This window comes from Budorcas taxicolor, chromosome 9 (assembly GCF_023091745.1).
Source record: "Budorcas taxicolor isolate Tak-1 chromosome 9, Takin1.1, whole genome shotgun sequence".
Classification (NCBI taxonomy): Eukaryota; Metazoa; Chordata; class Mammalia; order Artiodactyla; family Bovidae; genus Budorcas; species Budorcas taxicolor.
The window spans coordinates 60245717-60317805 of NC_068918.1; positions in this window are offsets into that span (position 1 = coordinate 60245717).

The following is a 72089-nucleotide window of genomic DNA, read 5'->3' on the forward strand; positions in this document are numbered from 1 at the left end:
AAAATGTAAAACTGTTGTGCATTAAAGTATACCATCAAGAAAGTGAAAAGGCAACCCACAGAATGGGAGGAAATATTTACAAATCATATATATCTATCTATCTGACAAAGGACTTGTGTCCAAAATATGTAAAGAAATCTTAAATCTCCATAATGAGAAGACAAATAACCCATTCTTTTTGGAGTGAAGGGTTTGAACAGACATTTTTACTAACACATGCAAATGGCCAACATACACACAGAAAGATGCTCAATACCATTAGTCATCTGGAAAAGGTAAATCAAAACCATAATGACATACCACTTCACATTTAGCAGGATGACGAAAATTTAAAATCTTAATAACAAACATTGGCAAGGATATAGAGGAACTGGAACCTTCAAACATTGCTGGTGAGAATATAAAATGGTAGTCACTTTGGAAAAACAGATTGGCAATTCTTCAAAATGCTAAACCTAGAGTTACCGTATGACCCAGTAGCTTCACTTCTATGTACAGTACACGTCCAAGAGAAATGAAAACACGTCCACACAAAAACTTGTTACATGAATGTTCACAGCAGCAATTTTCACAATAGTGAAAAAGTGAATGAAATCAGCCTAAATGGCCACCAACTGATGAATGGATAAACAAGTGCTGAGTCACTTCAGTCACATCCAACTCTTTGCAACCCCATGGACTGTCATCTGCCAGGCACCTCTGTCCGCGGGATTCTCCAGGCAAGAATACTGGAGCGGATTGCTGGGCCCTGCTCCAGGGGATCTTCCTGACTGAGGGATTGAATCCTCATCTCATATGTCTCCTGCACTGGCAGGCAGGTTCTTTACAACTAGCACTACCTGGGAGGGAATTGGATAAACAAAATGTGGTATAATCTTCATGATGGAATAGTTTTTGGCAATTTAAAATAGAAGTACTTGTACATACATCATGGATGAACCTTGAAAACACTATGCTAAATGAAAAAAAAAAAAAAGCCAGTTTAAAGGATCACATATTGTGTGAGTACATTATGTGAAATGTCCAGCACAAGCAAATGGATACAGACAGGAAATAGATCAGTAGTTGTTAGAAACTAGGGGGAAGAAGGAATTGAGAGTGACCACCAATGGGTATGAAGTTACTTTTTTTTTTTTAATTAAATTTTTATTTTTACTTTATTTTACTTTACAATACTGTGTTGGTTTTGCCATACATTGACATGAATCCACCACGGGTGTACATGTGTTCCCAAATATGAACCCCCTCCCACCTCCCACCCCATATCATCTCTCTCGGTTATCCCCGTGCACCAGCCCCAAGCATGCAGTATCCTGCATCGAACATAGACTTGCGATTCGTTTCTTACATGACAGCATACATGTTTCAATGCCATTCTCCCAAATCATCCCACCGTCTCCCTCTCCCTCTGAGTCCAAAAGTCCGCTCGACACATCTGTGTCTCTTTTGCTGTCTTGCATACAGGGTCATCATTGCCATCTTTCTAAATTCCATATATATGTGTTAGTATACTGTATTGGTGTTTTTCTTTCTGGCTTACTTCACTCTGTATAATCGGCTCCAGTTTCATCCACCTCATTAGAACTGATTCAAATGTATTCTTTTTAATGGCTGAGTAATACTCCATTGTGTATATGTACCACTGCTTTCTTATCCATTCATCTGCTGATGGACATCTAGGTTGTTTCCATGTCCTGGCCATTATAAACAGTGCTGTAATGAACATTGGGGTACATGTGTCTCTTTCTATTCTGGTTTCCTTGGTGTGTATGCCCAGCAGTGGGATTGCTGGGTCATAAGGCAGTTCTATTTGCAATTTTTTAAGGAATCTCCACACTGTTCTCCATAGTGGCTGTACTAGTTTGCATTCCCACCAACAGTGTAAAAGGGTTCCCTTTTCTCCACACCCTCTCTAGCATTTATTGCTTGCTGACTTTTGGATTGCAGCCATTCTGACTGGTGTGAAGTGGTACCTCATTGTGGTCTTGATTTGCATTTCTCTAATAATGAGTGATGTTGAGCATCTTTTCATGTATTTGTTAGCCATCCGTATGTCTTCTTTGGAGAAATGTCTATTTAGTTCTTTGGCCCATTTTTTGATTGGGTCATTTATTTTTCTGGAATTGAGCTGCATAAATTGCTTGTATATTTTGAGATTAGTTGTTTGTCAGTTGCTTCATTTGCTATTAATTTCTCCCATTCAGAAGGCTGTCTTTTCACCTTGCTTATAGTTTCCTTTGTTGTGCAGAAGCTTTTAATTTTAATTAGATCCCATTTGTTTATTTTTGCTTTTACTTCCAGAATTCTGGGAGGTGGATCATAGAGGATCCTGCTGTGATTTATGTCGGAGAGTGTTTTGCCTATGTTCTCCTCTAGGAGTTTTATAGTTTCTGGTCTTACAAATTCAATGCAATCCCTATCAAGCTACCAGCAATATTTTTCACAGAACTAGAACAAATAATTTCAAGATTTGTATCAAAATACAAAAAATCTCGAATAGCCAAAGCAATCTTGAGAAAGAAGAATGGAACTGGAGGAATCAACCTGCCTGACTTCAGGCTCTACTACAAAGCCACAGTCATCAAGACAGTATAGTACTGGCACAAAAACAGAAATATAGATCAATGGAACAAAGTAGAAAGCCCAGAGATAAATCCACACACATATGGACACCTTATCTTTGACAAAGGAGGCAAGAATATACAATGGAGAAAAGACAATCTCTTTAACAAGTGGTGCTGGGAAAACTGGTCAACCACTTGTAAAAGAATGAAACTAGATCTTTTTCTAATACCACACACAAAAATAAACTCAAAATGGATTAAAGATCTAAATGTAAGACCAGAAACTATGAAGTTACTTTTTGAAGCAATAAAAATACTCTAAACTTAGATTGTGAGCATGGTTGCAAAACTCTATGGATATACTAAAACTCATTGAACTATACACTTTAAATGGGTGAATTTTATGATATGTGAAATATATTTCAGTAAAGCTGTAAAAAATTAAGGAAATAAAAGAAACAAAGTTGTACACAGATGATTGTTACAAAACACTGTAACAATGTATGTGGTAGTCACTGTGTATTTACCAAATATTTCCCATTCATCCTCTTCTGTAGTATTGAGCACCCTGAATTCTTAGTTGGGTATGGTCACATGACTAGTTCTGGCTAATGAGTTGTGAACTATAATAAACTGTAAAATGTCCAAGCATTTAATTGTCAGCAAGAACAATAAGCTCATTTCCTTTGCCTTGATATCTAGCAATGTTTGAAATGCTAGCTGCTCAGTCAGACCAGGTGAATAAGTATGAAGCCTACAGCTAATCTGTGAAGGACAGGTAGAGTCAGGAAGGAATAACTTTTGTTGCTTTAAGTCACTAAGCTTCTGATGTTGCTGGTTGTGCATGCTAGGTCGCTTCAGTCATGTCTGACTCTGTGAGACCCTATGGACTTGTAGCCTACCAAGCTCCTCTGTCCTTGGGATTCTCCAGGCAAGAGTACTGAGTGGGTTGCCATGCCCCCCACAATGTTGCTTATTATCATAGATTAATTCTGCTTTTCCTGGTAGAGATGTAGGTTCTTAGGAGCAAGTTCTTACTCTAATAAGCAACATAAAATATTTTGCATTGGCTTAGGAGATGGTTAGCAGAAGTTAAGAAAAGTTATATTGGATATGTAGTGGTGAGACATTAAGTAAAATTTTTCCCTTGACAACTTGGAAGTCATATTATGTGCACCTAATGATCTTGCACCCCAAGGGGAAGACTGTGTCCTAGTGTTGCTTTGGGCTGCATTTGAAAAAGTATTATAAGAAAGAAAAGAGCTCAGAACAGAACTGGTCAATTTAGAAGCATAAATAGAAGGAAATAAAATTCAGTAAATATAGAGATTTGTTTAAAACTCAACATTAAAGAAACAAAGCGTCTGCCTGCAATGCGGGAGACCCGGGTTCAATCCCTGGGGCAGGAAGATCCCTGGAGAAGGAAATGGCAACCCACTCCAGTATCTTTGCCTGGAGAATCCCATGGACAGAGGAGCCTGGTAGGCTACAGTCCACAGGGTTGCAAAAAGTCAGACACGACTGAGGGACTTCACTCAACATTCAAAAAACAAAGATCATGGCATCTGGTCCCATCACTTCGTGGCAAATAGATGGGGAAATATTAGAAACAGTGAGAGACTTTATTTGGAGGGGGCTCCAAAATCACTACAGATGGTGACTACAGCCATGGAATTAAAAGATGCTTGCTCTTTTTGAAAGAAAAGTATGACCAACCTAGATAGCATATTAAAAAGCAGAGACATTACTTTGCCGACAAAGGTCTGTCTAGTCAAAGCTATGGTTTTTCCAGTGGTCATGTGTCAGGAAGCATTTAGCTGGAGGCTTCCTGTGTGCTGTTTTGGATCTGTCAGGAATTCTCTGTTCCTTATTAATTCCTGAATATTCAGGAATTAAGAGGAGAGGCAAGCCTCTCCTGGGGGCTGAGGAATCCAGGCATTGCCTTCGTTAGTTTTTCTATATGGTGATAAGTACTCTCTTCCTTTTTATGAACCATACGGTAAAAGTGATTATTTACAACCCTCTCTCTTTCATATGGATGACTTCATGTTTCCTTGATAACTTGTAAGTTTTGATTTTATTTCTGCTGAAAATAGCTGCCTCGTAAGACAGTATAAATACTCACACAATGCTGAATTAAACACCTTTGCTCCATCAGAGCTTTGGTCCCCATATCTTGCTTTCTCTCTCTCTCTTTTTCAGGCTGATCCCCTGGAGCACAGAGTCTCTCTGAGTTCATTTTCCTGCTCGGGCTTCTAAGACCCCGTGTCAGGGACTTTATTGGCTTTCTGCGTAAGCCAAGGAATATCAGCCTCTTTCTCTCTCCTTTACTTTCTTATCAGTCGACTCCAGACCGTCAGGTTCTGGTCCATTAAAGGACCTCAACAGTCATGTATGGATGTGAGAGTTGGACTATAAAGAAAGCTGAGCACTGAAGAATTGATGCTTTTGAACTGTGGTGTTGGAGAAGACTCGAGAGTCCCATTGACTGCATAGTGATCAAACCAGTCAATTCTAAAGGAAATCAGTCCTGAATATTCATTGGAAAGACTGATGCTGAAGCTGAAACTCCCATACTTTGGCCACCTGATGCAAAGAACTGACTCATTGGAAAAGACCCTGATGCTGGGAAAGATTGAAGGCAGGAGGAATAGGGGATGACAAGGGATATGATGGTTGGATGGCATCACTGACTCAATGGACATGAGTTTGAGCAAGCTCTGGGAGTTGGTGATGGACAGAGAAGACTGGCGTGCTGTAGTCCATGGGGTTGCAAAGAGTCAGATTCGACTGAGTTACTGAACTAAACTGAACTGAGGGATTTGTAGGATTGGAAGAATTGAATATGTCTTAGCCTCAAGCAGTAAAAAATGAAATTGGGAAATGCTTTGAGCTGAAATGTCAGTTTAGATCCAATTTTGTGCCAAGAATAAAATCAAAGTTAAAAATCTCTGAATAGATTGAGTTGTTGTTCAGATTAAGATGAGATTCACTTAATCTTTTGAAATGAACAAAATGACTTAAGAGGGACTTCGTAGGTGGCTCCGTGGTAAAGAATCTGCCTGCCAATGCAGGAGACATGGGTTCGATCCCTGAGTCAGGAAGATCTCCTGGAGAAGGATATGGCAACCCACTCCAGTATTCTTGCCTGGGAAATCCCATGGACAGAGGAGCCTGGCAGGCCACAGTCCATGAGGTCGCAAACAGTTGGCTGAGCATTGAGCACTTAGCACAAATGGCTTAATAAAAAAACTTGAAGATGTGGTGCTCCCTTGTGTATGACAGGTTCAAGTTACCGTATTTAAGGAGAGAGAGAGTGAGAGTGAGTAAGGAGACATGTATAAAAGCAGGAAAACAACAACAGCAACAAAAAAAGAAATCTAATGTATATGTCTAGAGAAGAATTGTGTGTTTTCATGGAACTGATTGGAATAAAACGTAAGTATATATTTTTGAAGGAAAGTCACTGCCAAAGAAGTCACCAGTCTGTGATCATTTAAAAGTTAAAGCAACATTCAGTTCCTAACCTTCACAAAAAAACAAACTACAAAAGCTACACTACCCCTCCTTTCCAAAGAAGAGGTATTCATTATGGTCATTTGAAATGTGGCCAAAGGGAACTTTTTTCCAAGGAATGATTTCCAAGACTAGAGAAACATGGAAAAGGAGCCCAACCTAGTACTGAATGGGACCTAAGCCTAATCAGAAACATTTGCCATTATGATAGAGGGTCCTAGCACATCTGTACAGAGATTTTTCACAATTGCAGTGAAATGACCGGGAGTGTCCTCCTCTTCCCCTTCCTAAGAGGAGGTCTATGCAGCTGTTAGTCTGTTCTACCTTGGCTTCATGAACGGCGGATAACTTTTCTTTTAGTATTTAGGACTCCAAGTCAGAAGGAAGCACTTCTTGACTTGATGTTGACCACTACAAATCACCCAGAGATGTTTACATTACCAACAGATATGACCACTAGCTATAGAAAATCTATAAATTGCTGCCTTTTCAAATTCTTCTTCCAGGTGACCTTTGAAAAAAGATAAATAGCATTTTTGTGTGACTCCGAAGGAAGGATCAATTTCACTTCCTAAGACAACTAAAATTCAGTCCTGAGCCTGAAAAAATTAAAATATTAAGATGCTCAACTCCCATATACCTCTCAACTTAAAAAAAAAAGTTCTTATTTTCAGCTTTTACATTATAGAATGTAATCACATAATCAGAATTCTCCAGTTTATTGTTACTGTTTTTAAGGTAATAAATATACCCAAAGCAAGTGACGACTTTCATCCAATTAATTTTTCATGCCCAACAAGTTGCTGAGGCGAAACTGAATCAATTACTAGAATAAGAAGAAAAAATACTTTCCTGCTGGTGGAACAAGCTGACGATAAAACTAAAAGAAATAAACTAGAACTCAGGGAGCAGATCCCTGACTGTGGGAAGAATAATGGAAACTTCTTTGGAGGGTCCTTAAGAGATTTAACATCTCTGCATGGTACACAACAGTAACAGAAAAAAAATCAGTGTGAAAACACATGCATACACAGTACATCTTTAGGTGAGTTCTAGATCCTGAAGCTTCATCAGTTTGCAACTGCTACCATTCAAATTCTTTGTTTAGAACAATTCAGAGTGAGTTTCCCCACTATTCATAAATAAAGAGATTTCAAAGTAATTGAAATTTAAATAGAAAATTTGCTAATTATTTTGAAGCTTTAACTGGAGTTGTTGTTGTTTTAGAAACTGGACTTTTTAAGAATATTTTTAAGATTTTAAGCCAGAAGCAATGGAGTGAATGATGGGGAGCACTGAAGGTTATAAAAAGAACTCATTATTTGATATTCTCAATACTTTGGGATTTTCATGATATATACATAGAGATATATAGATAGGTAGACAGATATGAAACTGTCAAGCAACAGCAGCATTAATAGAAATATTAATATTTTCCATGTTCACATAATAGCCATGTGAAAACAGGTTGACTCAAACATTTTGTCGGCATGATATCTCACATCTAACTATTAAAGTGTGGCTGGATAATTAATACATATTTCACTTTTCCCCCAAATACTTGGAATCTTTCCATGCTTGAGGTTTGCTTTGTTCATTAGTATGTTAAGATTATTGTCAACACCTGAGGAAAAAAACTGACAGAAAGTTTACCACGAAAGGCACTGCTATTACCTGCCTAGGATGATTCCCACCCTAGTAGTCCCACTGGCATGGCTATCGTTCTGTAATCTTGGCTTTGCCAGAACTGAGGTGGAGACCTAATCTTACCAACAAAAGAAACACTTCTGGGTCTGGGTCATGAAGTCATAAATATCATCACATAAAAACATTATCTTTAGTGATGTTCATTGAAAATATGCCTTGATCTGTAAAATTCCTGTTAACCTGATTTCACCTTAAAGGGAAAAAGACTCAGAATGTAAATTAGCTGATGTCCTTCCTACAAAATTCAAGATAATTTTCAGAATTTCACTACATGTACACTCAAGGACACAACAGAAAAAGAAACACATTTTTTCCTAGTCCTTACAACAGTGAGACAAGAATTATTCATTTGTGGAAAGCCAGAAGTTCCTTTTAAATAACAGTGAATCAGTTTTGAACCTGAAACAGATATTGGCACCCTGGATGATTCATTATTCTTAACCCCTGTTGTAGCACCAGCCCACTGGGTCTCAGATTAAATTTCAGAAAACAGGAAGCAGCTCTAACTTCTGTGGAGAAAATGTCACTTTCATATCACTGATAGTGGCTTCTTTAGAAAATTAAGCTTCATTCCATGTCAGCAAACACGATGACCATTGACCAACCTCTGAGTTGGTTCAGCCCGCCCAATAATAAGCAGAGCGCCTCACTCTAAATCAAGTATAAGAACTGCAAAACAAGCTAAGAAAAAGGACTCAAGTAGATCACTTCATAAATATTCTCACAATTATTATTCTTCAAAGATCATGGCACCTCCAAAAATCTGTTATGAATATGGACATGAATTTACCCTTAAAGTTTAAAATAGGAAATATCAACCTTGCTAATTTGAATGTTTGGTTAGAGTTATCAAGCACTATCAGAAATTTAGTTTTACAGAAGCAGTGGAGATAACAGAGTAGGAAGACCTTGGGCTCACCTCCTCCTACGAACACACCAGAGCTACAACTCCATATAGAACAACTCTTTCTGAAAACAACCTAAACACTAGTCAAGGATATAAAGAAAAAATACACCAAGACTGTTAGCAGGAGTAGAGAAGTATTCTGCTAAGGAGCCACCCCCCAGAAGATGACCCACATCCCCAGCAACTGACCCACACCCCAAGCAGCTGACCCAGAGGAGGGGAATATCACAAGCTCAGAGATTTTTCATAAGAAGTAGGGAGCTCAAGCCCACATTGTACATCCCAGTCCTGGGCTCCAATCTTAGGAAGATGAGTCCCCTTGGCTGGTATTGAAAACCAGTGTGGCTTATCAGAAGGCTGTAGCAAACAGAGACTCCACTCTTAAAAGGTGTGCACACAGACTGGATCACTCCCAGCTCCAGCACAGAGGCAGCAAAGTACCTAGTACTCACACTAGTCGGCCAAGACAGCCCAGTGCATCCCTTACCCCACACAAAGCTGAAGCTCCAGACCGTGGGGCTAAGGAATTGATTTCCCTAAAGCCATCTGCTGATTTTTTCAGCAGAAACTGCAGGCCAGAAGGGAGAGAGTCGTGATACATATTTAAAGTGCTGAAAGGAAGAAACCCACAACCAAGACCACTTTATCCAGCAAGGTTATCATTGAGAACTGAAGGAAAGATAAAAGTTTTCCCAGACAAGAAAAAACTCACCATTTAACCAGCCTTACAAGAAATGTCAAAGAGTCTTCTTTGAGCAAAAAAGAAAAGGCCATGAAAAGAAATGAGAAAAATATATTAAGGCGAAAAATCTCACTGGTAAAGGCAAATATATAGTAAAGTTAGTGGATTAAGCATTTAAATCATTATGCATAAAATAGATAAAATACAAATATATATTATACAGCACAGGAAATACTTTATAATAACTTTAAATGAAGAATAATCTACAAAAATGTTACATTAGTGTATTGTACAACTGAATCTAATATAATATTGTAGATCAGATATATACTTTATTTAAAAGGCTACATCTCAAATTAAGTTATAGGAGGTCAAAGTTTATGTAAAATTTCAATTTAATTTAATTTAATTTAAAAAGGGAGATAAATATCTGATCTGTGAATAGGAAGAGCTCTATACTTAAAACCATAGGAAGGTATCACAGAGGAAAATATCAAAATAGATTGGTGTTATAAAAAAGTAAAAATAAATGTATCTAAATGTAAAAAATGTGGATGAAGCACAAGCTAGGGTCAAGATTGCCAGGAGAAATATCAATAACCTCAGATATGCAGATGATACCACCCTTATGGAAGAAAGGGAAGATGAACTAAGGAGCTTCTTGATGAAAGTGAAAGAGAGTGAAAAAGTTGGCTTAAAACTCAACATTCAGAAAATTAAGATCACGGTATCTGGTCCCATCACTTCATGGCAAATAGGTGGGGAAACAATGGAAACAGTGAGAGACTTTATTTTGGGGGGCTCCAAAATCATTGCAGAAAGTGACTGCAGCCATGAAATTAAAAGACGTTTACTCCTTGGAAGGAAAGTATGACTGGCCTACACAGCATATTAAAAACCAGAGACATTGCTTTGCCAACAAAGGTCCGTCTAGTCAAGGCTATGATTTTTCCAGTAGTCATATATGGATGTGAGAGTTGGACTAAAAAGAAAGCTGAGCCCTGAAGAATTGATGCTTTTGAACTGTGGTGTTGGAGAAAACTCTTGAGAGTCCCTTGGACTGCAAGGAGATCCAACCAATCCATCCTATAGGAAATCAGTCCTGGGTGTTCATTGGAAGGACTGATGCTGAAGCTGAAACTCCAATACTTTGGCCACCTGATGTGAAGAACTGACTCATTTGAAAAGACCCTGAAGCTGGGAAACATTGAAGGCAGAAGAAGAATGAGAGGTGAGATGGTTGGATGGCATCACTGACTCAATGGACATGAGTTTGAGTAAACTCCGGGAGTTGGTGATGGACAGGGAAGCCTGGTGTGCTGCAGTCCATGGGGTCGCAAAGAGTCAGACATGACTGAGTGACTGAACTGAACTGAAAAGGTATCAATAGAAAAAATTAAGAAACAAAAGCTAGGGAAGTATTTACAAAAATATCATAAAATGTTGCCCTTTAAATAAAACTGGTAAGTGACTCTCCAAATATTATGCAAAAAGACAGAAACAATTCAAATATGAGGAAAATTAAGTAGCAAAAACATTTAAGAAAAATGTGTTCAACTTACCAAATTAAGCTAAGACTTTTACTTAACAAATTAACAAACTTTTAAAAAATATAGTATTATTAATGGTAGTATACATATAGCTATAAATTAGTACAGTCTTCCTGGAAGATTCTTCAGTATATTTTATTAAGAGACTTGAAAATATGCACATGCTTTTAACTAGAAAATTTTGCATAGAAATACCTGCACTGTTTTGTCATTTACATGAGTGGAATATATGAAACACCCTAAATGTTCAATAATAGAGCAATACTTGAGTTGATTGTAAAACACAAAGTATAACATATAATGTACACATATGGAGGCATAAAGAAGTACTTGCAAAGGATTTTAAATATAAAAGGAAAATATTTATGACATAGTATCCACTAAAAATATATAAAAGTTTATATAAAATAAAATCTCAATTATGTAAAAATGTATGTATAGAAAACTACTGAAAATATATCTACACACAAGTTATGGTTACTACTCAGGGCTGCATTATGGGAGACTTTTCCCTGTCTTTGTACATTCTTATATTTTTCAAGTTAATATGCATGCATTACTTTAAACCTTATTTCAATATGCACGTCTTAAATGCTCACTTTAATCTGAAAAATCACTATTAAACCTGTGACATTTGCAAAAGGAATGGCAGAAAATAAATACATGTCTTAAAAAACTATAGTTGAAGACAGTATGGTACTGGCACAAAGACAGAAATATAGATCAATGGAACAAAATAGAAAGCCCAGAGATAAATCCACACACCTATGGACACCTTATCTTTGACAAAGGAGGCAAGGATATACAATGGAGTAAAGACAATCTCTTTAACAAGTGGTGCTGGGAAAACTGGTCAACCACTTGTAAAAGAATGAAACTAGATCACTTTCTAACACCACACACAGAAATAAACTCAAAATAGGTTAAAGATCTAAACATAAGACCAGAAACTATAAAGCTCCTAGAGGAGAACATAGGCAAAACACTCTCTGACATAAATCACAGCAGGATCCTCTATGATCCACCTCCCAGAATACTGGAAATAAAAGCAAAAATAAACAAATGGGATCTAATTAAAATTAAAAGCTTCTGCACAACAGAGGAAAATATAAGCAAGGTGAAAAGACAGCCTTCTGAATGGGAGAAAATAATAGCAAATGAAGCAACTGACAAACAACTAATCTCAAAAATATACAAGCAACTTATGCAGCTCAATTCCAGAAAAATAAACGACCCAATCAAAAAATGGGCCAAAGAACTAAATAGACATTTCTCCAAAGAAGACATACGGATGGCTAACAAATACATGAAAAGATGCTCAACGTCATTCATTATCAGAGAAATGCAAATCAAAACCACAATGAGGTACCACTTCACACCAGTCAGAATGGCTGCGATCCAAAAGTCAGCAAGCAATAAATGCTGGAGAGGGTGTGGAGAAAAGGGAACCCTCTCACACTGTTGGTGGGAATGCAAACTAGTACAGCCACTATGGAGAACAGTGTGGAGATTCCTTAAAAAATTGCAAATAGAACTGCCTTATGACCCAGCAATCCCACTGCTGGGCATACACACTGAGGAAACCAGAATAGAAAGAGACACATGTACCCCAATGTTCATCGCAGCACTGTTTATAATAGCCAGGACATGGAAACAACCTAGATGTCCATCAGCAGACGAATGGATAAGAAAGCAGTGGTACATATACACAATGGAGTATTACTCAGCCATTAAAAAGAATACATTTGAATCAGTTCTAATGAGGTGGATGAAACTGGAGCCGATTATACAGAGTGAAGTAAGCCAGAAGGAAAAACACCAATACAGTATACTAACACATATATATGGAATTTAGAAAGATGGCAATGATGACCCTGTATGCAAGACAGCAAAAGAGACACAGATGTGTCGAGCGGACTTTTGGACTCAGAGGGAGAGGGAGAGGGTGGGATGATTTGGGAGAATGGCATTGAAACATGTATGCTGTCATGTAAGAAACGAATCGCAGGTCTATGTTCGATGCAGGATACAGGATGCTTGGGGCTGGTGCACTGGGATGACCCAGAGAGATGATATAGGGTGGGAGGTGGGAGGGGGGTTCATATTTGGGAACTCATGTACACCCGTGGCGGATTCATGTCAATGTATGGCAAAACCAATACAGTATTGTAAAGTAAAATAAAGTAAAAATAAAAATTTAAAAAAAGACAACTATAGTAGAATTAATAACAGTTGGAGCTGTATATGTCTATTGTGCCTGAATTAACCATAGTAGAAGGTGACAACATCTGGAAATATGGATCTATTATCACATCATGTATCATAATATCAATAGCTTACTTACTGTGTATCCTTCTGTTTTCAGACTTGGTGGCCACTCTGTAGTTGGTAATCATTAAAAGGTGTCTGTGGCAGATAAAAAATAAAAAGAACTGACCCTACTTTCCTTGGTAACTCCATCACTTGCCCCAATTTCAAGATTCCACTAAGGCCTCCTGTGAGGTGGGAGGAAGATATTGAGAATATCCATGAAGTTTTCTCCCTGGAAACCATGACTGGAGGGAGTAATTGAAAACTATACTGACACACTCCAGTTGGTCAATAAATATATGACTTCTGTGATCTTGCTTCAAGTTCAATCTTAGAATAAACCGTCTCAAAATTATCAAAAAACAAGGTCAGACATGCATACATTTTAATTACTCTTACTTGGACTGCAATCAAAAAATATTACTGAGAAAATATTTTCCAGAGAAAATATAATCTACACTGCTTTAAATTAGGGTTCTATTGTTGTTGTTCAGTAGCTAAGTCATGTCCAACTCTTTGTGACCCCGTGGACTGCAGCACATCAGGTCTCCCTGTCAATCACCAACTCCTGGAGCTTGCTCAGACTCATGTCCATTGAGCTGGTAAGGCATCCAGCCATCTCATCCTCTGCTGCCCTCTTCTCTTCCTGCCTTCAATCTTTCCCAGCACAGGGTCTTTTCCAATGAGTCAACTCTTTGCATCAGGTAGCCAAAGTATTGAAGGGATTTGAAGACAAACATCTCTGGAAAACTTTTCCCAAGTTTTTTTGTGGTGGGCTGGCCTACCACCTGTGAGTCAGCACCCAGCATATGCAGGGTTACTCCCCACTCCAGCAACCCTGACCTGCTAGGCTCATATTTACAATCTTGCCTCTCCTGCCCATTCAGATACTAGGTGACTCAGAAATAAATAAAACAGCCTGTTCTAAGACTAATAGGGTTGGAGAGACTGCTTTTGATAGAGAACGTGAAATGTGAATCCAGCTCTAGGGGATAATAGCCCATAATGATCAAGGTTTAACTGCAATGCTTTATTTGACTGTTGTCTTTGATTTGATAGTAGTATTCCTATTAATAATTTGTTCTAGCTTATATCCTCAACCATCTTCTGTGTGAAAATTCTTAGCCCATCTGAATAAAAGGAGTCTCTTAGAAATGGTTTAAAGAACACTCTTCTGTTACCTTTTTAATATACTTTAATCAAAGGAAATCTTCCCATCATATGGAAATTTCCCTGATCACACACTATAGTTAACTTAAGATTTCATCACATCCATAGGACAGAGGAACCTGGCAGGCTGCAGTCCATGGGGTTGCAAAAGAGTCAGACATGACTTAGTGACTTAACAACAACAAACACTCAAGGGCAAGAAGAATTGATTAGCATCTTAAACAAGAGTGGTCTTCTGGGAAATTTCCTTTTGTTTGTGTTTTCTGAGAAACTGAAATAGCTAGAAACCCCTCAGCTGAACTACCATAGTCTGGGACTTGGAAGACTTGGTTTTCAAACCTCTTTTACTCAAGTTGTGAGTGGACTAAAAGTCTTGTTCATACATCCTGATCTGTGAGATTGAGATATTCAGTGATAGATGCATGAATAATCTTTCCTTGAAATCAAAGGAGGCTGGAAATACTATTGTATAAGAATCTTCCCCTTCTCCTAAGAAATAAAGAAAGGAAGAAAAAGAAAAGCAAAGAAGGAAAGGAAACCATGGTCAAACAATCCTCAAATAAAGCTGAAGTCTTAAGCTGAAATGGATGGTTTTGAGTCTGACACTCTTAAGCATTTGTTCCCCCTGATGTCTCAGCAAATTGTCCAAATTTATAAACATTTGAATTTACTCCAGTGAGTCAAATTGGTATTTTGTAAATTATATTCGATTTACAAATGTGTGTGTTTATTAATATTGCAATTTTAAATATATTCCTTTGGCCCCAATCAACCCACTATAAAAATCCTTATTATCCAAAAAGTTACTTTTTACAGAAATGTCTTAAATATATTGTTATTTTAATTAACTTTATGAATTAAAATTCTAAAATGTATTGGGTGCTAGATCACTTAGTATGTAATTATTGCTTTAACATATAATTTAGCCATGCTTTCTTAGTATAGATAATTAAGGCTTCTACTCTAACATATAGTAAAATCTCTATCTTTAAAGTGTAATTATGTTCATAAATGGTAGCAATAAATTCTTAATATAACCAAACAAAAGCTGATTTTGAATAGCTTAACATGCTAAAAATTGTGATATAGAATTTTTAACTTAATATTGTGTTGGTTAAATTATATACATATTTCTTGTTTTGTATGCATGAAACCAAGCAGGACTATGTGGGCCTTCCTGGTAACAGAAACCACCCCCCACCCCCGCCATGTCCCTCACCTCAAAAAGCCTTAGCCTCTTAGAACTTCCTCAAGTTCCGAAGACCAAATTTAATCAGAGAAATGAAAAAATAAAAACAGTCAAACAAGACAAAATAATAAAAATAGATTAGTTATAAAGCAAAGTCAAGGACCTTCAGTTCCTCCTCAGGGGCTAAAGCCATATCCTTGAGACGCTTTTCAGACATTAAAACTCCCAGCAGGTGGAAGATGCTAACTGCATACTGATCACCAACACATAGACCCCAGACTGATTGGAGACAGAAAATTGATCATTAATATTCCCAAATACCACTCTATTATCTCATCATGGACTGATCAGAAAGTCTATGAGCTGCTCAGTCACCCTGCCACTTTTTCCCGCACACTATCTTTAAAAATTCTTTCCCAAAATCTATTGGAGGGGTTTGGGGCATATGAGCATTAGCTGGCCATTTTCCTTACTTGGCCCTGCAATAAACGCCTTAATTTCATCCACCACAACTTGGTGTCAGTAGACTGGCTGTGCTGAGTGTAGAATTCAAGCAGACCCAAGTTTGGTCTGGTACCATGAGCAAGAGATTTTAAATGCACAAGGAATACATTCTCCTTTGTGCACTGTTTGTCTGACCAGTGTTCTTTCTGTTACAGAAGTTTCCTGTCTTCTATCAGCATGGCTCTTGTATCTGATGTCTTTGCTTAATCCTCTAAAAGAACATATTGTTGTACTGAGACAAAAAATAAAAGTAGATTTAGCCTACTAAGGCAGGCATGAAACTTTGTTACATTAAAAAAAACCATGTGTCCAAAAAAGAACAGTATTTTTAATTACTTGCACAGTGATTATTTTACTTATCCACATTTATTTACCCACTCTTTACCACAGTTGTCTGTTGGATAGGGCTATCTGGCTCAATACCACTCACAAGCAACATCAGAAGTAGAGTTTTTAATTAGGACTTTAGAAAGCAACACAAGATGACAATTTGAAAAAACACAGAACTCACATCATAATATGACCAATGTTAGTAAATACAACACACAAAAGTATGTATACAAATGACAGGTTACAAAGTGAGGATGGTGGTGTGGTTTTTATTAACTAGCAATTCTGACTTTCTAGAACCTTCTAAAATACATCCCCATCTCTTTCCTTTTTTTGCCATTCTCCTCCTACGGCATCCTTGATCTTCCTCTCCAGTCCACACATTAGGTAGTATAAACTGGATTGATTATTTCCCAAGTTGTCATTTACCATGCTATTAAATGCAAAGCGTTCTCAGTCTGCTTCAAAATGTCAAACTGTGGTCTTCATCAGACATACTCATCAGTGGTAGGTGTTTGCTGAGCAGTGTCCACACAAGTGCTCAAAACGAAGCACCCTTCCAATTCTGCAAATATATTTTTTCTAAGAACACCAGACACACTTCAACTGGCTCTCTGCATTTCTTTAAGAATATTGTGAGCATCTCTGTCTTAAAGGAGGAAAAATAGGAAGAACCACCTTACAGCAGAATTCTTAATTTCATCTCCGATTCCTATGCCTCATTATCAAATATACCCACTCTATCCTTCCCCACAAGCCTATCTTGTGAGTAACTTCTCTCATCCAGTCACTATCCCCTTCAGTTCAATTCAGTTCAGTTCAGTCTGTCTGTAATGTCCAACTCTTTGCAACCTCATGGACTGCAGCACGTCAGGCCTCCCTGTCCATCACCAATTTCCAGGGCTTGCTCAAACTCATGTCCATCGAGTCCATGATGCCATCCAACGATCTCATCCTCTATTGTGCCCTTCTCCTCCTGCCTTCAATCTTTCCTAGCATCAGGGTCTTCTTAAATTGTCAGTTCTTCGCATCAAGCAGCCCAAAGTATTGGAGCTTCAGCTTCAGCATCAGTCCTTCCAATGAACACCCAGGACTGATTTCCTTTAGTATGGACTGGTTAGATCTCTTTGAGGTCCAAGGGACTCTCAAGAGTCTTCTCCAACACCACAGTTCAAAAGCATCAATTCTTCGGTGCTCAGTCTTCTTCACAGTCCAACTCTCACATCTATACATGACTACTGGAAAAACCATAGCTTTGACAAAGTATGTTGCAAAGTAATGGCTCTGCTTTTTAATATGCTGTCTAGGTTGGTCATAGCTTTTCTTCCAAAGAGCAAGCGTCTTTTAATTTCATAGTTGCAGTCACCATCTGCAGTGATTTTGGAGCCCCCCAAAATAAAGTCTCTCACTATTTCCCCATCTATTTGCTATGAAGTGATGGGACCAGATGCCATGATCTTAGTTTTTTGAATGTTGAGTTTTAAACCAGCTTATTTCTTAAGCTGGGCACCAATTAGAAAGATTAGTCAGTTTGTTAAATTCATCAAGCTATATACTTAATTGGTGTGAGTTTTAAGCTTATTCTTCAGTGAAAAGTTGAATAAAAAACCCTAGTGTTCTGTCAGGATTTTCCTGGTTATCAGCTTCACAGATATCACAGAAGAGTTTCCAGGTCATTAGTAGGTTACTTTCACCAGACATTTGGTGAGATAGGTGAGACACATAATTCGTTTAAAAGAATACATAGTATATGGTCTTTCCTGGTGGCTCAGATGGTAAAGAATCTGCCTGCAATGCAGGAGACTCAGGTTCAAGCCCTGGGTCGGGAAGATCCCCTGGAGAAGGAAATGGCAACCCACTCCAGTATTCTTGCCTGGACAATCCCATGGACGGAGGAGCCTGGTGGACTACGGTCCATGGGGTCACAAAGAGTCAGACACGACTGAGCAACTAACACACACAGTATGTACAGTTGACCCTTGACTAATTTCAGGCATTAGCACCCCAATCACATATAACTACAGTAAGCCTATATCCCTGTTGTGCATCTGGGATTCAACTAACCACAGATCACATAGTACTTAATTTCTGAAAAAAAAATTTGCTGTACGTTGACCTGTATAGTTCAAATTCATTTTATTCAAGGATAAACTGTATATATGTGTGTGCACGTATGTATACTTTTTATATATTTATATTTACTTTGATTAAATTAATTTGTGGCAGATTAAAGGGAAATTTTGTATAATCTGCCATAAATTAATTTAATCAAAGTAAACAAGCAATGTTACTAATATATTTGCATAAAGCTTTGGAAAATGCAAAGTGCTCTCATCCAGACACTGCTTTCACTTGATTTTGGTTTTCTTGGCTGACAGCATTCATTTTAGTTGGTCTCTGTAATGGGGAGTAGGCCTTGACGTGTTATATAACAATTTAACTAACAGCCACCCTGCCCAATGGAGCAAACCGGCCTGTTGCCTAGTGACTATTATCCAAGACAATCAGGGTAAACAGCAAATAGCTCAGATATTTTTGAACAAGCGTTTGTTGACCCAAATACAATATTTATACGACTTACTAGTTTTTCAGACAGAATTGATCCCTATCATACCCTGTAGGACAGAAATTTGTTATTCCTTAATTATTCATTGCTTATTCCTAGAAATTTTTTTTAATGAAGAAACTTTTGAAAAGGAGTAATAATAAGTTCCCAAGAGGAAGCTGAAATGTCCCTCAAGCTCTATTTTTAATTCACATCTAATGAATATCTTTGCTGCAAAAGAGTTTGTAAACTCTCTAGATTTTATAACATCCTTCCTATCTTCTGGAGTGTTTACTTGTGACATTTATTCAATGGTTAGAAGTATTGTAAGTCAGGGCGAAAGCAGAGTATAAATTTTGTATTCTGCTCAGGTCATTTTGCTGGGGATTCTGTACATTGGAAAGGTCACCCTACACGTTGCCAAGGCTCAGTGAAGGCTCACTGCCTTAGGGGCCCTTCACAGAACAAAGTTTCCCAGGGTCTCTCCACAGGGACCTTGTGAGCTGATTTGTGAATGAATGCACAACTCTGTTGTAAGTTGTTAACATGTTGTGTTGTCATTGCTGGTTTATACCTTCGTTTCCCCAAAGATTATGAGCTACTTGTCAGAGGGATATGGCCCATTCATTTTTAGAGCATCTTGACTGGAATACAATGCATATTAAATGGAATTTGAAGGACTAAAATAAGGCCTTTATTGTGCTTGAAGATAGTCTGATAAGGAAATTGTTACGGACTGAATGTGTTTGCATGCTAAGTCCCTTCATTCATTTCTAACTCTTTGCAATCCTCTTGACCAGAGCATGCCAGGCTCCTCTGTCTATGGGATTCTCCAGGCAAGAATACTGGAGTGAATTGCCATTCTCTTATCCAGGGGATCTTCTGGACCCAGGGATCAAACCCAACTCTCTTATATCTCCTGCGCTGGCAGGAAAGTTCTTTACCACTAGAGCTACCTGGGAAGCCTAATGTTTGTGTCCTCCCATAATTCACATGTTGAAGTTCTAATCCTCTGTGTGATAGCATTTGGAGATGGGCCCTTAAGGAGGCAATTAGGTTTAGATGAGGTCCTAAGGATGGTGTCCCATGATGAGATTGTCTTTATAAGAAGAGAAAGAAACTGGAGCTTTTTCTTCTCTCTCTACCATTCAAGGCCACAGCAAGATGGTGGCAGTCAGCAGGACAGGAAAAGAGGGCTCATTAGCACCCCACCATGCTGGCACTCTGGCCTCACACTTCCAAACTCAAGAACCAAGAAAAATACATTTTGGCTGTTTAGGCTACCGAGTCTATGGTGCTCTGTGAAGACAACGTGGGAAAATTAAGAAAAAACTTCTTTTTTAAAGTTCAGGTCAAATTATTTGTTTAAACATTTTGATACTGTGTCATTTACTATAGCTACCTCTGATCAATGAGATTTCAGAGCAGGAGTATGAAATTTTATATTTTACTTTATATGCTTTGGTACCACTTAGCTTAAAAGCCATAAATTTGTCTTTACTTCTATAGTTTAAAATATAATTGAAAGTATAGGAGTTCCGCCTCCTTAGTGCAGTTAGCAATGCATTAGTCTCATTCTCTGAAGGTCCTAGTTTGAACAAGGGGGCAGTTCCTTGGGCTTCCCAGGTGGCTCAGTGGGTAAAGAATCCTCCTGCAAAGCAGGAGATGTAAGAGAAGCGGGTTCGGTCAACAGGTGGAGAAGATCCCCTGGATGATCTACTCCATTATTCTTGCCTAGAGAATCCCATGGACAGAGGAACCTGGGGGGCTGCAGTCCAAGGAATCACAGAGTTGGACGCGACTGAAGCGACTTAGCATACACACATGTAAAAGTGTAGGAGAGTACTGCTAACCTACAACTCTGTAGAAATTACCGTAATTATGCAATCGCTAAGCTATGCAAAAGTTACAATATCAAAAGAGAGCAAGAGAACAATTTAAAATAAAATTATTTCAAAAAGGAAGAGCTTGAAATAAAAGTGTTCAGGAAACAAACTGTGTGTCAGCAAGTTGATAATCTCCACCTATAATACAATGTCAGAAGCCAGGGAGCCTGGGACACACCAGTCATTCAACCTCTCTTTCACTCAAGAAAAGGCTGGTGTGGGACATGGAGCTGGTGAATGAGTGTGTAAATTAAAAGAGAAAAGAGAAGCATTTTCTAAGGTAAGGGGTAAAGGGAGGGGGATGATTTCAGAGGGGAAAATATCATTTTCCAGGAGTTTAAATGAGCTGAAGAACAGGCTATGACCTTCAAAAAAGACTTTCAAAAATAGATTTTTTGCCTCAGAAAATAATCAGAGAAAACCTTCTGTGTTTTCTCATTTTAAATTTAGACTCGATAAGTAAGCAACAGATGTATTTATGCTTGTATTGTCTGCAAGTGGATGATGATTGAATTTTGATGCTGAATTGGACCAAATATCCCAAATGAAATTTTTCGCATCAGCTGTAAAATTGTAACATTTCATAAAGCCACATATATTCTGTTTTCACCTTGTACAGTTTTTCCACAAGTGAAGATTATTTATTTCAAGGAGGGTAAATGTATTTCATTTGCAACTCTCATGTGTCCCAGGAGAAAAAGAGTTGCATGTCAGATACATTTGATTTAGGATCATTCCTACCTTTCTAAAGTGAAGATGCACTCTAAATATTGATTCTTTTTTCATAAAAAATTCCCTATGTATCACCCTTCCTGAAGGAAGAGAAATAAGAAAGATTACAGCTGTCTTGTCTTTGTAGACCAGATACAACAAAAAATTGCTGGTGTTGATTGAGGTGAACCAAACTCAGGAGCAGAATGCCCTTCTCTATTACAAGTGGATGTAATAAAAAATACCTTCTGACTCCTAAAGTTACATGTTTAGATTCTCCTTTTTCATCCTTTCCTCTTCAGAGTCCTGTTAGCCACTAGATACCTTTTCTCTGTATATGACATCATACACATATTTATTCACACATAGTATTTAGGAAAAATATCTAATTGAAGCTTTATTGTGGTTTCTTATAATTGATGGTAAGTCATCAGCCAATAATGTGTTCCTATAGTGGTTAATGTAGTAAATTGGCTGCATGAATTTAAGGTATAAATCAACTAGCAGTTTGGGGCATTTGAGGAAGATCTTATGGACTTGTAGCAACTGTTGCTGTTTAGTCGTGTCCTGTGCATGCATGCTCAGTCGCATCTGAGTCTTTGCAACCCCATGGACTGTAGCCTGCAAGGCTCCTCTGTCCATGGGATTTCCCAGGCAAGAATACTGAACTGGGTTGCCATTTTCTTCTCCAGGAGATCTTCCCGACCCAGGGATTGAACCCATGTCTTCTGCATTCCAGGTAGATTTTTCACCACTGAGCCATCAGGGAAGTCATATCTGGTAGGGAAGCAAAATTTGCCACCCTCCAATGTATCTCTTTGGCATGAGAAAAGATGCAGAAGAACGCAGGATGTTTTCTTTTTATCTCCCCCTTAACTATCTAATCGAATTTAGATTGAAGGCCTATTCCAGGAAATATGAAGTAGGTGTCTTAGAGAGAAACCTAGCAGTCTGTTTATCACAGTTCCTCTCTGGGTCCCCTTGATTCTGCATGCCCCAGCAAATGTTTACCAAACATTTGCTCTTTATTCATCTTCTTGTGAACTGCCTTCCTTCACGTTAAAGTCCCAGACCACAGTCTAGAATGACATTAGAAACCTCATTTTGTCTGTCTTTGCTATTTCTCATGTTCAGATTCATCATATGTGTGTTAGTAGGCTTGATTTTCTCCAGTTAAACTATCAGTTTAATTCTTAAACCAGCCAGAAGAGCCTACAAAGATAGATGAAAGTTGTTTGTTTTTCTCCTTCACTCAGTCAAATTTCCCCGGCCATGTGACTCTGTACTGTTCACCTTCCTAACTGCCCCTCACTGGGTAGCCAGCTGCAACTTTCAAAACATAAAAGGAAAAGCCTGCCACCACTCAGATATAGGTAAAAAGAGGATAATCATTCCTGACTTAAGTCTCTTCATCGCTACATATGGCACAAGTAGGCGGTGTAAAGATCAAATGTTCCAACTGGTTATACCAAACATTATGCAAATGTGATGTACAGTAATATTGTCATCAAATGCCCAGTAATTCTCCATGCTCTCACAACAGCTTGACAAAGCTGTCCTGCTGACCGAAGGCAGTTGATCTGCAGGCTGTACATTTATATTCACTACAAACTTCCCTCTGTGCTGTGTTCAGTCGCTCAGTCCTGTCTGATTCTTTTTTAAAGTCATGTCTTTTTGCCACGCATATCACTAGGGATTTTACTGGCTTTCCTATTTTAAGTCCCCAAATTAAGACAATTTCTTTCAAGGATGTGATTCAATTCTGGAGACTTACCTATAAAACCATGTTAGGTTATTCACCAATACAGCATGATGTATGATTGGAGAGTTTCAATGTAATCATAAAGTGAGTCCTTGCTTTTTACTTGCCCTTCAGTCCTGTGAGTGTTCTGTTCCAAGGCTGATCACCTGAAATGGCAATTAGAAGTAAGCTGTATTCAGATAATTAATAAATCACTGTATTTATTATTAACAATAAATTATTTCTTTAACCAAAATAATTGTATGAGTTTATACACACAAGTAAAAACATATGCAAGTAAACATACTTGTATATATTGTACAAGTATATATTATATACTTGCATATATTGTTAACTCCTACCAGTGCAGGAGATGCTGGAGACATGGGTTCAGTCCCTTGGTCAGGAAGATCCCTTGGAGAAGAGAATGGCTACCCACTCCAGTATTCTTGCCTGGAGAAGTCCCTGGACAGAGGAGCCTGGTGGGCTATAGTCCATGGGCTTGCAAAGAGTGGGACACGACTGAAGCAACTTAGCACACACAGATTACCAAAACAGGCTAAGCAAATCCTCCTGTGCAAGTGGCCTGAATAAAACCAAAACTTCTTCCTCTTAATTGGAAAAAGAAACAGCTTAGGAAATACACTGAAATCAAAAGAATAAGTTACCAATATACTCGATTTCCTTGTCTCAGGTGCAATATTGTGTTTGATCTTTAGTAGAGATATACAGGAAAAAAGAGCCCAAGTAATTTATGAGGGTTAATTAAAACTCTCTGGAATAAATGTAAATTTGGCTAGCAAGATATTTCTCAGTGATATAACCTGCAGAAATCTGACTAGCACTCTTATAACTCTGTGACGTATGTGGTCATGGTAAAGGGGAATGTTAAGGCTTCCTCCTACTGCACAGTGGGTCTCTGATCACAGAACGGGTGAAATGAGAACATATAAGCCCAAACTGCGTGAAGTCATGTCAAGCAAATTGGTGGCAATTTTTTCACAGCCATGATATTATTTTGAAGGTTCCACTTTAAATTGTGATTTGTTTGGAAAACAGCACCACATGCATTTTGCTTAGCATGAGTTGTATTTTCAAATTGTCGTCTTATTCTGTTGGTGAAATTGATTGGAAAACCCCAAACACTGCTTCTCTCTATAACTGTGCTTGGCATGGTGATAATTAAAAGGAATCGATCGAAACACTGAAGCAGAAAAAGTAAGTTCTATTCTCTGACCTAATCCTAGTCACTGAAGCATATTAAAAATGAAGTCAGAATTTCTATCTTCTGCATATGCCTGGCCTTTCTTTGGTTAATTGTTTATTGGGAAATAAAATACCTCTGCCAAAAAATGCAAAATAGCAGCTTTGATTTATCACAAAGGAAGCACTCTAATAATCTGATGAAGAAATAGAATATTACATGTCATTGGGAGCTCATGTATAGTCCCTCTTACTCACTGTTCCTTCTTTTCCTTCCCCACAAAGGTAACCACTAACTTGATATTTAACTGAAATATGTGCTTCCTTTTCAAAGTAGGATTTTATTACTTAAGCAAAACCCCCTGAACATTAGTTCAGTTTTCCCTGTTTTTGAGCTTCTTGCAAGTGAAATTATACAACATGTCTCCTTTTGCATCTGAATTCTTTTGTTCAACATTTCCATACAACTGCATTTAGCTGTAGTTCTTTTAATCTCATTGCTTTTTAGTATTTTGTCCTATGATTGTATCACAATCTATCTTTCCATTTAACTGCTAATAAACTTTATAAACTACATTCCTAAGACTGTTCTTATAGATGTATCTTGCTATATATACGTACACATTTCTAGAAGTGGAATTGTTGGTTCCAAGGTATGTCTATCTTCAACCATAATTCTTTCAAAGTGTCTTCCAAAGTGGCTGTTCCAATTTTCCAATTTATACCCCCAAGAACAGTGTATGGGAGCCCCCACACCTCCACGTCCTCATGTCACAGTTGATATTCTCATATTTGCAGGAGTTCTTAAAGTGTTCTGAGGTTGATCAAAAGGTACCAACTTCCAATTTTAAGATCTGGGGATGTAATGTATAGCATGGTGACTATAATTAACAATACCATACCACATATTCAAGAGTTGTTGAAAAAGTAGATGTTAAAAGTCCTCATCACAAGGGGAAAATAATTTATAATTATGCAAAGTGAAAGTCGTGGTAATCACTTCACAGTATATACATATATCAACTCATGGTGTAAAACATTCCATGTTAAATGTTAATTATATCTCAGTAAATCCAGGGGCAGTGGGGGAGATGTTCTGGATTACAGTGCTTTGTTGTTTATACATATTGCCAGTAATCATAACCCAATTCGTGGCTGCTTTGTGTACTCGCTTAACAGTGCATTTGAGAAACCCAAGATCTTAATTTTTTAAATTTATTTATTTTTGGTTGCACTATGTCTTCCTTGCTGCTCGCAGGCTTTCTCTAGGTGTGGTGAGTGGGGGCTATGCTTAGTTGTGGTGCACAGGCTTCTCATTGCAGTGGCTTCTCTCATTGTGGGGCACGGCTCTAGGCTCATGGACTTCATTAGCTATAGCTTGCAGGCTCTAGAATGTGGGCTCAGTAGTTGTGGCGCATGGAATTTGTTGCTCTACCACTTGTGAAATCTTCCTGGACCAGGGATCAAATTCATGTCTCTTGCATTGGCAGGCAGGTTCTTGTCCACTGTACCACCAGGGAAGTGCTTACCTTTTTGTAGTAAAGTTTGATCAATCATCTCCTTTACGGTTAGTGTTCACGTGTGAGTGTGTGTGTGTGTGTCTGTGTACTGTAAAAATTCTATTCCTACCCATAAATAATGAAGATTTGGCCTCATCTTATCTTTTAGAAGATTTATTGCTTGCTTTTCATATTTAGATCTACAATATACATAAGAGTGATTTGTGTGTGTGATTTGAAATAGAGTCAAATTTCTCTTTTTCTCATGTTGGTATAAATGTCTCCCAGCACCATTTATTGAAAAGACCATTCATTCTCCACTCCTCTACAATGTAACCTGTATTTGTTTCCTCTCTTTTTTCTCTATAATAGCACAAATAACCACAGTTGTCTCCTAAGCTATCCACTATTGGCATTCCATGCTACCAATTCATTGCTTTGAACTAGGAATGGGGAAGTTTAGGTTTAAAAAAGCAAGTGAACTTGCACATGTGCCTATCCCCAAATTTCCTTGTATACACTTCTAGAGCATTTGCACAGAACTCTGTATGCCTGGCATTTTATGTAATAGGCTCTGCTCCTACTAAGTATCATGTATTTTCACTGTGGGGCAATGAATGAAATTTCCTGTTGTCAGAAACTCTGAGCACAGCTGGGTTGGACTTGCTGAGCAACAGGGTTCTGACGTGACTTTTTTTACTTTGTAAAATTCATGCCTTTAAAATACCTTATGACATTTGGAAATCTTGTGTCTATCTTACCATGCGCCATATGGCCAACACCACTGCTGACAGATAAGAATAGAAGCTATTATGTATTGAAGTATTGTGTATTGAATCTAGGGTAAAACTGGTATAGAACTCTCTCAGGTAGAGGTTTGATTTGAGTAATATTTGCCCTTAGAAGAGTAAAAGACTACAGATGTTTTATTGTGTTCAACATAAAAGAAGCAGAAAGAAGAATAGAGAGAACTCATTGTAAAAGGTCTGAAATAATCTTTATTTTAATTTCACCTACTTGACCTTCTAAAATTTCTCAGTTCATTTACTCCATCTTATATTATTTACATTTCATTGTTTTAATCTTGAAAACAAATTCAGGGAAGGATTTTGGAGGTATATTTCCTTCCTCTCATGCTTCTACCTCTGTGTTCTGTTATGATTAATTTGGAGAATAATAGCCTTTAGGTACTTGCCTTTTTAAGTTTTAAATTTTTCTTTTTTCTTTCAGCATTTCCAGGCTCTTTTGGAAGACTTTTATCTCTAGAAGTCAAAACATAATATCTTTTGATCAGTTGGTTTAATTTAATGCTCCCCAAATTATTCTATGTTATATTGAAAATTATGATTCATTTATAAGAACCCACTTAATTTTCAACTAAGGCAATACCAAGAAGAAAGATAAAATGAGATAGAAATGCTCAAATGATGAACTGGGAAGGGAAAACATTTTGCAAATTTGGGTGTGGGCCATGAAATTGTGCCACTAAGTCATATTGGAATTGTAAACTCTATCACTAAACAGTCTGAAGAGTCTGCTGATACTTATTTTGTATTGGTATATATGTGCTTGTGTGCATATATAGGAAATATTACTGACTATGTAACAATTTGGTAATATAAAAATCTATTGCATGTAATTTTTTCCAAACAACATATTATCACTCATTAGGTATCTAGTTTGTAATTTACATTATCAACAAGATTTGAAATCTTCCAGTCTTTGAACTAAAAGCCCCTAATGGTTTACTCCTATTTGATAAGTATGACAACCCACATTAGATCTATGGATCATTCTATCCCCTATATCAGTGTCTTTCAATAAAAATCCTTATTTTAATTTGCTGCTCAGCCTGAGTCCACAGATATATAATAAGCTATTTGGTACAACAGCATCTTTATTTTAGAACTCTGAAAACATATATCATTTTTGTGCCTTGCAGTGACATTAGATGGGGTGTATGTATAAGCCTAGAGCACAGGCAACTCTGGAGTTAGGCTACTTACACCTTCTTACAGGAGTCAGTATACTTCTGTGCTATGAAAGGAATATAAAAATGGAGCTGGTATTGTTAAGAGAGCGCTCTAAAATAGAGCTGGGAAGCCACTGAAGAAGTGAGACTTATGCATATCTCAAACTAGATGGAATCTGACCTTTTGACCACTTGTCTTCTTTTAAAAACTTTGTTTTGTATTGGGGTCTAGCCGATTAACAATGCTGTGATAGTTTCAGGTGAACAGCTAAGGGATTCAGCCATACATGTAAATGTATCCGTTCTCCTCCAGCCCCCCTCCCATCCAGGCTGCTATATAACAATGAGTAGTTCCACGTGCTATACAATAGGTCCTTGCTGGTTATCCATTTTAAATATAGCAGGACCACTTGTTGTCTTAATGCAGGCATCCATATCATCTGTATAATGTTCCAGAAACTCAGGATTCTATTGGACCCCCACCCTACCCTTAAAGGACAAACATTTTCTTTGCTGCATCGGACTCAATCATAATTCTTGCCAGACAACTTTGACAAACTTGTGAGTTTGCCTGTACCAGCCCCTGACATTTTCTCTTCTGCCAAACACTCTCATTTTTATCCAAATCTGTGCCTCCCAAATTGCAACTCCCAAGTTACCCAAATAAAGCTCTTTGTTCTTTGAAGCTTCCATATAGATTATTGCTCAGCAAAACTCACACATTAACTTAGGACTCCAAGGCAAATAAACAGACAGCAGACTCGAGTCTATTTACCAGAATGATTTCATAAGCCAGAATAATAGCTACCACTTTTGAGTGATCCAAATGGTGCCAGATACTTTACATCTATTATTTCTAATCCTTATACAAAATGTGAAAAGTTCAGTTCAATTCAGTCACTCAGTCATGTCCGACTCTTTGCGACCCCATGAACTGCAGCACGCCAGGCCTCCCTGTCCATCACCAACTCCCAGAGTTTACCCAAACTCATGTCCATCGAGTCAGTGATGCCATCCAGCCATCTCATCCTCGGTTGTCCCCTTCTCTTCCTGCCCCCAAACCCTCCCAGCATCAGAGTCTTTTCCAATGAATCAACTCTTCGCATGAGGTGGCTGAAGTATTGGAGTTTCAGCTTCAGCATCAGTCCTTCCAATGAACACCTAAGACTGATTTCCTTTAGGATGGACTGGTTGGATCTCTTTGCAGTCCAAGGGACTCTCAAGAGTCTTCTCCAACACCACAGTTCAAAAGCATCAATTCTTCGGCGCTCAGCTTTTTTCACAGTCCAACTCTCACATCCATCCATGATCACTGGAAAAACCATAGCCTTGACTAGACGGACCTTTGTTGGCTCTGCTTTTGAACATGCTATCTAGGTTGATCGTAACTTTCCTTCCAAGGAGTAAGCACCTTTTAATTTTATGGCTGCAATCACCATCTGCAGTGATTTTGGAGCCCCCCAAAATAAAGTCTGACACTGTTTCCACTATTTCCCCATCTATCTGCCATAAAGTGATGGGACCAGATGCCATGATCTTAGTTTTCAGAATGTTGAGTTTTAAGCCAACGTTTTCACTCTCCTCTTTGACTTTCATCAAGAGGCTTTTTAGTTCCTCTTCACTTTCTGCCATAAGGGTGATGTCATCTGCATATCTGAGGTTTCAGTTCAGTTCAGTCACTCAGTCATGTCCGACTCTTTGCGACCCCATGAATCGCAGCACGCCAGGCCTCCCTGTCCATCACCAACTCCCGGAGTTCACTCAGAGTCACGTCCATCGAGTCCGTGATGCCATCCAGCCATCTCATCCTCGGTCGTCCCCTTCTCCTCCTGCCCCCAATCCCTCCCAGCATCAGAGTCTTTTCCAATGAGTCAGCTCTTCACATGATGTGGCCAAAGTACTGGAGTTTGAGCTTTAGCATCATTCCTTCCAAAGAAATCCCAGGGCTGATCTCCTTCAGAATGGACTGGTTGGATCTGAGGTTTATCTGACCCCAAAGTCTACTCTATTCCTGAAGTACAATATACTCAAATCACTGGGAAACACAAGGCAAAAGAAAGATGTGAGCATAAATCATTGTATCAGAATGCAAAAGGAATACCTTTTTCTCATATCTAATTCAGATTTTAATATGTTTAATTTATTTCTAATCACCCAATATTGAGACTGATCTAATTGATGAACACAGATTATGCTTCTAGCAGCAAAACACCCACAAGATAGAAATAATGTAGATTTTGAACTGACCACATGGTTCTATATTTTAATTCTACCATTTATTACATGCGCAGGTGTGGGCAGCTGGTAGAACATCTCTAGGTCTGTAGAATGGGGATTTGTACACACCCTACACAAGCCAGCTGATCTGAACTAGAAAAGACATCTTGATGACCACCATATGGTAGACTCTCAACAGGGACAGGTATTTTTTCTGAAGTCAGTTTCTAATGTGTTAAAATTTTGGGTAAACATTAGTTGAACCTGAAGTGTTAATACAGATCCCAACACATATCCATCACGGTTAGACTCATTTAAAAAATTACAATCCATTGTGCCAGTTCCTAGAGATCATGACCACAGCTATCATTGATCTATCATTGATTTTGCCTTGTTCTGGGATTTCATCCCAATGGAATCTATGTGTACAGTAAGGATTGTGACAGCCACTTTCTTTCTGAGCCTTGTTGACTCCATCTCTGGATCCAGAAGGAGAGAGGAAGGCTGTTACAGCTGCAGCCAACTCCTGCTTCAGGAAACTGAACTTTAGATTCATCTGTGGGTAATCCTAAATTTAATCACATGCTTTTCCCTAAATGGCATCAATTTCAGTGGGTCTTTTGAAAAGACGGTCTCATTTATTTATCGTCTTATCTCAGAGTCATCAGACAGGTGAAATCCTCCATATTAAGGCTGAATTTAGGCCATTTAGCCCAGAAAATTCTTTGGCACAATTCATCAGAGCTTGACTACTCAGTCTCTCTAGGTATCTCCTATGCTTATAAAATGGGATAAAAATATTTGACTATATCACTGCTTTCATCTCCCCAGACCATTGGAACCCTACCCCATGTGTTAGCAGCCCTGAAGCCTTTTCTCTCTTTCACCCTCTAACAAGGGTCCTCCCTACCTTAGACGATCAAAGGATTTGGGGGTTTCATTGTGGAAGAACAGGAGGTGAATGTGGGGAAACAGGGTGGACAAAGGCTAAACACAGAATGAATTGCTGGAGGAGATTTCAGGAGCCAAAAGGACAGATATTGAAGAGAAAACAGAAGAAATTATGGCTGAAAAACAGATTTTTAAGAAATATTTTTGGTCTGCTTATCCCTTCACAGTGTCTGAGAAAACCAAGTAAAAGACTAATTGCTCTGAAATGATTGTTGATTGCATGGACTGTGCTTTCTGCCTATGACATCATTCTGGCAGTGACCTTTGTGGATCATGGATTTATAGGTTTTAAACTTGCTAGTCCAGCTGCTGTGCATAGAAAACACTGCGTAACTAAAGTTTACAAAAGCCAGCTGTTGTAGCTTTCATCAGCCTCTTCAGATCTGCTCTTCCTTCTCTTCTCTGAGCTCTTCATTATAAAGAATGTATGTAGTATGAACTACATCAGTAGATTTCCACACTTTCTGGCTTCTGTTTGTGTTCAACAGTTGGAAACATTGCCAGGAAATAGGAGAATGGAAAGAAAATGAGGCCAAGGTACTTATTACTCTGACTCCTTCCTTATACAACCACCTTGGGTTGGTTGGATCCTTGGCTGAAAGGTCCCCTCAAGAGTATCTGCTCTATATGACTCCCTCTTCTTCGGTTTTTCATAACACCTCTGCCCCCTCATCCCTTCAAGCTTACAAGTCATAACAGCGCCACTGTCCCAGTCCCAGGTAACTTCACCATCCCTTTGTTCCCTAGATCCCAGCCACAGCTTTGTATTTTGCTTATTAAATTCCCCTCAAATTATCTTCATCTGGATGTGCTGTCAGGTTCTTTCTGGGACCCTGATCAACACATCAGCTACTCAACTTTGTTCTATAATCTCACATCAAAATCCCTAGAAAACGAACATGATGAGGTAGAAATGAGTAACAAAATGAAGGGTTTTGCTATTCAATGTCTTTAAATCCTTAGAAACCAAAATTAGCTAATTCAGGAGCATAGGAATTTTGCTTGGAAGAGACCAAGACATTCAATTCAATCCAGTAATAGGTGATCTCCCTGGTGATCTAGTGGTTAAAAGTGTACTTCCACCACAGGGGCCACAGGTTCAATCCCTGTTTGGGGAACTAAAATCCCACATGCCCACTTGGCCAAAAAATAAATAAAACAAACAGTCCAATTCTAGTTGCATCACCTCCTTTACCCCATCTTTAGCTGGGGTATTTGGTGCCTATTTGGCTTTCTCATTAACACCTTGAGTTCCCACTATTTCTCCTTCAGTAACTGTTGAGGAGCTAAGACCTGCTGGTCAGCCCTCCTCTGCCGGTTGAGGGTTTTGACTGGTGTCATGGACTCTATATTTATAAACTACAAAGGTGTAAGAAGCCACTGAATGGAAAAGAAGGGGATTTTCCTTTTTTGATTGGCTTTGTTCCCTTTTAGAAGCACCAGGCTTCAACTATGGCACAAAGCACAACACAGACGTTCCCCTATGGAAACAGTTTTCTGCAGATAGTTACAGCGCACTATGTTAAGCTGGGAAATCAGCCTTGGACTTTATGAAGGAAGGTGTATTGGCTGAGGCATATGTGCTGTGCTGTGCTCAGTCACTCAGTCATGTCTAACTCTTTGCAACACCATGGACTGTAGCCTGCCAGGCTCCTCTGTCCATGGAATTCTCCAGGCAAGAACACTAGAGTGGGTTGCCATGCCCTCCTCCAGGGGGTCTTCCCAACCCAAGGATCAAACCCAGGTCTCCCACATTGCAGGTGGATTCTTTACCAGTTGAGCTGCTAAGGAAGCTCTGATTAAGGCATACGCTGGGCCCTATTTTCACTGCCTGGAACAGTCTCAGTCATCTTTGAATTTATGATGTAGAACCACACCTGACCCACAGTTGGGACTAAATATTTCATTGAATAGCTGAGTGAGTGAATGAACAAACTATTGAATGAATCCACAGTAAATGAATACTATAACCTTCCTCATGACTTTCTTCCTCTTTAGAAGCCAGGAGCAAAGTTGTGTTTTGCTCTGTACTTCAAAGCCTTTACTTTCAGAACAAATTACCTCTTTGTACAAACCTCTTCATGCATAAATTTTGTCAGGTTCTAATAAGAAACCACTTTGTTTTATCCACAAGAATTATTTAACAATATATATGTGCTTTCAATGTCAATTCTCTACTAACCAAAGGAACTAGATATTTGTTTCTCGATCAGACTGGATAAATAGTATTTCCTGAAAAGTTTTGAGATGTTGGTTCTCACTTTTTTTCCCAGTGTAATATCACCATCCCTACCTCAAAAACAGCTCTCTGAAAATAGGTAGACAGAGAAAAAAAAATCACAAGAAACTCGAATACCACTCTCTGGCTTTGAAATGTACCTATTCATTATTAGCCAAGTATAATGAGCATCTCAATCCAAGATATAATGCACATGATTAATAATAAGAGGTCATGTGTATCTGGTGTTTACAATGTGCTGGCACTGTTCTAAGACCTGTATATATTTTAAGTCATTTAAAATTTACAATAACTCTGTAAGGTAGAGAGAAACTGAGGTGTTAGGTGTTACGTAACATACTAAAGGGCAGAAGGCCAACAAGCAAGATTTTAGCACATGCCCTCTTGGCCTTCCAAGCTTTCCCTGGAACCATCACATAACACTGCACGGCATGGAAAAGAACAGCGATCCTTGGCCCTATCAAATCAATGATTTCCAAACCCAGAGACCTGCCTCCAGACACATAGATCCTAAATGGAGACCAGACATCTAAGACTCTTGAAAGACTACTAACACAGTAAGCTTAGAGGTCGGGCTTTAATAAATACAGCTTCCAAGAGCAATAAAAAGTAAAGGCTTTTTATCTAAGGAAAATCTTCAATGGCTCTTGGGTCCCATTGTGCAGTAACTCAGGCTTCCAGTAGGCTCATTTCTTCAGCACGAGAGTGTTACATGACCTTTAAGGGGTGGGAATGTCACAGAATACAAATCAGATTCCCTGGGCCGTTGAGCACACATGGCGATGCTCAAAGGAGATGCCAGCTGAGCCCACACAAGGAGCAATTTGGAGAGCTGGGGCCATGCTGAGATGGCATTTCAGTGAAAAGACTCCCCAGAAACTCTAAAAAAAAAAAAAAGATTTAAGAGTCAAAATGCAGTCTCTCTTCTTCCCTGTATACGTCTCTGCATTTTCTCATTTCTTATACGGACACAAGATATTGGATTTAAAACTCACTCTAATCCAGTTTGACCTCATTTTAACTTAACTAACTAAATCTGCAAAGATCCGATGTCCAAAGTCACATTCTGAGGTTCCAAGGGAACATTACATGATACAGGGACACTATACTTGCTTTTCCCCCACTAAAAGTATTGATAGTAGCTATCCTTTCTTTGCCACAGGCTTCTTGATGGCTCAGTGGTAAAGAATCCAGTAAAGAATCCACCTGTCAATGCAGAAGACATGGGGTCAGTCCCTAAGTCAGAAAGATCCCCTGGAGAAGGGCATGACAACCCATTCCAGTATTCTGCCTGGGAAATCTCATGGACAGCGGAGCCTGGCGGGATAGTCAAAGGATCACAAAAGAGACACGACTTAGGGACTGAACAACAACGTCACAACAACAACATCCTTTGTTTACCACAGAAAACAAAAGGAGGGGTTCTGATCTGAATTTTATATTGGAAAGTAAGAACATAAACATATGCTTCATCTTCTTATAGGAGAATATAACATGGAGAATGTCATGGAGTCTTTTGAACTATCAGTTGTTGAGATAAAAAATAGAAAGTAGCTCTGCATGCAAATATGGAGATAGTAATGTTGGTCTTTTCAGTTCGGTTCAGTCGCTCAGCCCTGTTCAACTCTTCATGACCCCACGGACTGCAGCATGCCAGGCCTTCCTGTCCATCGCCAACTCCGTAAGTTATTCAAACTCATGTCCATCGAGTCATTGATGCCATCCAACCATCTCATCCTCTGCCATCCCCTTCTCCTCCCACCCTCAATCTTTCCCCGCATCAGGGTCTTTTCAAATGAGTCAGCTCTTCACATCAGGTGGCCAAAGTATTGGAGTTTCAGTTTCAACATCAGTCCTTCCAGTGAACCCATAGGACTGATATCCTTCAGAATGGACTGGTTGGATCTCCTTGCAGTCCAAGGGACTCTCAAGAGTCTTCTCCAACACCACAGTTGAAAAGCATCAATTCTTCGGTGCTCAGCCTTCTTCACAGTCCAACTCTCACATCCATACATGACCACTGGAAAAACCATAGCCTTGACTAGACAGACCTTTGTTGGCAAAGTAATGTCTCTGCTTTTTAATATGCTGACTAAGTTGGTCATAACTTTCCTTCCACGGAGTAAGCATCTTTTAATTTCATGGCAGCAGTCACCATCTGCAGTGAATTTTAAGCCCCAAAAATAAACTCTGCCATTGCTTCCACTGTTTCCCCATCTATTTCCCATGAAGTGATGGGACCAGATGCCATGATCTTCGTTTTCTGAATGTTGAGTTTTAAACCAACCTTTTCACTCTCCTCTTTCACTTTTATCAAGACGCTCTTTAGTTCTTCTTCTCTTTCTGCCATAAGGGTGGTGTCATCTGCATATCTGAGGTTACTGATATTTCTCCCAGCAACCTTGATTCCAGCTTGTGCTTCTTCCAGCCCAGCGTTTCTCATGATGTACTCTGCATAGAAGTTAAATAAGCAGGGTGACAATATACAACCTTGACAGTTTTTTCCCTATTTGAAACCAGTCTGTTGTTCCATGTCCAGTTCTAACTGTTGCTTCTTGACCTGCATACAGATTTCTCAAGAGGCAGGTCAGGTGGTCTGGTATTCCCATCTCTTTCAGAATTTTCCACAGTTTATTGTGATCCACACAGTCAAAGGCTTTGGCATAGTCAATAAAGCAGAAATAGATGTTTTTCTAGAACTTTCTTGCTTTTTTGATGATCCAGCAGATGTTGGCAATTTGATCTCTGGTTCCTCTGCCTTTTCTAAAACCAGCTTGAACATTAGGAAGTTCACGGTTCATGTATTGTTGAAGCCTGGCTTGGAGAATTTTGAGCATCACTTTACTAGCGTGTGAGATGAGTGCAATTTTGTGGTTGCTCTTTTGGTTTCTAGCAAAATCCTGGGTTCAATAGTCACCTAATGTTCTTCAGTTGAAGCAGCTGGTTCTATTGAGAATAAATGCTGCACCAGGTAAATACACGATGGAATACATCTGAGGCATCTACATTCAGCTCTATAATGATTCATGGCCCTAATTTTTGTCTCTCAATAGTGAGGGTGTGATTGTGTACTGCTTGATTTGGTTTTCCAGTGAATACCTTTAGACTCTTCACATACCTATAATGGCAGGTGACTTGGTTGATTTCTGTAGGTAGTCTACTTACTCAGTTAAATTGGACTACCATTGACTCAAAGGCTCATTTAATTAGCTGGCATAATAAATCAAACACAAGTAATTTGGTTGTTCTCAATGCCACAGCACTCTTTTAAGGTCACTGCCAAGGTATATGCAATTAGCAGCTTGTCTCCCTGAAGGGATAGTCTGGCCAGACTAAATTGTTTCATGGTAGGAGAAGTAATTTGGCAATGACCTGCAGTGTAGTGACAATAAACAGCTTAGCTGTTATCCTCCATTTTTTGCAGCCTAAATTATTTTCTCTCTCTTTTCTTTTTTTGGTTCTTAAATCAGCTTTTTGATTCAAAGAAATTTGTCTTTTTATCTCATTTACTTTAGTTACATACTTGAAACATCACCCAATACTCTTGTCATCTTTGCTATATTCATCAGTTTGTTGTATTTTTTTTTAATTCCACATATATGTGATATTGGGCTTCCCTGGTAGCTCAGTGGTAAAGAATCTGCCTGCAGTGCAGGAGACATAGGAGACTCAGTTTCAATCCCTGGATAGAGAAGATCCCCTAGGGGAGGAAATGGCAGTCCACTCCAGTATTCTCACATGGAAAATTCCATGGACAGAGGAGTCTGGTGGGCTACAGTCCATGGGGTCACAAGGAGTTAGACATAACATAAGCATGGCATGGCATATGTGACATCATACAGTATTTGTCTACAAAGGTAGAGAACAAACTAAGGTTACCAGCGAGGGGGTGGGTGCAAGGGGCAATATAAGAGTAGAGGATGTATGAGGTACAACCTATTAGGTTTGTATGAGGGATGCATGTATTATGTATGTATGAGGGAGGTATGTATGAGGGAGGTATTTACAAGCAAGGTATGTATGTATTATTATGTATAAGAGAGGTATGTATTAGGTATGTATGAGGGATGAATGAGGTACAATCTATTAGGTATATAATAAATTACAAAGATATATTGTACAACACTGGAATATAACAAATATTTTATAATAACTATAAATAGAGTACATAATCTTTAAAAATTGTGAATCACTAAGCTATCCCTGGGATTCCCTGCTAGCTCAGATGGCAAAGAATCCACCTTCAATGCAGGAGACACTGGTTTGATTCCTGGGTCAGGAGGATCCCCTGGAGAAGGGATAGGCTACCCACTCCAGTATTCTTGGGCTTTCCTTGTGGCTCAGCTGGTAAAGAATCCACCAGGAGTGTGGGAAATCTGGGTTCGATCCCTGGGTTGGGAAAATCCCCTGAAGAAGGGAACAGCTATCCACTCCAGTATTCTGGCCTGGAGAATTCCATGGACTGTATAGTCCTTGGGGTTGCAAAGAGTCAGACACAACTTAGTGACTTTCACTCACTCTTTCATATGATATATCTATAATTTATATAATATTGTATAGCAAATATACTTCAATTAAAAAAGCTATATTTTCAAGTGTTTTTTAAAAATAAGAATTGTTTGGATTGTAGTTTCATGTTTATTTTACTTTTCTACCATGAGAGTTTTCATATACAAATTGATTTCTGAAGAAATCAAATTTAAATCCAAAATATATGTGGTAGTCCATGAAACATTTTGCCTTAAATATGCCGTTCCATGACACTGTCTCTCTAATTCTGCTTTCACTGACTGTCTCTGACCTTTTTCATCATCTCATTTTGGCCTCTTGTCTTCTTTTCTCCCTTGAATGGGTTCCATCCTCAGTCTTCTCATAGTTTCTATGTATGCTTTCCCTGAGGGACGTTATTCAATCCCAGGAAATCAACCACTACTGATTCACTGATGACTCACAAACCAGTTCTAAGACCTAACATCTCTGTTGTGAAATGGATCTATCCTTTATGTACAAACAGCCCCCGTACAAAGAACTAAACTGGATGTTGTTATTGCTGTTCAGTCACTAAGTCGTGTCCAGCTCTTTGCAACCCCAGGCCTCCTTGTCCTTCACTATCTCCCAAAGTCTGCTCAGATTCATATCCATTGAGTTGGTGATGCCATCCAACCATCTCATCCTCTGTCAACCCCTTCTCTTCCTGCCCTCGATATTTCCCAGCATCAGGGTCTTTTCCAATGAGTCAATTCTTTGCACCAGGTGGCCAAAGTATTGAAGCTTCAGCTTCAGCATCAGTGCTTCCAAGAAATATTCAAGGTTGATTACCTTTAAGATTGACTGGTTTGATCTCCTTGCAGTCCAAGGGACTCTCAAGAATCTTCTCCAGTACCACAATTCGAAAGCATCAATTCTTCAGCACTCAGCCTTCTTTATGGATCAGTTCTCACATCCATATGTGACTACTGGAAAAGCCATAGCTTTGACTGTATGAAACTTTGTCAGCAAAGTGACGTCTCAGCTTTTTAATATACAGTCTAGTGAAGTCGCTCAGTTGTGTCTGACTCTTTGCGACCCCATGGACTGTAGCTTACCAGGCTCCTCTGTCCATGGGATTTTCCAGGCAATAGTCCTGGAGTGGATTGCCATTTCCTTCTCTAGGGGATCTTCCCAACCCAGGGATCGAACCCGGGTCTCCCGCATTGTAGACAGACGCTTTACCGTCTGAGCCAGGTTTGCAATATATTTTCTTCCAAGGAGCAAGCATCTTAATTTCATGGCTGCAGTCACCGTCCCCAGTGATTTTGAAGCCCAAGAAAATAAAGTGTGTCACTGTTTCCATTTTTCCCCCATCTATTTGCCATGAAGTGATAGGACCAGATGCCATGACCTTAGTTTCTTAAATGTTGAAATTTAAGCCAGCTTTTTCACTCTCCTCTTTCACCCTCATTAAGAAGCTCTATAGCTCCTCTTCACTTTCTGCCATTAGAGATGTACTAAGGTACTAGAACATAATTCATGGAAAGCATATACTAAAAGTACTCAGAGGAGGACTCTGTGGTTGGAGTTATTGGAAAGAGCCAAGGTAAGCAATAAAGTGTTAAAATAGGCTTAAGAAACTAATGTGACTTTTGCAAGTAGTATAGGAAAAAAGGACATCTCAGGTGATGAAAATGATAGTGTAGGAGAGCAGAAATGAGAGGGAGAATATGTAAATAGACCATCCTGGCTGGAACAAAGAGCTCATGCTAAGGAAGGTAAAACTAGAAAGATAGAGAAGACCAGATGATACAGGGGATTGAAGGCCAAGGTGAAGAATTTGTGTCATCTGTAGAAGGTTCTGGAAGTCCTAGTGTGAAATGATGAACATGGTGTGTAGGGCAGATCAGCCAGGTGGTAGGGTATAAGATGAATTGGGCTAAGAGAAAGTAATTAGAGGGCAGTTGTAGCAATTAACGTGTGAAATGAGGAAGATGGAACAGAGAATGAAGAAAGACTAAATCTAAGCGATAAGTCCAAGGGAGAATCAAGAGGACTTCCTGACAGATTTAACGCAGGAGATTTACAAGCAGGAGAAAACCTGGAGGTGTGAAGAAGAGGAAAGTGCAGAAACCAGGAGTAATGCATTATCAGTCCTGTCACCAAATGGCCATTCAAACTTGGTTAAATGTCTTAGGCCTCCTGAGTGTCCATAAAACGAGGATATTAGACTAAACAACTTGTAAGATTTCTTTTCACCCCAGCTTTAAAGTTCAGTGCTGCCCAAGAGCAGGTTTATGTTTATTATGACCTTTTCTGCATCTCTGCTCAGTTAACTGTAAACTGTCTATATTTTTCTCATTGGGGTAGATAGATTTGTTAACTTTGAAAAGAAGTACTGGGTTCATGATTTATTTCAAAAATATACCCATAAACAGCTTCCTGTGCCCCATATTCTTTTTTGTTGTTGTTGCTGTTGTTGTTTTTACTTTATCTTACTTTACAATACTGTATTGGTTTTGCCATACATTGACATGAATCCACCACAGATGTACATGTGTATTCAACAATTCTGGCATTTTTTGATGAGTTAGGGGAAGATGAAAGGAGTATATTCTCCAACTGTGTGTTTGATGATTAATCTGCTTTGCAAGCAAATTCTTAATGTAAATCTTCAAGATTCCTGTGTATATCAAAAGTGGCTAAAGAATAATGATTAAAACATTTTAATTGCCATAATTTCAATACCTAAACATATGGTGCCTTTTAGAGGTTATACCCATGGTCCAAAGTCTCTATTATGACTCTGAAGGGGTTTGCAAATTGTCTTGACCCTTGAAAAGTCTCTTCACTGGATCACCTCAAAGAGAAGGAGGGCAGGACATATCTCCTTTTCATTCCTCTGTATGTCATTGTGAGATAAGAAAGAAGTTCATCCTCAATCTTCGCTCATTTTTTACATCCTCTTATATGTTTTATGAGTTTTTCTTTTTGTTCTTGAGATATAATTGGCATAGAGCACTGTACAAATTTACAGTATAAAGCATAGTAACTTGAGTCACATATACCCTAAAATGGTTAGCACAATAAGTTTAGTGAACTTGTTTAACACCTAGAAAATAGGGTTCATTTAAAGGACCATGGCTTCCTAAGTGGCACAGTGGAAAGAACCAGCCTTCCAATGCAGGAGACAAAAAAGATGTGGGTTTGATACCTGGGTCAGGAAGATTCTCTGGAGAAGGAAATGGCAACCCACTCCAGTATTCTTGCCTGGAAAATTCTATGGACAGAGGACTCTGATGGGCTACAGTCCATGGAATTGCAAAAAGTCAGACACAGTTGAGCACACACAGCACAGAGGAACTTACTAAGATAATGAGAAGTGGTTGGTAAGGAAAAATGTATCTTTTTCCTCTTTAGAATTCCCAATACATTTCTATTCTGCTTATTTTGTACTCTATTTTGAAACTCTTGGGAATTTTTTTAACTTTTTCTTTCTCTTTTAATTTTTGTTTTGTTATTATTATATTTATTTATTTTTAGGCCATGCCACACAGCTCATGGGATCCTAGCTCCCTGATCAGGAATCAAACCCATGCCCCTACATTGGAAGCACAGAGTTTTAACTGCTGGACCACCAGGGAAGTCCCAGGAATTTTAAAATTATATTTCAAACTCAGTTAAAACAATATTATCAAAATCATATTCTTAATGTTTCTAACAGATAAGCAAACAAAAACTGTTTTTAAGAAATATTTTTAAAGATCCGTTTGCAGTATATCCATGGGGTCGCAAAGAACAGGACACAACTTAGTGACTAAACAACCACCACCACCATGCATTATATGAAACAGTCTCTGAAAATATTCTGAAACAGACAGAGGGTTGCTTTGTGCTACATCTGGCAACTTGAGTGTTTGGGGACTGAGCAGAGAGCAAGCACTGGGAAATGTTTTCTTGAGGACTGAGAGGAAAGAGGAAAAACGCAACCCTTTCTTCTGACTCCTAAATTTTGGCAGTTTAACAAAGTTCTCTCATTACCTTACCATTCTTTCTCAATTTTCCATTTCTTTTTCAACTTGTAAAATGACATAGAATTATATGTAGATTTATTTCTTTGCATTTATAATTTGATTGCATATGTTTTCTCTGTAGTCATAAATAAAACTGGTGATGTATTTGAATTGTGTCAGGTACTGACTTCTGTTAAATGCCTAAAAGTCACCAGCATTTAACTTACATTAAGATTGCTAATGGAACACTTGGAGGAACAGTAGCTCTTCAGCTTTTACCATGAATTTGCATATTCCTTTTCTTTATTTTCAGTCACTATTTTGGAAAGTTGGATAAATATTCACAGATGACGGTATTGAGACTTCAAAAAAGGATGTCTCAAGTTCAATCTGAAGTTGTTGACATAGCTGAAGTATAATTGGTCTCTTTATGTTCTTGAAATATCAGCAAAATCTGTTGCCCACTAAAAGCCTTTGAGGGAGCAAAGGATTAGTTTTGGTTGTTTATTGTGGGAATTGTGGAAAGTCTAAGCAGTCCACCTTTTGCATGAGGTGTGTTACACAGCTGCATAGAAACTGAGCTCTTCCTGCAGAATCTCGAGTTCAGAAAAGGATGTGACTGCAATTAGATGATCCGGACTAACACAGGGGACAGAATGGATAAGGGTTTGAACTGATCTCATGTAAGTCTTGATAGATACAGGACCTACGCTGACATCTACATGAGTGAACAAAATAGTTCGCTGGCTAGATTCTCACTGCCTTGCAAACATATTTTCATTTCCAAGTACTTCTTAAGTCAAAAGATATGAATTCTATGAAAGTTAAGTATGTAATTATGTTTGCTTATCTCTCCTAAGAAAAGAATATCATAAAAATATTCTGTATATAGGAAGTGCTCTTACAAGGTTGACACTTTCTTACTGGTTTTATTTTAATCTCAACTGCTAAAGTTGGAGGATCATAAATAGAACTTTTAAACTCTCTCACATGGTTCTATACATCCATATAGTTGATTTTGATCATATTTTTACCCCATCTCTTCTTTCTGCTTCATGTTCCCGGACACACAGCATGCTTCTTCTATTCTGGTATGATTTTCCTCTGATTCACTTCTATGTTTCATACAATCTGACATCCATTTTTGTCAGTCTTCGGATACTGTTTTTCCTACTGCAGCCAAGGGCATCCTTCGAGTCAATATCCCGGTGTCTCCTCTCTCTTTGCCTTTTAAACTTTCCTCACCTAATCAGACCCTTGACAGTAACATTTTTTTTTTCTTGATCTTCTGATAAGCATCAGCTCTGTGGATATCCTACACTCATAGTACTTACAATGGCTTATTATCTTTGAAGAAAAGATCTTGTGTATTTTCTTTACTTATTCCTTTTTTACCCTATACTGAAAGTGAAAGTGAAAGTGAAGTCTCTCAGTCATGTTCAACTCTTTGAGACCCCGTGGGCTATAACCCACCAGGCTCTTCCATCCATGGGATTCTCCAGGCAAGAATCCTGGAGTGGGTTGCCATTTCCTTCTCCAGGGGATCATCCCAACCCAGGGATCAAACCCAGATCTCCCGCATTGCAGGCAGACACTTTAACCACTGAGCCACCAGGGAAGTACTAGTACCCTGTACTAGTGTTTCAAAACCCCTAACTAGCCAAACCTAATTTTTGATTATTTTGTTAATTAAATCTTTTTATGTGTTACTATCTACATGCAGGGGACTTCCCAGGTGGTGATAGTGATAAAGAACTTGCCCGCCAATGCAGGAGACATTAAGAGACAAAAATTCAATCCCTGAGGCGGGAATATTCAACCTGGAGGAGGAAACAGCAACCCACTCCATATTCTTGTCTGGAGGATCCCATGGACGTAGGAACCTGGCAGGCTATAGTCCACAGGGCTGTAAAGAGTCGGACACAACTGAAGTGACTTAGCACATCTATGTGTTAATGTACTCAACCATCTTTTATTTAGTTCAGTTCAGTTCAGTCGCTCAGTCATGTCCAACTCTGTGATCCCATGGACTGCAGCACACCGGGCTTCCCTACCATCACCAACTCCTGGAGCTTACTCAAACTTTAAGTTGGTGATGCCATCCAACCATGTCATCCTCTGTCGTCCCCTTTTCCTTCCACCTTCAATCTTTCGCAGCCTCAGGCTCTTTTCAAATGAGCCAGCTCTTCTCATCAGGTGGCCAAAGTATTGGAGTTTCAGCTTCAACATCAGTCCTTCCAATGAATATTCAGGACTGATTTCACTTAGGATGGACTGGTTGGATCTCCTTGCAGTCCAAGGGACTCTCAGGAGTCTTCTCCAACACTACAGTTCAAAAGCATCAATTCTTTGGCACTCAGCTTTCTTTATAGTCCAACTCTCACATGCATACATGACAACTGGAAAAACCATAGCCTTGACTAGACAGACTTTTGTTGGAAAAGTAATGTCTCTTCTTTTTAATATGCTGACTAGTTGAATGCAGCATTCCAGAGAATAGCCAGGAGAGATAAGAAAGACTTCTTCAGCAATCAATGCAAAGAAATAGAGGAAAACAACAGAATGGGAAAGACTAGAGATCTCTTCAAGAAAATTAGAGATACCAAGGGAACATTTCATGCAAAGATGGGCTCGAAGGACAGAAATGGTATGGACCTAACAAAAGCAGAAGATATTAAGAAGAGGTGGCAAGAATACACAGAAGAACTGTACAAAAAAGATCTTCATGACCCAGATAATCACGATGGTGTGATCACTCATCTAGAGCCAGACATCCTGGAATGTGAAGTCAAGTGGGCCTTAGGACACATCACTACAAACAAAGCTAGTGGAGGTGATGGAATTCCAGTGGAGCTATTTCAAATCCTGAAAGATGATGCTGTGAAAGTGCTGCACTCAATATGCCAGCAAATTTGAAAAACTCAGCAGTGGTCACAGGACTGGAAAAGGTCAGTTTTCACTCAAATCTCAAAGAAAGGCAATGCCAAAGAATGCTCAAACTACCACACAGTTGTATTCATCTCACATACTAAGTAGTGTAATGCTCAAAATTCTCCAAACCAGGCTTCAGCAATATTTGAACCCTGAACTTCCAATGTTCAAGCTGGTTTTAGAAAAGGCAGAGGAACCAGAGATCAAATTGCCAACATCCGCTGGATCATGGAAAAAGCAAGAGGGTTCCAGAAAAACATCTATTTCTGCTGTATTGACTATGCCAAAGCCTTTGCCTATGTGGATCACAATCAACTGTGGAAAATTCTGAAAGAGATGGGAATACCAGACCACCTGACCTGCCTCTTCAGAAACCTATATGCAGGTCAGGAATCAACAGTTAGAACTGGACATGGAACAACAGACTGGTTCCAAATAGGAAAAGGAGTACGTCAAGGCTGTATACTGTCACCCTGCTTATTTAACTTCTATGCAGAGTACATCATGAGAGACGCTGGGCTAGAAGAAGCACAAGCTGGAATCAAGATTGCCGGGAGAAATATCAATAACCTCAGACATGCAGATGACAGCACCCTTATGACAGAAAGTGAAGAGGAACTAAAAAGCCTCTTGATGAAAGTGAAAGAGGAGAGTGAAAAAGTTGGCTTAAGACTCAATATTCAGAAAACTAAGATCATGGCATCCGGTCCCATCCCTTCATGGGAAATAGATGGGGAAACAGTGTCAGACCTTATTTTGGGGGGCTCCAAAATCACTGCAGATGGTGACTGCAGCCATGAAATTAAAAGACGCTTACTCCTTGGAAGAAAAGTTCTGACAAACCTAAATAGTATATTAAAAAGCAGAGACATTACTTTGCCAACAAAGGTCCATCTGATCAAGGCTATGGTTTTTCCAGCAGTCATGTATGGATGTGAGAGTTGGACTGTGAAGAAGGCTGAGCTCCGAAAAATTGATGCATTTGAACTGTGGTGTTGGAGAAGACTCTTGAGAGGCCCTTGGACTGCAAGGAGATCCAACCAGTCCATCCTAAAGGAGATCAATCCTGGGTGTTCATTGGAAGGACTGATGCTGAAACTCCAATACTTTGGCCACCTCATGTGCAGAGTTGACTCATTGGAAAACACTCTGATACTGGGAGGGATTGGGGGCAGGAGAGAAGGGGACGACAGAGGATGAGATGGCTGGATGGCATCACCGACTCGATGGACATGAGTTTGGGTGAACTCTGGGCGTTGGTGATGGACAGAGAGGCCTGGTGTGCTGCAATTCATGGGGTTGCAAAGAGTCGGACACGACTGAGCAACTGAACTGAACTGAACTGGACAGTAAGCAAGAACAGTTGATAATAAAAATTCTAGATTTATTTCCTTATTTCAAGCTTCAAGCTCATAGTTGAAGGCTGTCACAACAACCATTTGTAAATGGGTCTTGTGTCCCAAACTCTGTCTACCTCTCCAGCTGAGTTCATACAGCTTGAGTGATTTCCTGAATATTTCTGCAAAACTGGGCTTCATTAGAATAGCCAGTTTACTGACATCATCTATTACATTACTGTTACATTACATTATATCCCTTCTAATGTTTAATTTTTTCTTGGGTTATTTCAATGGCATAGGTTGTACTACAAGCACTTTTTAATTCTTGTGTAGACAATAAATGTGCAATGTTTTAAATGTTACGAATTCACAAAAATAAACTTTTACAAACAAATCTTTAGAATGAAGAGGTGACAAATTTTGGATAAGTTTCTAACTTTTCCTATAAATATCATCTGCATGCTCTTCTTAATGTATTTATGTAACTTTGTAAACAAAGAGAGTGCCCCTCATTCTCTCCAGGAAAGTCTCATTGCATTCACTGGCCAGGCTGATGCTAGCTTCTGATCCCATGAGAGTGGATTTTTTCTACCCCACACTGTTCCCTTTAAAATTCTGAAAGAAAAGTTAAAATGATGACTTTGCATTAGCGTATTTGAGAAGTAAATACCACTTACTCCTAATAGAATCTTTGTTTTCCTAAAGTCTTTACAGTTGGTAAAATATTGATTTAATAGAATATAAACTTCATGCGGTTGCTCCATAACTAACTTATTTACCACTTATATTCAAGGCCCAGAACAATCCTGAGGACATAAGAGTTTTTAGTACATTATATGATGAGTAAACTGAACAAATTAATTCTAGCAGGGTAGGGAGGGCAGGGAAGAGGAACTATGAGTTACTGGAAAGAATAATCTTGAGAGATGGGGTCATGAAATTTTACTCACACTACAAGTTAGATGTGGTATAAATATCAATTTTATTTTCTTGTTCTTTCTTCTCCCTATACTTATTTGGATATTTCCTCTCCACATGATAGCTAGCAGGAAAAAAATGAGTTAAATGTAAAATGTGAAGTATATTTAGAGAAAAACAAAATGTAATCTCTGTTTTCTAACTCGGGGACATGATCCATTTATTGGTCACGATTTTTAGTAAGTCATCACTATGATACGTTAAAAACAAAAAAGAACAGAGTAAAATAGAAAAGAACAGAATAACAGAGTCAGCATTATTTGATGAAATGTACTGTAGTGTGTGTGTGCGTGCACACAAGTGAGCCTCTGTGTGTATGTATGTGTATGTGGTATGTGCAAAATCTATTTCCTACTGTGAAGTCACAGAAAGAATTGAAAACACAGATATTTAGAGAGTTTATTTGGCTGGTTTTAGTCTTTCTTGGATGAAAACACCCAGCACTGTCCCCCTTTGCCTTATGCTTTGCACTAAGGTGGTTGGGGTGAAGATGCAGAGGGAACATTGTGAGCATGGGCCTGCAGGCTTGGTTGTGGGTGTAGTAAGTATGGATCTGGAAGAACTTGAATGATCCCGTCTCTCTTAACCACACCTGCCTCTCAAGTCTACTGCTTTGCTGCAAAATTCTAAGAACCCAATAGTATCTCTTTTTTTCTTCAGTTCAGTTCAGTCGCTCAGTCGTGTCCGACTCTGCGACCCCATGAATCACAGCACACCAGGCCTCCCTGTCCATCACCATCTCCTGGAGATCACTCAGACTCCTGTCCATCAAGTCCGTGATGCCATCCAGCCTTCTCATCCTTGGTCGTCCCCTTCTCCTCCTGCCCCCAATCCCTCTCAGCATCAGAGTCTTTTCCGATGAGTCAACTCTTCACATGAGGTGGCCAAAGTACTGGAGCTTCAGCTTTAGCTTCATTCCTTCCAAAGAAATCCCAGGGCTGATCTCCCACTGAAGAAATGTGAATCTCCCTCATCTTCCTCTCCCTCTATCCTAGGAAGAACACATGGAAGCACTTTATTGATTTTCTAAATGTTACCCTGTCAACATGCAGTAAAGCAAGAGTGGCAACATTTCTTCAGGAGAAATTGAGGCTGAGAGTATCCATCACCAGGTAGGCAGAGTTCCTGCCCTGTCCCAGGGTCAGGGACATAAGGGATTGGAAGTGGAGGGAACCAAGAGCCCAGAGCATATTCAATAATCATCTAAGAAGCCACTTGAAACTCTACAAACCACTGAGGAGCTGAGCTATTCTGCAAGGAGAAGAGGAAAGAGATCAAACTAAAATAATTCTGACATTCATCCCTTTTCCATCATCTTCACCATCATTCGAGAGCAAAATCAGTTCCAGTTCTTATTCTAGTCCCTAAACTTGCATTTCTCCCAGGAAAAGACAATTTCCATATTAAATTAATGAATAAAAGTGATTTTTGTTTTCATTTCATTGTGTGAGCCGCTTTTTGTTTCTAGGATCTACTCATCTCTGCAGAGCTAGGAGGCCGTCTCCGGAAGTTCAGAGAGCCAGCGGTAAACATGAAGACCTTCCTATCCTCAAAGAGACTGAATATACAAATGGACATTGGGCAGATCATACGTAAAAATAGAACTCTATAACCTACAACCTACAACACCCTTCTCAGGAAGCCAGCCCCTTATCTATGGCAATCAGTGCAGGAACCCAGTCTGCTAGAAGTCAGATTTGCACAAATCAGATTATTTACACGGATAACAATCCAGGAAGCTAAAGATTAACTTCTGTAACAATTGTCCCCAAATGTCCAAACTTGATTAATTACTGACAGCTTCCCTAATTTCTACCCCTGTTTCCAGTTTAAGATCAACCAGAGAAAGTCAAGGATGGAAGCCTAACCAATGACATCAGATGTTCTACTTCCAGTTAGCCTACCTACAGCTTGCTTAGGCCAATAGCATACAGTCAGGGCACACTTTGAAGCCCTTGCTTCTTCCCCTTGTAAAGCTTCCTACTCCTCTGCCTGCCTTGGAGTCTCTGCCAAAAGGCAAAGGATAATAGTTGGCCCCATGCTATAGCAAGCTCTGAATAAACAGGCTTTGTTTTTCCCATTGGTTGCTCTTCATTTATGTTCATACCTCAATCCACAATCTTTTGATTATTGTCATATCATTAATGACTTTCTTCTTTGTATTACGATTTATTTCTGAAAGGTATTGGGTTTTGTATTTGAATTTTACACTAGTTCACTAAGTGGGTTAGACTAGACCTTATATTAAGAACCATCGTCTGTTTCTTCTGTAAGATCCTTGGGTTGAATGCTCAGGTCATCAAGGAAGAAAAACATTGCCCTGCAGCTGCACTCCCATGGAGAAATGTTGTGTATCATTTTGCAACCATTTTATAAATAGCCTACCCTTCAGCCCTTTGTACAACCAAGATTACAGCTTAGAACTTCTATCCAGTGAAATCTTATGACAGAGCTTCCTATTGTTTTATTTTGTTCTGATGCATTGCATTTCAAAAATATTTTGTTTGGCTCTCTTATGAATAGTCCTACATATGGATTAACTTAGAGTTGACATACTTAGATAGAAGTATTATCTAGGTTAGCATATAATATTTATTTTGCAAATCATTCTAGACTTACAAAAGTAACATATTTGTACAGGTAGAGACAAATTACAATATAAATCTAATATGGTCTGTCAATGTTGCAGAATTCAACTTAAATACTGAAATTAACAGACCCTTTTATCTTACAGTTAAAGCCTTTAGATTTACACCTGAATAAATGTGTCACATTTGAAAATGGCCAAGGTTATTATTGTCGTCTCCTCCTTGGAATCTGGAATATTTCTTATCTTTATTTTTGGATACCTCTTTTATGTGTTGCATTGAGAGGATATTAAAATAAAAGTTGCAAGATTTTCTGAATCAAAGAATTAATGTACTAAGCAATGTTTTTGAGGACAGTAAGATCAGGAAATATTGAAAGAATTAGATATTACTTTGTTAAATGAAGGAAAAAGAACAACCAATGTCAGATAATATCACCCAAAAGCAGTAAGTCAGCTGCATCAGACCCACTGAAGCCGAACCCCAGAACAATGGGCTACTGAGGATTTTCCTTCATCTATTGCAAGAATTTCATCATCTAATGGAGGAAACAGGGGAAATAAATTGTGAAAAAACCGACAAGTAAATTGATGAGATCATTATAATCATAAATTAAAGAACCCAATGAAAAGATATAAAGCCGACTAGCACCCAGATCAATGCATAAGAGAACATACACCACATCGCATCACGACAAGAACCGTAGCCTGGAGAAAAATCTTAATTACAGGTAGCTCAGCCCCTATCTTGGCTTAATTAGAGAGAGAGAGGGAGAGAGAGAGGAAAGAAAGGATCAAAAGACTGACAGAATATTTAACCTTGAGCAACGTAAAAATACTTAAATTCACTGGCACCTTGGAGATGTGTCATTAGCTTATGCTGAAGATATTGTAAGAAATAGCTTTCAGAGCTGTGGCCCTATACTGCTATAAAGATGCTGCTGGGAACATCATTCCCAGAATTACTAAATGTCCTCTTTGTGCAGACCCATGGGAGAAATCCCTTTTTCTTCACAACACCAGGAATAATTGTGCTTCTTCTGAACAACCGGTCCTTCTAATCCTGTGGACACGAAGTGTTATAATCGATTGCATCTCTCTTTTTCTGGGTTGGCACCAAAAGGCTTAGATCCAAATTTATGACCTTCCTCTGGCAAGTGGACAGAATCATATACCATGTGCTTTGTATATCAAATTCATCTTATTTTTCTCCCTCTCATTTTCTCTGTCCTGTTTTCTCACCCACTTATTTTTCTTTTATTTTGGTTAATCTTATGGTAGTGCATGTATATTATAAATGACCTGAAATTCTATCTAGAGTATGGTGGGGTCTAAATGACCATCTAAGTAATGGAATACAACCAATTAAAGCTGAATAGATCATTATTTGCCACTGTTCCAAAGTTTTATTTTCTGCATATACTGTTCTTTTTCCTAAAAAGCCCTTCCATGAAAATTCCTCATCGCTTCTGTTCCAGCTGACAGGCTGAACCCTCTGTGGAAACTTCACTGACCATTGCACCTATGAGGAAGAAGTGATCATATTCTCCTTTGCATCACACTGAATTATGACATTTCTTTACACGTCTTCCCTCCTCCCTAAAAATTACCCTTCTTAATGAAACAGACTCTGTCATATTGATTTTCATAGCCCCAGTGCCAAGAACCACTGGAGAGAAGAAGGGAAAGGAGGAAGAGAAGAAGGAGGCAGGGAGAGAGAAAAGAAGATATAGAAAAACTAGAGAAGAACTAATTTAACTCAATAGAGAGGAATATTTGGGACTTCCTTGGCAGTCCACTGGTTAAGATTTTGCTTTCCAGTGTTCAGAGTGCAGGTTCAATTCCTGGTTGGGGAGCTAAGATCACAAATGCCTCATAGTCAGAAAACATAAAGCAGAAATAATATTATAATAAATTCAATACAGATTTTAAAAATGGTCCACCCACGTAAAAAAAAAATCTTTAAAAAAATAGAGGAATATTTGAAGGTGGTTCTAGTACTATTAATGATCAAAGATGGACATTCAAAAAAATGATTTTTTTAATTTTTATTTTTTTATTCCCTGTTTTGTTTTTGTTTATCCAGTCACTTGTTTCTTGCTGGCATTCTGCATTTCTTCCTAATGTGTACCAACAACTTGGGCCAAATTAACCCATTCTGGAAAAGCCAGCTAAAGTACTACACAAGAAGTGTTGTGAAGCAGGAGAGCCCTGTGGCTCCACAGATGAGAGGAGAGAACTGTTTCTCTCATTTCTGTCCGGCTCAAAGGGCCCAGCTGGTGCTGCTCCTGCGGACATCTGGGTTGAACATGGCTCCCTTTCCACCTTCTCGTTCCCAAATGATGTGCCTGGTGCAGCACGACAGTGTTGCCTGGTGCTTTATGATCAGCAGAACAATGCCTGGAAAACGAGGGAGAAGGGCTGGAAGTAAAGATCTGGGGGAAAAGGCCCCTCTAGTCAGAAGCCTCACAATCCATACTCAGAAATTCTAGGTTTTACCTGAGAGTCTTAGAGGAATCTCCTCACTTCACTCTGTCATGTCCAACCAACTCTTTTGCCACCCCATGGACTGTAGCCCACCAGGCTCATCTGTCCATAGAATTCTCCAGGCAAGAATGCTAGAGTGGGTTACCATTTCCCACTCCATTTGAGAAGACAAATGGCTTAATTGAAAACGAAGCCCTGATGATGCCTTTGGTGACTGTGTGGGAAGATCTTTGGAGCTGGGGAGGCTGGGGAGGAGCTGCACACAGATAATCATGGCTCTCCAGACCGAGACTTCAACCTGAGTAATTAGATCTGAAAGAATCCTTTTTATGGATTGATTTTGTGCTGAATCGTGGTTTGTTGCCTGAGGCCAGGGAAATCTTTCTCTTTTCCAAATTAGGTAAACTGTGACAGCTGAGACTTTTTGGAAACAGTTCCAGAAATTTTCCTCATGAAATTTGGAAGATAGCTCATCTCTTCTGTAGAGCCATGCTTCAGTTCAGTTGCTCAGTTGTGTCTGACTCTTTGTGACCCCATGAATCGCAGCACGCCAGGCCTCCCTGTCCATCACCAACTCCTGGAGCTAACCCAAACTCATGGGCATCAAGTCGGTGATGCCATCCAACCATCTCATCCTCTGTCGTCCCCTTCTCCTTCTGCCCCCAATCCCCCTCAGCATCAGGGTCTTTTCCAAAAGTCAACTCTTTGCATGAGGTGGGCAAAGTATTGGAGTTTCAGCTTTTGCATCAGTCCTTCCAGTGAACCCCCAGGACTGACTCCTTTAGGATGGACTGGTTGGATCTCCTTGCAGTCCAAGGGACTCTCAAGAGTCTTCAACAACGCCACAGTTCAAAAGCATCAATTCTTCGGCACTCAGCTTTCTTTATATTCCAACTCTCTCATCCATACATGACCACTGGAAAAACCATACCCTTGACTAGACGGACCTTTGTTGGCAAAGTAATGTCTCTGCTTTTCAATATACTATTTAGGTTGATCATAACTTTCCTTCCAAGGAGTAAGCGCCTTTTAATGTTATGGCTGCAATCACCATCTGCAGTGATTTTGGAGCCCCCAAAAATAAAGTCTGACACTGTTTCCTGATCTATTTCCCATGATGTGATGGGACCAGATGCCATGATCTTCGTTTTCTGAATGTTGAGCTTTAAGCCAACTTTTTCACTCTCCTCTTTCACTTTCATCAAGAGGCCTTTTAGTTCCTCTTCACTTTCTGTCATAAGGGTGCTGTCATCTGCATATCTGAGGTTATTGATATTTCTCCCAGCAACCTTGATTCCAGCTTGTGCTTCTTCCAGCCCAGCGTTTCTCATGATGTACTCTGCATAGAAGTTAAATAAACAGGGTGAAAATATACAACCTTGACGTACTCCTTTTCCTATTTGGAACCAGTCTGTTGTTCCATGTCCAGTTCTAACTGTTGCTTCCCGACCTGCATATAGATTTCTCAAGAGGCAGGTCAGGTGGTCTGGTATTCCCATCTCTTTCAGAATTTTCCACAGTTTATTGTGAACCACACAGTCAAAGGCTTTGGCATAGTCAATAAAGCAGAAATAGATGTTTTTCTGGAACTCTCTTGCTTTATCCATGATCCAGCAGATGTTGGCAATTTGATCTCTGGTTCTTCTGCCTTTTCTAAAACCAGCTTGAACATCTGGAAGTTCACGGTTCACGTGAAGCCTGGCTTGGATAATTTTGAGCATTACTTTACTAGCGTGTGAGATGAGTGCAATTGTGTGGTATTTTGAGCATACTTTGACATTGCCTTTCTTTGGGTTGGAATGAAAACTGACCTTTTCCAGTCCTCTGGCCACTGCTGAGTTTTCCAAATTTGCTGGCATATTGAGTGAAGCACTTTCACAGCATCATCTTTCAGGATTTGAAATAGCTCAACTGGAATGCCATCACCTCCACTAGCTTTGTTCGCAGTGATGCTTTCTAAGGCCCACTTGACTTCACATTCCAGGATCTGGCTCTAGGTGAGTGATTATACTATTGTGATTATCTGAGTCATGAAGCTCTTTTTTGTACAGTTCTTCTGTGTATTCTTGCCACCTCTTCTTCATATCTTCTGCTTCTGTTATGTCCAGACCATTTCTGTCCTTTATCGAGCCCATCTTTGCCTGAAATGTTCTCTTGGTATCTCTAATTTTCTTGAAGAGATCTCTAGTCTTTCCCATTTTATTGTCTTCCTCTATTTCTTTGCATTGATCACTGAGGAAGGCCTTCTTATCTCTCCTTGCTATTCTTTAGAACTCTGCATTCAGATGTTATATCTTTCCTTTTCTCCTTTGCTTTTCGCTTTTCTTTTTTTCACAGCTATTTGTAAAGCCTCCTTAGACAGCCATTTTGCTTTTTTTGCATTTCCTTTCCATGGGGATGGTCTTGATCCCTGTCTCCTGTACAATGTCACAAACCTCCATCCATAGTTCATCAGGCACTCTGTCTATCAGATATAGTCCCTTAAATCTATTTCTCACTTCCACTGTATAATCATAAGGGATTTGATTTAGGTCATACCTGAATGGTCTAGTGGTTTTCCCCACTTTCTTCAATTTAAGTCTGAATTTGGCAATAAGGAGTTCATGATCTGAGCCACAGTCAGCTCCTGGTCTTGTTTTTGCTGACTGTATAGAGCTTCCCCATCTTTGGCTGCAAAGGATATAATCAATCTGATTTTGGTGTTGACCATCTGGTGATGTCCATGTGTAGAGTCTTATCTTGTGTTGTTGGAAGAGGGTGTTTGCTATGACTAGTGTGTTCTCTTGGTAGAACTCTATTAGCCTTTGCCTTACTTCATTCTGTACTCAAAGGCCAAATTTGCCTGTTACTCCAGGTGTTTCTTGACTTCCTATTTTTGCATTCCAGCCCCCTATAATGAAAAGAACATCTTTTTTGGGTGTTAGTTCTAAAAGTTTTGTAGGTCTTCATAGCACCGTTCAACTTCAGCTTCTTCAGCATTACTGGTTGGGGCATAGACTTGGATTACTGTGATATTGAATGGCTTGCCTTGAAAACGAACAGAGATCATTCTGTCGTTTTTCAGATTGCATCCAGGTACTGCATTTCAGACTCTTTTGTTGACCATGATGGCTACTCCATTTCTTCTGAGGGATTCCCGCCCGCAGTAGTAGATATAATGGTTATCTGAGTTAAATTCACCCATTCCAGTCCATTTTAGTTCGCTGATTCCTAGCATGTCGACGTTCACTCTTGCCATCTCTTGTTTGACCACTTCCAATTTGCCTTGATTCATGGACCTGACATTCCAGGTTCCTGTGCAATATTGCTCTTTACAGCATTGGACCTTGCTTCTATCACCAGTCACATCCACAGCTGGGTATTGTTTTTGCTTTGGCTCCATCCCTTCATTCTTTCTGGAGTTATTTCTCCACTGATTTCCTGTAGCATATTGGGCACCTACCGACCTGGGGAGTTCTTCTTCCAGTGTCATATCTTTTTGCCTTTTCATACTGTTCATGGGGTTCTCAAGGCAAGAATACTGAAGTGGTTTGCCATTCCTTTCTCCAGTGGACCACATTCTGTCATGCTTAGGAGCCATGCTTAGGAGGCCACAAAGCAGCAGGTGGAGAAGGCAAAGGATCCTTGAGGACAGTGATGCCACCAGGCTTCCCAGGTGGCATTAGGGGTAAAGAACCCACACGCCAATGCAGGAGACATAAGAGATGTGGGTTTGATCTCTGGGTTGGGAAGATCCCCTGGAGAAGGGCATGGCAACATACCCCAGTATTCTTGCCTAGAGAATTCTATGGACAGAGGAGCCTGGTGGGCTGCATTCCACGGGATCACAGAGTTGGACACGACTGTAGCAGGTGTAGTGCTACGGCCCAGGGAGCAGCCGGAAGGACCATTGTGAAGTGCATGATTTTCCTCTCTCCTTTCATCATTTCTCCTACAGAACACATACCCTCAAATATGAAAGCTGTGATCCCCTTCATTTGTGTATCTCTGCCTGAACTGTCCTGTGTCTTTCTGTGGTAAACAGAATTCTGAGATGCTCTGGAAAGATTCCCACCCCCAAAGTACACACTCTTTATGACCCCTTAAATGTGGGTGGAGTTGTAAATAGAATGAATTTAACTTTCATGATCACATTTCATTATGTAGGAGAAAAAACCTAAAGGTCCAAAAAAAGCTGACCTTGAGTTAATGGACAAGGAGATTATCCTGGGTGGGCCTGACCTATTGGGGAACCCTGAAAAGGGATTGGGCTCTTTCTGAAGCAGGAGATTGGAAGGTAAAGAATTTGTCTGCCAGTTTTGAAGAAACAAACTGCCATGTTTTGGAGAGGGTCACATAGCAGAAATTTCAGGTCACCTCTAACAGCTGAAAATAGCTCCTGGTTGACAGCCGGCAAGAAAAGAAAGACCTTAATCCCATAACCACAACTTATTCTGCCAACAACCACATCAGCTTGGAAGAAGACCTCAGTCTCACATGAGAACACATCAAGTTGACACCTTCATTTCAGCCAGTGAGCCCCTAAGCAGAGAACCTCACCATGCCAGGCCTGAGCTTCTGACCTATAGCACTGTGACATAATAAAGAAGTGTTGCTTTAAACTGTTCAGTTTGCAATGATTTATTATACAGTAATATAAAAATGGCTTCCCTGGTGACTCAGTGATAAAGAATTAACCTGCCGAGCAAAAGACTTGGGTTCAATCCCCAGGTCAGAAAGATCTCCTGGAGAAGGCGAAGGAAACTCATGCCAGTATTCTTGCTTGGGAAATCTCATGGACAGAGAAGTCTCATGGTCTATAGTCTAGGAGGTTGCAAAGAGTGGAACATGACTTAGCGACTAACAACAACAAATATAAAAGTAAGGCACTTTCTACACACTGTCTCCTACGTTCTTTCACTGAATAACACCTGTTCATCTGCGGACTCTGCTAGGGAGTCATCTCATCCATGAGCTGGTTCTCACCCCTCTCCTCCCATCGCCCCCAACCCTTCTCCAATCAGGCCAGGTAAGGTGCCTCTGCTTTGGTCTACAGCAATGGTTCTCAGAGACCCCAAGAAAATTTTGGGGAAAATGGAGTCCACAAAGACAAAAATATTTCCATATTAATGCTCTGGTAATATTGCTTTTTTCCTGTATGGACATTGGCACCCACAATCTAAAGCCGTGGTGAGTAAAACTGCTAGAAATCAGCATGAATTAAAACAGTGACACCAAAGTGTCCTGCTAGTCACTATAGTCTTCATGCCTGTGTACTCACAATGGAAAACATTAATTTTACTAAACTTCAGGTCTCAAGTACAATCTTTTAAATTCTGGGTGACAAAATGGGATGCACACAAAATGCACTCCTGCTAGAGCATGGAAACATACATTACCATATGTAAAACAGGTAGCCAATGGGAATCTGTGGTGTGACTCAAGGCTCTCAAACTGGGGCTTGGTAACAACCCAGAGGGGTGAGATGGGGAGGGAGGTGGGAGTGGTGTTCAGGTGGAAGGGGACATGGGCAAACCTATGGCTGACTCATGTTGATGTTTGGAAGAAACCACCACAATACTGTAAAGCAATGATCCTTCAATTAAAAATATGTAAAAACGCACCCCTGCTGCATATTGAAGTTTAAAAGTTGTCCTAAAGACTTGCATGATGTCAGTTGCAAGCTGAACCAACTGGCTTTTTCATGGAACACCATTTTTATTTGAAAGGATAACTGACAAACTATGGTTATTCAGACTTGGATACTCAGCAAACATTTTCTCAAAATGAACCAAGAAAGACTGTCACTACATGGAAAACAACTGCAGTATATGCTGTCAAAGATAAGTTTAAACATTTAAGCGAAAATTAGTATTTTGGGAAACACATATCTACCACTGTGAATCTGACACTTTCCCAATTGTTAAAGATATTTCTAATCAGTGATTAGATTAGATCAGTGATAATATTAATGATTTGTTTTAATTATTGTGTAATAAAATGCATAAACATTTGAAAATTCTGCATACCTCAGTGAAACAGTGTTTTCTAAACAACCAATGCTCTGTGTCACAGAATCATACATGAAAAAAAGATGAATTCAAAATGCAAAGTAGACCCATGGAGTTCAATGCAAAACAGTACAAATTCTCACTAATAATTTTCAGATTCCACATTGCAGCTAACCTTTAAGAAACTACTATTTGTTGAATTTTGATGTACATTCAAAGAAGAATATACACAATTACCTGAAAAGACTTTTAAAATACTCTTCTACTCTTCCTTTTTCTCTCTCATATCTGCAAGAAGCCAGATTTTCTCCATATACTTCAAACAAAACAAGGTACGACAATATACTGAATCCAGACATGGATACAGGAATCCAACTATATTCTATTAATCCAAATGTTAATGTTCTTTCCAAAAACATAAAATAATGCCTCTCTTACCACTACTTTTTTTGTTGTTTTGGGAAGTACAGAGATTTTTCATAAAATATATTTCTAACATTAATGTACAATGGGTTTATTATTTTTAGTTAATTAACCAATACACATATTTAAATTTTTCTGTTTTAATATCTAACTGATAGATTGACAGATATAACTCATAGAAATCAAAGCTCTGTGGAGTTCTCATTTATTTTTAAGAGTGTAAATATATTTTTGAGACCAAAAGTTTTGAGAACTGCAGTCCTGTATGTCCAGTTTGGGATCTATATTACAGTGAGATTATTCTTCTGCTTGTCACATCTGTTTGGAGTGTGGACATCTGATGGGTACTATGACAACAGATGCATCATTGTATCACAGACACCAGCTACATAATTTAAGATATAGTAGGTGCTTACGAAGGGGCTTCCCTGGTTGCTCAGCAGTAAAAAAAAAAAAAACCACCTGCCAATGCAAGAGATTCAGGTTTGATCTCTGGATTGGGAAGATCCTCTGGAGAAGGAAATGGCAACCCACTCCAGTATTCTTGTCTGGGAAATCCCACGAACAGAGGAGCCTGTCAGGCTACAGTCCATGGGGTTGCAAAGGAGTCAGACACAACTGAGTGACTAGACAACAAAGGTGCTTAAGAAATATTTGCTATCAAGCTTCAAGGTCAATGCAGTACAATCTCTTCCCCAAAGAACTAAAAGTATCATTGGACAGTTGGGCAATGCACTCTAAAATGCGGAAATTGTATTTTCTACCTTTTATTCAAGTGCCAGATGAGTTATAAGGACAGAAGCAAAAACATTTAGAAATTTGTGAAGATAAAATACCCCAAATTCTTTTATATTTAACAAACTCCATAAAATGAGCACATCTGAAAATTCGAAGAGGTCACTCAAACATTTCAAGAAATATATACAACAAAGTCAAAGTCGCCCCGTTATGTCCTACTCTTTTAGACAACTATAGCCCATTGATTTCTCTAGGACAGAATACTGAAGTGGGTAGCCTTTCTCTTCTCCAGGGATTTTCCCAACCCAGGGTTTGAACCCAGGTCTGCTGAATTGCAGGCGGATTCTTTACCAACTGACCTATCAGGGAAGCCCAATATACAACAAAGTTCAAATTACTTAAAAGAATTTGGATGGTCTTGGATGGTTTCTGTACTTATCTGTGATTTTGAATTGTGAGGAATAAAACTCAACCACCTTGAAAAGCATTCTGGAATACTAGAAATACACAATCAAATAAAATTAACAATAAAATTCTGTTGTGTATAAATACATCAATATAAAGCAGAAAACAGACCATAATTTGAAGTTACCTGTAAATCCTGAGCTTGAAATGGAAAACGCACACACACACACACACAAGAGTGTTGCTAGGAGATAAGTGAAACCAATCATCTATTTTTATAGTTGAAAGCATTTTATCCCCTTAATGTGTTTTCGTTCATTTTTGTGATGGCTTTAAAAGACATTATTTCACATTAGAGGTGCAACTGGGATCTGTACCTGAACCGAAAAGTCTTCTGTAGGGGGTAGAGAGTTTTGCTAAAAGATGCCAGCTAAAGGAGCCTTTTGCTGGCCGAGAGGTTATTTTTATCAGTGATAACTATCTGGTCACTAAGCTCAGCAGCCTGAACCAGTACATGGGCCCCAAGAACTCCAACAGGTGTTTCCCAGGCCACTGGCCAAGAGCCACGGTGGGGTCACACTCAGAAACAAGAGAATGGCAATTTGGCTCCACCAGCTGGCTTTCTGGAATGCAACACCTCAAATCCCCACCCTTCTGATGCAGAGAAAATACCTAGGCCACCCTGCACCTGCCGCCTCTCCCAGCTGCTAGTTCCCGGCTCCCTGTTCCCCCACCTACACCCAGAGAATCCTGGGACTGCCCTGCTGCCCTCACTGTCTCCCAAGGAGGCCACATTAAGAGGGCCCACTTCAAACGCTTCCCTCTCAGTCTCTCTGTTTGATCTGGTCAGCTCTGTTTGGATTGTCCCAGGTTGAAGTTAGAAAGCAGCTCTCCTTGGTGTGTTCACTGCCACAGAAAGTCTTCAGACCTACTTGTTTGCTGCTCATGTGTCTTTGTTATTTTTTTAAAATAGCTCTACTCTGGTAAGGATTCTGGCACTTGAACACTGAATGTCAGGCCTCAAAACAGACCAGCAGCATAAGATAGTGCTCTTAAATAGGGCACTTGGTTAGAGCTGGTGGACTCCTGAAATGCCCCGTTATTATAGATAAAATTGGATCCTCTCCCCTAAATACACAATTTGAAGCTCTAAACCCCAATGTTATTGCCTTTGGAGTTAGGGCCTGTACAGAGGTAATTATGGTTAAGTGAGGTCATAAGCATGGGGCCTTAATTCTGCAGGACTTGTATTCTTAGAAGAAGGAGCAGAGACACCAGGAGTGGGTGTGCATAGAGATGGGGCCATGTGAGGACACAGAAGGCAGCTGTCTGTAAGCCAAGGGGAGAGGCCTCACTAGAAACCCACCCTGCTGGCATTTGATCATAGATTCCCAGGCTCCATAACTGTGAGAAAGTTAACTTCTGGTATTTAAACCACCCAATCTGTGACATTCTGCTATGGCAGCCCTAGCAAATGAACACAGTCACTGAAATAACTGTGCAAAAAGAAGAACCGAAACAACAGGAAGGGCTATTACAATGGAAAACAGAATTTAACACATTTCTGGAAGACTAAAATTTATTAAAAGCTTGGAGATAAATTAGGGGTTTGGGATTAGCATATACTTACTACTGTGTATAAGACAGAAGAGCAACAAGGGCCTAATAACATATAGCACAGGGAACTATATTCAATATCTTATAATAACTAATAATGAAAAACAATATGTATGTATAGCTATAACTGAATCACTTCACTGTATACCTGAAACTAACATAACATTGTAAATAACTATACTTCAATTTTAAATAACTGTTAATTAAAAAAACATGAAAAGATTTTTTTAGAAAAAGCTAATCAATAGATGGAAGAAAGAGAGAGGGCCATAGCCCAAGCACAGTTATGATGAAGCAGCTGTCAAGAAGGAATCTGCTGATCTGATCCTTGAAGGATGAAAGTGAAAACTGATGTTTTTATTGTCTTCCCTCACCTCTGCACCCAATGCAAAGACAGTCCACATCTGTCCCTAAAAGTGGAACAAAACACTGGGGAACTAAGCCTTCTAGCTTGGTGATATTGGTGACCCAGAATTAAAGCATCCCATCCCACACATGAGAGTCTGTAGTCTAAATGCTTCTTACCTATGAACCCATACTCTGTTTAATACAACTTTTAAACTGTTAGTCCACAGTTCCAGTCCTGTACCACAGTTTCTAGCCAGAATTCATATTAATAAGAGAGAATTTGATGTAGAAAATCTTAACCAATAGCAGAGGAAACTCAAACATAGTCAGTTTTTCTGACTTAAAACAATTGGATACCCAAAGGTCAACAGTCACTGAATCTGCAGCATGATAGAAAAAGAATAAACAAAAAGTGACACTGGAGGAAACAGAAGTGGTCCAGGAAAAAGAAGAAAACTTAAAAAAAAATACTCAAATATATATCCTTAAGGTAAGATGAATAACAAAGCAAGAACAACATGTTATGAAAAAAAAAAAGAAAAACCTCTGCATTAGTCATCTGTTGCTGCATAACCAATGACAACAAACTTAGCAGCTTAAACAATACCCATTTATTATCCAACAATTTTTGTGGGTCAAGAATCTGGCCACAGCACAACTGGGCCCTCTGTTTAGGATATGACAAGGCTGTCATCAAGATGTTGACTGGATCATCTACTCATCTGGAGGTTAAACTGGGGAAGAATCCACTTTTAAGTTCACTCAGATTGTTGGCAGAATTCATTTCCTTTTAGTTGTAGGCCTGAAGGCCCTGGGTTTTTGGTAGCTGTCAACCAGCTCATCCTCAGTTCCCAGAGGCTGCTCGCATGTCCTTGGGTCTCTCTGTAGTTCTTTGCAAAGAAGACTTCTCCAATATGGCCATTTAGTTCATCAAGCTAGTAAAAAGAGTCTGTAGAGTTGTCTACCAGCAAAATATAAATTATTACTAGTATATTATATTATTCATACAAAGTATAACTTTAAAAGTTTCATCAGTTATATTTTAATAACTCAATATAATGTTTGAAAACATTTTTTTAAATCCCAGAAGATGGAAAACATAAGAAAAAGAAGAAATGGAGGAGGTTCAACATTCAAAGAACAAAGATGTAGAAATCATTAAAAGTTTTCTTTGGGGAAAATGACAATGAGAGGGAAAGAGTGTAGGAAGAGGAAGGGCGTGAATAACCTCGGTAAAATTTAGAAAGTGTTTTGCTTTTGTCTGTTTGAGTTCTAAGAGCCTAGAACATGGCTAGTTACTAATCGTGTGACCTTATTTTTCCTCTGGAAGCCTCAGCTAACTAATCTATGAAACGAAGATGATAGTAACCTCTCATCACATCGCTTGTGAGGATGAAAGGAAATAATGCAAGTGAAGCAGTTAGCACAGAGCCTGGGACAGAGTAAACACGACTGACCTTGGTATTCCATGTAGTGTTTCTGCACACCCTACACTCTAAAGACCCTCAGTAAATACCCTATCACACCTTTGCATTTTTTCACCTTTGCACCGCCCTTTCTCCCAAACACTGGAGATTCAAAGGTTTCTTCAGTTCTCAGGAGTTATAACGCTTACCCTGACCACTGTTGTGAAAATAAGACCACAGATTTGGAAAGTTTTGAAACACGATTTTTGCCACTACTAAGAGCTCTGCATACATGAAGGATTCACTAGCCAGATTTCTGTACTTGAGTTTTTCACACCTCATTTTAACACCAGCTTGAGATCCTCACCCTTTCACCTCCTCCACACAGAGAAGTCCATTTAGAGATTGTTTGTGGACCTAAAAGGGAGGAAGACCCATGTACGGTTCTATAAAAATACACATCTCATGTATATTTGAACAGTGATTCAAAGATACATTTTGAAAACTAGGGCAGTAAGAATAAACAGAGGTAAACTGTACCTTTGAAAGGAGAGGGAGACATACATTTGAAAAGAACTTGAATTGGTATTTTTGTTATCAGCAATTCTAACTTGCAGAATACCTACATATATTCTTTTGATTATAGAAGTATTAATTTCCCTCACCACTTTTGGCATGTCCACCCCCTCCCTCATTTTTACTTTATTATCAAGTTCTTCACTCGCTCAGAATACTGGTTCCCTGCTGGTGGTATCCGCTTGCAGCTCTACCATAATTCTCAGACTAGTCTGACCCACTGACAGAGAACACAGCCCTGGTTTGGAGACTCCTCACACACTATGCTGTTGTGTCTTCTAAAGATGAGTTTACAGTTCTCTTGTTTCACTCCTTTACATGAGTGTTGTGCATTTTTTAACTTATCTTTTTAAGTAATACATGTACATTTTTTAAATAGTACTGAAAAGAAAAAATAATCTCCCTGACCTCTCCTTAAAGGTTGAAATCACTGCTAACAATTTCTGGCGTAGCCTGAAAAAAACCTGCATTTGCATTATACCTTTTGTTAGCACAAGACAAATAGTTATGACACTCCAAATGGTTAGAACATTCTGACATTTTATTAAGGTAAAAACTGCCATTTAATTATAGAAATTTTATCTGACATTTCCAGTGCTTAGTGCACAAAGAGGAAGAGATATTCAAGGGTGGATCTTAAATCCTTCAGGATACTAGTCCAGCCTAAAACTAAAGGTGTCTGTCTCCATTCATAGTTATGGAGAAACACTAGCCATTTTCCATGTTGGTTAGAAAAATCAAAATAGAACTTTTAGGAATTTTAGGGAGCTCTGGCAGTCAAGCAGTCTCAGATTATTTGAGGTATCAAAAACCTTGAGGAAATACTTCCCTAGGTGACCCCACACCAGGATATAAAGAGCCCTGCAATAAAATAATCACAACAACAGAAACACATAAAGGCATTAAATCAAAAGTGCTGAAATCCATCCCTATTTTTCTAGGCAGTTGAAATACTTTGGTATGTATTTGAATCTAATATAAACTTAGCTATATTTATATTTTTAAACAAAGACAACAACACCTCTCTTTTTGACATCCTACAGTTATTATAGGACAAAATAAGATAAGTTTAAAAGTTATTTCAAAGCCAAATACCATTATTGTTCTTGTTGCTATGATTATAGTTACATTTTCCACTTTAATGGTCTTTTTTCATTTCCACAATTGAATTTTTTCCTAAGAAAAAGAAAAATGTTAGTATATCACAAAAACCCTTTTCACATCAGTGGATAATCCCATTCCAAGAGAGACTAAAACCAAAAACAAAAACAAAAAATTACTACAAATAGAACTTATTCTTACCTGACTTCTAGTTGATAAATATATATACAAATCAGGTCAGCTGTTTGTAAACACTTGATGTTAGTGAATGTTCAAAATATTCAGTCACACTTATAAAAACAGTGCTCACCCATTAGTAGCCAATTGCTATAAAAGAATGCATTGGTTCTTAAATAATAACATGTTTTAAATGGATTTTTTATGAGACAGTAAATTCAGTATTTATCCCATCAATTCACACTCAACATGTTTTACTGAATGGCAGGAACAGGTCACACCATAACACATAGAAATAAGGCAATCCAATAAAGCAGTTTGTATCCTCAGCCTTGTCAAAATCATAAAATAATGCCCAAAGCAAAGATTTCTAATGCTAAGGTCTGGCAACTTGTCCATTTCATCATGATTAATAAACCAGCACATGTCTTCATTCAAATTCTGAATCATATGTTGGATAGAATGAGGTAACATTGTAGCATTCTGTTCAATTTATCAGATTCTCTCTCCCGCACCTTTCTTCATTTTACAGTAATTTACCATAAGAACATCAATCAAGTAATGAAGAGCATGCCACCAGAAGTACACTTCTGGAATGGAAATGTAACAGCATCATTTGAATGGTTGTACAGTCAACTTTCAGTTTCTTTGCCTTTGGGAGACAATATAGATACACAGACGGGTAAAAAGCACTGTGATTTCAAAGCCTCTGTGTTAACAAACTGATTCATTGTCATCATCATCTTTTTTAAGAAAAATAAAAAAAAATTTCAACAAGCAAGTTAACTTTTCTATGCTCTACTCAAAACAATAACCAGGAAATGTCTTAGCCTCTAGAATTTCTTAAATATCCAAGCAAAAAAAGTTCTGGCTAATAATTCCTCCATTCCATTTCCTTGGAAAAGCATTAGCTAAAGCAGTTGACATATTAGACAACGGAGGAATCTTAACCAATCAACCAAATACAAGTTTCTACAATCAAGGAAGCCCAAGAGAAGAAGAGCCGGCATTCAAGTATCCTGAAAACTTGTCAAAATACACCCTTGAGAAAGTAATGCAGCCTCGACTTTGAGACTAGGTATATGCTAAGGGGAGACCTCAGATGTGTCGTTCTCTGAAAAGAGAGCATGGAGAAAGGGAGTGTGAAGCCATATCGGTGCGTGGGAATTAGAAGATAGAGGATGATATTTTCTATGCTCTTTCCCCTTACACACATCATACATACACACACTCACACACATACGCATGGTCCAAGGTTGGATGTGCAGAGGGAACAAAAAAGGCCCCAGTATGAGAACCATTCCCATGGCACAAGTTACCATCTTGTGCCCTCTTTCCCACCCCATAAGCAGAAGCTCACCGATGCTGGATTTTCCAACTGACCACCCAACCCAACAACAGACTAAACTAGCTGTCCTGTCACATATCTGGGGGACGGGGGGATAAAACCATGGGGTGGGGGAAGGGTGCAAGTAGACCAGGGTGGAAGGAAGAGGAAAAATACCACAATTTTGGCACCTCCATCCCCATTAAATGAGCATGGACTTCAGAGTATCTTCTAACACCTGAAGACCTTATGAAATTACAAAAAGGCATCCTCTTGGCAGAACAAGGACAAAAAGCGCTCCTGTCTATTTTCTACATGTGGGTAAAGAACTGACTCAACAAGTGCCAAAGAAAAAGGTCTGGGGAGTGGAGCTTGTTGACGCACCTCACGTCTGGGTGGAGAAGGTTTTCCTTTTTTTCTCATTCTCTGTAGCTGATGAGGAGATTTGGCTTTGCAGCAGGTTTCTGCCTTAGACCCAGAATCCACCTAGGGTCTTCATGGAGGTAGACTCTTCCTTCCTAATGGAAAAAGTGGAGGCAAATTCACTATCCTCTTTTTCCAGCTGGGACCTTGTAAGTGTCAGACAAACCAAGGGAAGGGAAGAGAAGGGAGAAATTTGGTACTTGGGCTCTTTATCCTATGATGCTGCCATTTCATAAGCACATCTTCAGAGAAGAAGCATGGGTGGGGAGCTAGATGTGGACCCAGCCCACAGGAGGGGAACTTTCATGACAGGAATACTTTACACAGTAATGGATCTAACTTTGTAAGAAATAGGGCAAAATAATTTGGAGCAAAAGAGATCCAGGCTTAACCAGAATGAAAGAAATGAGATGGATACACATGACTCTCTCCTCTGTTTTTCTAATGTAGCATGAAACTATGGTTATTTCTCTAGGATTCAGGAACCCGGACGTCAAGGTTCTCTGTGTGTGTCTGTGTCTGTGTGTGTGTGCATGAACCACACAACAGTCACGGCCCAAGGAGAATGTTCAAGCCTGCTGAAATAAGTCAATGCTTTGGCCTCTTCCAGCAACCACATGAACAAATATGTTCTGAAAGTATTATTGAAATTCATAGCCCCAAGGAGTGTAGGCTTGTGTGGCAAAAGTAATTACAGAACTAATTCCATTGTGTAATTTAAAATGCCTTCAGCTTGGTAAACTATTGACATGGGAAGAAATGCTATCAGTGAAAACAAAAGCAAGTGTCTTGCTTTCTTGAAATTACTTGGATCAAAATTCTTCCTTCTTCTTTTAAATCACAGGATTTTGCCCATGATGATCAATATAATAAAAAAAAAAAAAAAGACACAGAGCCTGTGCTGTAGCTATACTCAGGATCAATGCAAAATAGGTGTCCAGACTAAAAGGGACAAATAAACAGATACTATTGGTCAGAGACTACCTTAGATCAGTGGTTCCAAACTGCCTGTGCCTCAGATCACCTGGGGAGCTTTTAAAACTACAGATGCCCATTCTACAGTGCACTCCTGCCCTATCCAGATATCCTAATTCAAATGATGGGCTGAGAACAACACAAGGAATTATATTCAATATCTTGTAACAACCTTATAATGGAAAGGAATCTGAAAAAGAATATATATGTATAATCACCTTGCTGTACACCTGAAACTAACAACATTTAACTTCCATCTTAACATAAAAGTAAGGCAAAAGCAAGTAAAGACACACAGAAAAAAATTTATTATCATCCCGTTCTGTAAAAAGGAATAATTTGTGGAAAACCATAAGACATGCTTCTGACCCTATGCTGTCAGCATTTTCTCCTTTAAAAAAAAAATTGATTGATATTGAAGAATATTTGCTTTATAATATTGTGTTTCAGGCATACAGCAAAATGAATCAGCTATACATATACATATAACCACTTGTTTTTATATTCCCTTCCCACCTAGGTCACCACAGACCACTGAGTAGAATTTCCTGTGCTATAAATAGGTTCTCATTAGTTATCTATTTTGTACGTATATCAATAGTGTGTGGTTTTCCAGGTAGCTCAGCAGTAAAGAATCCACCTGCCAATGCAGGAGATATGGGTTTGATCCCTAGGTTGGAAAGATCCCCTGGAGAAGGAAATGCAACCCACTCCAGTATTCTTGCCTGGAAAATCCCATGGACAGAGGAGCCTGGCGGGCTATATCCATGGGGTTGCAAAGAGTTGGACACAACTGAGCGACTGAGCATGCATTCATGCATCAATAGTGTATATATGTCAACCCCGATCTCCCATTTCATCCCATAGCCCCTTCTCTCCTTGGTAACCATATCGTGCATGAAATTACGGACATAGACATCCAATGCCCCTCTTCTTAACTAAATAGTAATTAAACTCAGGTACACTCCCCTTCTTCCCACAGCAGGGGCCTCATGTCAACTCCAGGGTTGGTTCTGGATGGCCTATGGGTAATCCCATTCCCCTTGCATCCAGAATGCAAATGGGACTTTCAGCTGGTGAGAAATGAGAGGTTTACAAGAAAGCTTACAAGAAAAGTGCCCTGACTCGAGAGAGTCACGGGACAGTTGATCTGTTCCTCCTTCCCGGGATTTCTGAAGGAAACACCAGGGGACTGTGTCCTGCAGCCATCTTGCACAAATTATCCATGAGAAATTAACAGTAATCCCCATGAGAGGCACATCTGAGGCACTGAGACAGAATCATGGAGTTTAGGGCCAGAAAACAATATGGAAAAGTTAAGTGAGGGGGTTCAGAATTCAGGGCAAGTTAATAAATACCAGGGTCTGGAGCCTGGTTGCCTGCCCCTCAGGCCAGTTCTCCTCCTGTGCACCTCGTAGCCTCCTCAGCTCAGCTTCTATTCAGCCCTTACTCTGCACCCCTTGGTCAGGCCCACTGCTCTTCTGAGAACTCCTAATTGGTGTTTCCACCATCTGCTAAGAAACACGGCCTTTAACAAACAGCCAGAAAGCCTTTGACGAAGTGTTACACCGAGTCTCGCTTTATCCATCAGCAGAAGAGATCAAAGGCTCTAGTGGATGCACGGAGAATACAACTGGCTCGTCAGTCTTGTTAAGCATTCAAACACTTCATGAATTTTCAAGGAAATTAAGAACTGGATTGAGCCCTCAGTCTGTGCATGTTATTGTTGTTTATATCACCAGAAGCTGTTTATCCATACAAATCAGGAGATTCAAACCAACAAATATAGCCATGGGAAAAGATCAAAACACATGGAGGTGGGAAAGTTGCAAAGCATGCCCTATTATACCTGAATCAATTGCAAAGTTGTTTGGAGTTAGGAAGGCAACGAGACAGGATCTTTATAGAAGGAACTGTAAAATAGGGAGCAAAGCTGGCTGCAGGAGACAAGGCAAATGTTTTAATTGTGTGCAAACTATGTGGGCAAGTAGGAGGGAGCACTTGGATTACCATATGGAAAACTTCCATCTCCCGAAACAAGAATAATGAACACTTACATGGGGCTTATTATGTGCCAGCCTTCGGACTTGATAATAATCTTCAACGTTCAGATGATCATCTCTATTTAAGGTACATTTTTAAAGTGTACCTTACACATACACAAACTCACACACATATATATATACCTATATATACTTTATATATAATATATACATATGCATATATATACCTGTATAGGGCTTTCCTGGTAGCTAACCTGGTAAAGAATCCACCTGCAATGCAGGAGACACTCCTTCGATTCCTGGGTCGGAAAGATCCCATGGAGAAGGGATAGGCTACCCACTCCAGTATTCTTGGGCTTCCCTGGTGGCTTAGATGGTAAAGAATCCTCCTGCAATGCAGGAGACTTTTGTTCAATCCCTGGGTTCGGAAGATCCCCTGGAGGACATGGCAACCTACTCCAGTGTTCTTGCCTGGAGAATCCCCATGAACAGAGGAGCCTGGCAGGCTACAGTCCCTGGGGTCACAGAGAGTCAGACATGACTGAGCGACTAAGCACAGCACAGCATATACCTATATATGTACATACACATACACAGATATTTATCCATAAGTATTTATGCTAAATTTGAAATTCTAGTGTTATTTCCATGTTAAAGAGATACAAAGAAGTTAAGTAACTTGCCTGAGGACACACAGCTAGTGAGTTGCAGAGCGGGCTCTAAGTCTGTGGTCCTGATCATGACACTGTAAGGATACTTCTCACATTGGTACACAATGGAGACCCTTCCTAAACTGGCCCAGATGCCCTGTTTATCCTCACCCCTGGGCTTCTCACTCAGCATGGCACACCGAATTTTGGCCTTTCACGATTGTCTACACTTACTCTGCTTGTCGTTTTCCTGGGGAAAATATCTTCTCCAAACTTGCCTGGCCAGTTCCTTTTCATCTTTCAGGACCCTTTAAAAAAGTCTCCTTTTCTCGGTAGTCTCTCCCAGTTCCGCCAGTGGAGCCTCCACGTGGGTTCCTGTAGCCTGGCCATTCCTCCTCCAGTTCCAGTTCAGTCGCTCAGTCGTGTCCAACTCTTTGCGACCCCATGAACTGCAGCATGCCAGGCCTCCTTGTCCATCACCAACTCCCGGAGTTCACCCAAATCCATGTCCATTGGGTCAGTGATGCCATCCAGCCATCTCATCCTCTGTCGTCCCCTTCTCCTCCTGCCCCCAATCCCTCCCAGCATCAGGGTCTTTTCCAATGAGTCAACTCTTCATATGAGGTGGCCAAAGTACTGGAGTTTCAGCTTCTGCACCAGTCCTTCCAATGAATACCCAGGACTGACCTCCTTTAGGATGGACTGGTTGGACCTCCTTGCAGTCCAAGGGACTCTCAAGAGTCTTCACCAACACCACAGTTCAAAAGCATCAGTTCTTAGGCACTCAGCTTTCTTTATATTCCAACTCTCACATCCATACATGACCACTAGAAAAACCATAGCCTTGACTAGACGGACCTTTGTTGGCAAAATAATGTCTCTACTTTTCTATATGCTATCTAGGTTGGTCATAACTTTCCTTCCAAGGAGTAAATGTCTTAATTTCATGGCTGCAATCACCATCTGCAGTGATTCTGGAGCCCAGAAAAATAAACCACAGCCTTGTCTAATGCAATGAAACTAAACCATGCCCTGTGGGGCCACCCAAGATGGACGGGTCATGGTGGAGAGGTCTGACAGACTGTGGTCCACTGGAGGAGGGAATGGCAGACCACCTCAGTATTCTTGCCTTGAGAACCCCATGAACAGTATGAAAAGGTAAAAAGATATGACACTGGAAGATGAACTCCCCAGGTCGGTAGGTGCCAATATGCTACTGGAGATCAATGGAGAAATAACTCCAAAAAGAATGAAGGGATGGAACCAAAGCAAAAACAACACTTAGTTGTGGATGGGACTGGTGATAGAAGCAAGGTTCAATGCTGTAAAGAGCAATATCGCTTAGGAAGCTGGAATGTTAGGTCCATGAGTCAAGGCAAATTGGAAGTGGTCAAATAGGAGATGACAAGAGTGAATGTCAACATTCTAGGAATCAGCAAACTAAAATGGACTGGAATGGGTGAATTTAACTCAAATGACCATTATATCTACTACTGGGGGCAGGAATCCCTTAGAAGAAATGGAGTAGCCATCATGGTCAACAAAACAGTCTGAAATGCAGTACTTGGATGAATCTCAAAAATGACAGAATGATCTCTGTTCATTTTCAAGGCAAACCATTCAATATCATGGTAATCCAAGCCTATGCCCTGACCAGTAACACTGAAGAAGCTGAAGTTGAACAGTTCTATGAAGATCTACCAGACCTTCTAGAACTAACACCCAAAAAAG